General features: G+C 36.7%; 1 protein-coding gene across 1 annotated transcript; it reads left to right on the top strand.

Moving 5' to 3' along the window:
* Window positions 1-30,328: 30,328 nt before the first annotated feature.
* NOX3 (NADPH oxidase 3) lies at window positions 30,329-66,636 on the top strand. Its single transcript, XM_065732462.1, has 13 exons — window positions 30,329-30,373; window positions 31,021-31,116; window positions 31,323-31,433; window positions 33,186-33,270; window positions 41,656-41,801; window positions 44,696-44,877; window positions 47,055-47,184; window positions 50,433-50,525; window positions 52,260-52,513; window positions 55,778-55,940; window positions 62,448-62,594; window positions 64,142-64,266; window positions 66,510-66,636. The coding sequence occupies exons 1-13, from the start codon at window positions 30,329-30,331 to the stop codon at window positions 66,634-66,636; spliced, it is 1,704 nt and encodes a 567-aa protein (XP_065588534.1).
* The last annotated feature ends 5,453 nt before the right edge of the window (window positions 66,637-72,089 follow it).

Genomic DNA, 72,089 nt, shown 5'->3' with positions numbered 1-72,089 from the left:
GTCTCTAAGATTCTTTTCAGTTCCTTTCCTAAATACCTCCACAGAATGTTATGAATTGCGTAAGGAACCTAGGTTGTTATTCAAGTGCAAATATTTCTTCAGGAAATTCCATATCCCATATCTCCTATAGTATCTTTGAAAGAACACTATCAGGCTTCATTCCTAATTGTTCATCCTGCTGAATACAGTATGTGTCAAGGAGAAACTCTTCACCGACCAACACAATTCCTATCAGTTGCCAGTAAAATTTTCTGTTCTGTCATTATGTGCCAGCAAAATTTTCTGAATAGGAAACCAGCAGTAGTCTTATCTTTTTCCAGATGTGTGTGTTACTATAATTAAGCTTGCAAGTAATTCAGCTCTCTGTGTCAATGTGATATTTATGAGTATTAAAAACAAACAAACAAATAAACAAACATAAACAGTGCAAAATAAGGAAACTTTAAGTGAATAGCTGAAAGAAAATGCAAAGAATAGACTACCAAGACTTAGTTAGCTGGGAATATATTTGCAATTGTGTTGATGAAAAGGGTATAAAATAAATGCTATCATATTAAGAGAAGCATGGAGCAGAAGCCATTCAAACTAGCCACCACATCATAAATTTTTAAGACATGGACAATTGGCAGATGTATGATAAAATCATCATATCATAGAATCATAGAATGTCCTAGGTTGAAAAGGACCTCAAAGATCATCTAGTTTCAATCCCCCTGCTGTGGGCAGGGTTGCCAACCTCTAGACCAGGCTGCCCAATAGCATCTAGAGGAAGTTATTTGTGTGGTCATGAACTGCAGTATAATCTGAGTACAGTAGCAGTCTGCCAGAATACAAGTTGAACGTATCTGCAGAGTTGAAAGGAGCACAAGCCTCTTCCTAAGAAATTCACAACTCAAAAGACAGAGCACAGAGTGCTGATTTATTGCATGACTTACATGACTGCTGATGGGACAATAAGGATGAAACATATTCTGCCAGTCTGTCTCTATCTGCAGACTATTGAATAACGTATGGATATGTTTTTCAAACAGTAAGAAATTAGCTTTGTATTCAAAGTGACATATTCAGTGACTGAAGATGTCTATCAACTAACTGCGTATTTGCAGAACAGGCAGTGTAAAAATCATTATCTCTTGAATCAAACAACATTCAAAGACACTGATGAGCAAAAGAGCTAACTCCATCAAGTCATCAGTAGTTATGATCAATAACCAGAGCCATAGGACCGGCTCTCAAATTGTAAGTGGCAAGGGAAGATAAAAGCAGTCATATGTTACAGTAATAATGACCCTGTAGTCAATAATAATGTTTCAAACATATAAAAGTTTAGTTGGATTTCACCAGCCTCCCATTTCCTTAGATACTTTGTTTCTAGATCACATTTAGAAATTTTGACCTTCCCTATTGATTAAATGGCAATTTCATATGGCCAATGATTAGATAATCCAATCTTATCTGACAAAAGTGATCAACTGTATATGAAATAAAGGGCAGAAGTTGTGTAATTTACAATACAAATGAGCTGGTTCCTGTGGCTCTGATTAAATAAAACAAAAAATCAAATTAAACAGTGATCAAATTACAGGGGTGGCACTGTAACAATATTAATTTTTCATGATTCATTTAATTTAAGACACCACTTAGCTAAAAAATAAATAAGAAAGAAAACCCTTCTTACTTCTTCCTTCTTTGAAGTTAATTAGCCTTGCTTAAAACTATTTCTTAAAGTGCCGTGGTGCAAAACACTGGAGATATTTTCAAAGTCATCCATAAAGTGATGACAACATTCTCAATGATAAATTTAAATTCAGAATAACGCTTCTCTGTTTAAAAAAGATTTTTTTCAGACTCTTTCTGCCTATTCCAGAGAAGCTACTTTCCTGTAAAATATGAATATATATATATATATATATCTTCAAAAAATCATCTCAGTTTATTGTGTCTGACAACTCACCAGACAATTAATCCTGAAGAATTTACAGATGAGGCAGCTCTTTCTGAGCATCCACTTGATCTCTGTACTCATGAGAGTAGGGTAAAGGTTTCCCCAGGATGCACCCCTCCTACAAACCTGGAAAACAGGTATCAGTGATCACTGACAAGCTTCAGGCAATAGAGGCAACAGATACAGCTGTAGGTGGGTATGTAAAATGTTAGGAAAGACTTGGTCGCACTAAAGGATCTATTTCTGGAGATAGATAGGCTACAACTGTGACTGTCAGTGTATGGGAGGGAAATATGCAGCTACCTCGGAGAAGGAGGCATCATTAGACACCTTTGTGAGACCCACTCATCTGCCAAAAACACAGGAATGAAAGTTCTATGAAACTCTCTCTATAATAATCTCTAAAGAGTTCACCTTATGTTCAAAACTAAAATGACTTCCCATTTTTAATAAACATTTCATTGCTGAAAGTAACAAGATTGTCATTGTAACTCTGATATCCTGATCAAGAGGTCAGTTGTGCACAAGGTTTCATATTTGACTGTATGGAGTCAGAAATGAGGAAATAAAACAAGTATGTGGCTCAAACCTACACTATGGACAAGATGGAAGATGGATTACTTCTAGAAATAACATTAGTGCAAGTCTGATAGTGTAAGAGAGGACAAAATAAAAAGAGGTTAATATATTTTGTGCATCTTTTGTCAGCATAGAAACAAAAACAAGACTGTAAAACAGAAGAGTGGTTTTAAAAATAAATGAATGTGATGAAAGTATGATGATATGGCTTTAGTAACTGGCTTCCATTTCTAAGAAATGTGAAAAGTAATAGTTTGATATAAGGAATGCAAGGTTTTGAGAGGTCCATTTCTAGCTTTGATACTTTACAAATAGTTATCTTCATATATTTATGTCAAATATTCTGTTCAACTGTTTGTCATCTGAATAAACGATTGCTCTTAATTATAACTGCCCTGTACTATCCTGTAGAAAACTGATGGTTTCCTCCTTTCTTTTACTTTAAGCTCATTTCTAGTTGTTTGGGAAGTTTGGTAAGTTTTGCAAGTGTGTGTCTTGACAGCAGAAGAGAGGAATAATGATTCACATACAAACAACATGGAATTATTTTGTCCTACTACACAAATGTCATTTCCCTTCATTTTCATTGTTTTCCCTTCATTTTCATTCTCATTTTCATTGTCCCCTCCTCTTTATTTAGTGAGGATGTATCAAGCTGTAGCCCAATATGTAGTATGACTTTACCTTGACAATGACAATGAAATTACAAGCTGCGGCAATAGGAGGGAAAGCAAAAAGGTGAATAAAATTTAATAATAAAAATAATCAGTTAACATTGAAGATTTCATAACTATTATTTACTTTATGAGCAATAAAATGTATGTGCTTTTGAGCACAATGTTGAGATTCATTACAGAGATATTATTCAAGAAACACTGGATTTTTTTGAGTGATACCTATAAGAAGCTATGTAAATTACTCAACTGAAATACCTGTGAAATTCCAAAGACCCTGAATATCCATGAATGTAGATCACCTGAGTAAACTGGGTAGTGGTCTGTAGGCTTCAATACAGTTGCATATAATATAATTTGTTTTCATAATGAGTGCAAATAATGTACAAAAGGAAAAAAAAAATTACAGTTGGCAATTCAAGCACATCAAAGGTGACACAGTCACCACAGCTCCCATTTATTACGTATCATATTACAGCCTTTAATGACATGCTAACATACCCCTAACTCATTAAATGCACAGAATGTACTCTGATTAAAGGAAGAATGTTTTACAGTAGGGAAAAAAGCACCTTCTGTTTCAACACAGGATGAAAGCCCAGGAAAGATGAGTGTACCTGTGGTTCTGTCACAGACTGCATTTGTGATGGCTATTAGTATGCAGATAAAAAAGGATTTGAATACAACTGCATGACCAAACCTCAGTATTTACTAATTTTCAGAAGTATCTTTCCCATAGCACCATTTTCTGCATTAAATATGAGTTATATGCAAGAACACCACATCAAAGTTATGAGATGCTCAAGTATTTATCTACTGCTGGTAAACACTTCCTTATTTCAGTAGCACTGAAATATATAACAGTTTTTAGGAACAGTAAGCTAGCAAGAGTTGCTTTTACCACAAAACAAATTCAGCTCTTACAAAGGAGTGCAAAATGACAAGGAAATTGAAAGATTCTTGCCATTTGAGCTCATTCAGAGCTGGTTTAATAACTCAGTTATGAAAAAATGGAAACCTACAGCATTCAAAATACCAGTGTACTTGAACGTTTGATCTGTCCTGACAATACGTTTCTGTACAAGGCACTTTGTTGTCAGACAGTCCCTCTCTACATAAACAAATTCAAATTCTAGACCTAAAAGTACCCCACTGCAAACTAAATATTGCCTTATGTAGTTAAGCCATTGTGGATATTCTTTGACCAACTCTTTTGAGTGCTTTCTTTCATGTTTGTTTTCAAAGTATTTTCAGAGCCTGCATCTGCAAACCAAACAGAAAGCACTGTTACTGTTGTAAAAGTTACTTACACACATGATGCGAGATAAAAATGTTAGAGTAATTGGTACATTGAATAATGTTAAAATGCATAGAGGCATAGGTTTAAATTCTCTGACTCACTATCATCTCATTTTATACAGAAGCAAGTTATATAATTTTCAAAATGTTAGCTAAATTGTAATTGACACATGAATAAAAAGTTTAGTGACAATAAAAATTTTCATCAACAGTTATTGAGGTTTAAATGAGTGTTAAAGTAGTAGACACTACAGTAAAACACTACAAGTTGAGAAATTATGAAACATAAAAAATTGTTTTGATAAGAATTATTTTTTCTCTAAGAAACTCTTGTATTTCCTGAAGCTTAATGTTATTTCACAATGTCAACTCTTTTGTTCTGCAAGCCAGAATGTACAGAAATGCACACAGGTATTATTTACAAATATGAAAAGCAAAAAGTTCATCATGGAAGAAAATTATAAAAAGACATATGACCACAATTTTTATGTGTCAGCTATTCTGGAATAAGATACAAATTGTAATTTGCAATTATCAACACCCAAAGAAATTGATCTACTGATATTTTTTTGTTCCAACCAAATTATCCTTGTTCGTGTAGAGTTCAATACCAGATTTGAAAAGTCATTTTAGAATACTGTTGTCTATTTAACTTATTTAAGACTTATTTTATATCTCTAACTACCTCTCATTATCTAACAAATGTAATTCTATCTAAATTCATTATTTAAGTCAATAGAAAAGAATGAATGGACTTTGAAATGTGGAAAAGAATACAAAGGTAGTACTCTGCAAACACAATAACTACGCGCTGTCTAATGCTAATCTTAGTTAATGTGATCTTGGTTATTTTGGGCTTACCAGGATTACCAATTGTAACTTGAATGTTGAGCTTTCAGTATTGCTGCAGAACACACAAAGGAAAAGATTTAGCACACGTTGGAACATGGGTTTTAATGTAAGAAGCACAGGTAGTTTATTCAGTACCAGTTTATGGAAGATTTCAAGTGAAAAAATGGTTCATCTATGTTATTATTTCCACAGAATGGGTTGTTTCCCTGCTATAAAATGTTAGCAAGAGCAGCTCAGGTTTTCTATTGTTGCACTAATAGTACAACAATTTAACCTTTCTTTTTTTTTTTCTTGGTTTACAGCAAGTTCAAATGAAGCTTCATAAGTCATAGCTTCCTAAGATGAATGAAGATCCTTGATGTTATATTTCTGGTAAAATTGGTATTCAGGACGCTTTCACAGCTGAAGGTTGCCTGTGTATAGACAAAAAGGTTTTCATTTTCTGAGGATGGCTGAAAATGGACCTGAAATTATGAAAATAATTTGCAATTTATACCTGAGGAGACTAGTTCATATTATGTGCTTTTAATATATGGATCAGAAATTGGTCTTCATAAAACTTTTCTGGTACTTTCCTAGCTGCTTGTTCCACTCCTACAAAAAGCAGTCAGCTGTAGCTGATGACTACACGGAATGTTTTTGAAGGCCACTGCAGTGGATGTTTCCATCAGAAAGCTATGCTGCTGCCTGAAGCAATGTTTCTTTCTGGGTTGTGGGCACAGCAAGAAAGGGATATTTGCATCCCACTTGCTCCACTGCAGACCAACTGCAGCAGAATCATGACAGAGAATTCAAATCTATGCTGCCTGCATCTATCTTGAACATAAGTAGTGTAATATGAGATGTAAAATTAGCATAGATAAATATTGCTAGTTTATATGTAGGAAAATTAGATTTATGGAACTCTGTTAGAATAAAATGCTTTCAATGACAGATTTCTAAAAGCTTATATCTTTTACTTAGAGAACACAAACTGCTTCCAAAATGACACGGGGACCCACTGTTCTGGTCCCAACTCCTGAGAATGTCTTCTGTGTCAATCGGCTTGTAATCTGAGCTAGTTTCATAGTAAAAAACAATCATTGTTTGGTAGGTGGGTGGAGATATTGATATCTTTTCCTTTTCAGGTTTCCTCTGGTACTGAACTGAATGTCTTCCAACCTTTGGATGAGTACCTGCAGGACAGAATGAGTTTATTCAAGTTCTGAAACTATTCTTAGACAGTATTTGTTTTTAGTAGAATTTCTGGTTGCTCTTGATTGCTAAATTAGCATACATATTGACTTACCACTCAGTTTACCTGCAAAAATTCTCTTGCTACTTGACCTCAGTGAGTTTGGAGATAAATCATGATAGATATATATATGTGTGTATATTTTTACTAAATGTGTTTAATTTAAATTTGAGAAAAGCTTGAAATACCCTTCTTAAATTCATTTATCTATTCAACTTGATCAAGTGACGAGCAACAGGAGTCCTGATATCAAGAAACGAACCCACTATGTTTCCCGGATGGATGTTGAAACACACAGCAATGTCCTTCATTAAATAAGGTGGGATCAGAAAGTTCTCATAGCATTTTCCTTTGAAGCCACAGAAGTTTTTACTTATATTCACTTATGTCTCTGTAAATGCTGGAATATGTCTAGAAATCTGTAGTCCAAGGGCATTCAGGTATTATGTAATCCCTAGATCTTCAAAGGTATCAAACTCCTGAACCTCTGTTGAATTCAAGTATCATTAGTGACCTAAATAGCTTTGAAAATATGGTTGGATAGACTTTGTATTTTTCTTTTGTCTTCACATTACAGAAGTCTCTATTCCATATGAGAAAGTGCCTATTAATCTGCAGTGCAACTAAAAAGGAGAGTCTTGAGTGTAAAATCTCTTGGGAAAGAAGTGGAGGAAGAATCCTGCAGAAAGGGCATCCCAAGCCAAAATTGGTCACTGAGCCCTCAACAGACAGCGGTGGGGAGGCATTGCAGGAGGCCATCACTGGATCTTTTGTTCACTACTGTATCTAGATACATTGTACAGAGAATTGTAGAATCATCAGGGTTGGAAAAGACCTCTCAGATCATCAAGTTGAACATCTCCTTGTGCAAGTGTCATAAGGAGGGTTTCAGGGTATTCAGAAGATATGAAGTTACTGATGCTTCAGTGCTTCCCCTTAAAGTAATTACCAGAATAGGGCATGAGTGTGGTTTCTTGTTGGGCAGCCATACATGATACAGTAAAATCACATTTTACCAGTGTTTTGTTCTGACAGAAATTCTCAGAGCAATAGGAAAAAGAAGAACAACAAACAAAACAGAGTAATCAATCTATCTTTATACAAAGCACAGAAATTATATTCTAGCACTTCCAGTGTATTCTGTGTAGAGATGTCACGATAACTTTAAAGTAAAATAACCAACAGACCTGTGCATACATTCTAGACAGGATAAAAAGCTAGTCATAATCATCTCACTAATATATGTAACAAATGTTTTTATATTTTTCCAGGTATTGCAGCTACAGGAGTGGAACTGCCTTACTCCAAAGTGCCAGATTTCTTTTGCTCTTGATCAGTACCAGGACAGCATTTCAAGCTGAATACCAAGATAAAACACCATATTTCAGAATCTACTAAGATAAATATTTAGCTAATAAATAAAAATTTATGAAGATATATCTATAAATAGAGCTTAGAACATTTTGCTTTTAGTTCCTTTTCAGCTTCCAAGCAAAGCAGTTATTAAGCGCTAAGAAATTACTAGTTTTAAAATGTGGCTATTTTGAGCACTCTTACCCAGTAATAATGGCACTATTTAAGTTAAAATGCATGTTAGTGAAACGGCTCTGAATTGCTAATAATTAACAGGAAAAATATAAAAGTAATCTTTTACCTTTGATAGCAAGCTGAAGATAATGTTTTATCATATTCTAAATTCATATGTTTATCATTAAAAAAGTAGAACAATTTTTAGGCAAATAGGATTATAAACACTGAGAATCTGAAAGATGAATCCCTTTACTTTTTCATGGGATCAACATAGGAATTTGTTTTCACATTAAACATTTTACAGAGTACTGCATTCAAGAACATAAAGTGCCAAAAGACAATGGCTAACAATTTAACTTCTAGTATGTGATCTGAATTAAATAAAACTGACAGCAACATCACTAGCAGATTTAAAAGGAGCAAAATCAGGCTGCTAGCCAGCAGAATAAGATTTCTTCCAGCTGCCAGGAAAATTAAGGTCTAAATCCTCATCAGTACTGGCCAACACTTGCATAGAGCAAGCCCTAATCATATGCTGTGTCTACAGACAGGTGCTCAAAACTTGGTCAAAGCATAGGATTATCTCCAAAGTCTCAAAGACAATTTTTTCTTTTAAGAGCAGAGTTAGGAAGTAATGACTGGACAAACGTGGGAGCTCTGAAAATCTAAATAGATGAGACTACTTAGGAGTCTCAGAAGATTTCACTACCATATTTCATCTTTCATGAAGCAGAAGGAAAATGGAAGCAGTGGGAAAGACGTATTTCCTTTTCCTTAGTAAAGCAACATGGCATTTAGATTTCAGTGAAAACTGAACAACTCTCCACTGCAAAATACACATTTCATTATTTCAAAGATTTCTCAAGAACACTTATTTCCTTGCAGACACTAGCAGTAACTCAAGTAGATTTTCTACCAATAAAAAGACTTTGATATCCTTACTAATTTCAGACTAGACTGGCTTAGTAATTCAATCTTTGCTAATGTAGCCTATTAGTACATTGTTTAAATACTTGAATTATTTTCCCCACTACAACAAGAAAACAGAGGTAAACCTACTGTGGCTCTTCACTGGGTTTTATTGTTTCTTAAGGATGTAAATATCTTTCTGTCCGCTACTATGCACAATCCCTATTTAAAAGCACCAAGAGTTTTGATAGAAGTGTTTTTCCTCTCTCTTTATTTTTTCTCTCACATCTTTCCATGCAGAAAATTTACAGACGTGGAGGACTCCAGCTTACAAATTTTGCAGTTAGATGCCTTGCTGTGAATGCATGGTCAGTAGATGGATTTCACTTATGGCAAATCTGAAATGATAGCATGACAATATTGTTATGGAAATGCCTAACATATGAAGCCATTTAAAACGGTAATTTTAAACATATCTTATCTGAGAGCTAGGGATGAATTCTCAGTTGCATCACCAACAGACATATGGTCTGAAATCTGTTCAGAGAATGTGAAATTTTGCCAGTGGAATTTATAAGATTTTTACAGATTTGATTACTTGATAAGGCATTATATATAATTTGTTCTTACTGACTTTAAATACTAGCAAAATAAAAAACACACCTTTCAGTCTCTAAAGGCACTTTTTTGAGTATTTCATTAATCAGCGAAAGTATTAGAGGTACATTTTACTTCCAGTTTAAGCAAATAAGTTGTTATTAACAACAGTCTGTGCTTGCAGTTGTTTATCCGCAAATCTATGGGATTTGTAGCCTGACTGTTACTGAGGCAGAAGTCACCTTGTGGAAGCCAAGATGAGTGATTTAAGTAGTACAATAGAAATAGATAATCAGTGTGAGATATCTTTCCAGTCCACACAACTTTTTTTACTTTTTTTTTTATTTTTTGAAGTAGAGGAGAGGATGGGTTAGAAGGAGATGACAGTGGCAAGTCTTGCTGAGCTATTTAGTAGAAATAGTGAATTTGTTCTGATACAAGGAGGTTCATACATATATTCCCTAAAGGGGATGAAGTTAGAGGCAAAGGAGGTTGAGGCTGTGACTCAACTTGCAAACATTAAGGATTTTTTTAATGCCTGCTCATCCATTGAAATTACTGCCTGGAACTACTTGAAAAAAAGTAAGAAACCATAATAGAGCTCTCTGCAAAACTCTGCATGATTCTCAGTCATAACCTGATGTTTCAGAAGACCTACTTCTGAAGTGAGAGAAGCAGATGAAAAGCTTTCTTTCTTCTGAAATCCACTGCATAGAGCTTATGCTCTTGATCTTTTGTTCCAAAGACACTTGAGAGGTAAAACATTTATTTCTCAATGACTGCATGTATAAATTCAGAGTCCAAAAGTCAGATATTTTTTCAGGTAGCAAGATGTCTCAGGATTATTCCCAGAAATGCTCTTTGCCACAGAAGTTAAGTTGCATATACCACAGTTATCTTTTTTTTCTAGATATTACTACAGAATGATAAAGAAATTCAAAGTCCTTTCTCATTATATTTGGCGTTCATCTTATCTCCATTTTGAAGCATGTGGTACAAACCAGAGATGTATTTCTGCAATAAGTTGCCCTTTAAACAAATGGACTTAAAGTTTATAGCAGACACATCATGAGTAAAATCAACCTTACACATCAACCGTACACTTAGATTTACTCTCAGGGGCAGCTTATTGTAGAGCATATCAACTTTCTGAGTGGAAGAGTTTGTTCTCCAACAAGAGTGATTTCTCCTCCATTGGACAAGCTGTAACAGCTTGATGTAATATCTCCTTTACAAGGTGCAATTCAGAGGAAGACCAAGCTAGTCAAAGAGGTCCTTTATTCTTCTGATCTGCACATTTCAAGGCACTTGTAATGATTGTTAGTACACCCTGAGTTTTAAAAGTCAATGAGGCTATCTGTTACGTACTGCAAGTTTGCACTCTCTAGTTTCTCTGTCTCGAGGACAACCTATAATCTGGCATTAACAATTTCTGACATGCACTCATAACATTCACCTAAGTGAACAGCTAAAGGAGGTGAGGGTCATGAAAAGCAAAAGGTGTCAGAGTTATGTATCTTCTGCTGGATGTGTTGTTTTTTTCAATGGTTTTACTTTCATGGGGGAAAAGACCTTGGAGTCTCCCACACAAAATATTTATTTACAGACCTCAGCTGTATCATGGCATCTGGTTCACACTCTAGAGCTGAGGAAGTCAGTAGAATACTTTTCCATCTCGAATTGATGAATAATGTTCTTTTCATTTCTGTCTTAAACTTCCTCTCTTCTGTTTTCCTTTCACAAAATGGGAAACGTCCCTGAACATTTTTAGCACCCTCAAATTTTTTAGGCAAAACATTCTGCTTTTCGAGCCTTTCTCAAGCAGTGCACAACTTGCCTATTTCTCTAGACACAACAGTGTATACAGGGAACTCCCAAACTACTTCAGTTATTACTAGAAAAAAAATCATGTCTTCACATTTATTAAAAGGAAAATGTGTGCTTGAATAAATTTAATTTCCTACAGCTCAGTTCACGTATGCTGACAAGATAGCAGGCTAGTACAGTTAGCCAAATAGCACATGAAGAACTCATTTCAAACTGAACATCTGAAAATTATCCAGTTAACATTAGTAAGTTGTTCATATAGAATAATTTCACCTTAATACTAATTTCAAGTTAAAAAAAAAACAAAAAAAACAAAAAAAAACCATACTAAATACAAAAATACTCAGCAATAAACTCAGTAGTGGTCCAAATAAGTCTCCATGTTGCATTAAAGGAAGTGGTGAAAGGAAATATTGTAGCTAGATATGTATGTTTTATTTAGGAGGGAGAGGTTTCTAAACTAATATTTTCTTTTTATCTCAGAAAAAAATCATTTCATATAAAGATATATTACCTTTTGTAATATCAGAAATGACAGAGACAAACCATAACGTGTTGCACATAGTATGGGGGGAAAAAAAAGATGGACATAACCTTATTCACCAGTTTTATTCAGTGAAACAGAGCACACTTGGATTGCTTAAATGCCAGATTTCAAGTAGCTTTTAATCTTACTAAGACTTCCCATGTCCTTAAAATATTCAGCAATTAAGAAGCATAGAACTTTGTGTCTTATATTTTGCCTTTACTTTAGATTTATTTTTTTATAATGGATAGTGACATATTTGATGTTCTATATGCCAATTCTTCACTCGCTTCATATAATTATATTTCTTCTTAAAGTACAAACGTCTTCACAGCAAGTTGAAAGTCGACCAATAATAACTTTGCTCTGCTTAAGTCAGATAAAGTTTCCAGAATTTCAATCACAACACTGTTGGAGCACACTTCTGAATTCTATGTTTATACTGAGTAATTAGCATAACTCATAAACTGAATTACTGATGGGATATAAGTCATAGTGACAATGATACAATACCATGTGTCAGTGCAGTGTGAGTCTTGAAGTCCCACCTACACAATTAAACAGCTGAAAGTTTGTGAGACATGTTTATGATAATTTATACTGACAGAAATAACTTCTTAACTCCAGATTAGAGTAAAACTCTTTTCTCTTTCAAATATGAAATACCTCATAAAAATTACTGGTATTAAAACTAAATAGAAACAAATACCTGGGCAGCCTGCTTTAGGTGGCCCTGCACAAGCAAGTAGGTTGGACCAGAAAATCTTCGGAGGTCCATTCCAGTGCCAGCTCCTTTTTAATCCTGAGGAAAAATTTATTGACTGGCAGCTATTTCTGATCTCTGGAAGAATTGGTCTTGTATATAGATTTGTAGTTTTAACCTAATAATTTAAATCCAAAGTTTGACCCATCCTTAACTACAAACCCCTCCCTAACTACTTCACAATGTAGTTAAGATGCAAATAAAAAAGTAATTTAAAAAGTCCCACATATTAAGCTATCTTAATGAAAAAACTTTAATAATTCAGTATCCAAACTAGATTAAGTATTGTGGCAGGATGCTAGACTGTATAAGCTCTTCAAGTTTCATCTGGGAGCTTTTATTTCTACACTGTTTTTGTTTTTGCTTTTTCCCCATAATTTATGAATTACATCATCTTTTGCCTGTCAGATGAGTGGGCTATTCTGATTCTATCTGAACTATGGTGTATTGATTAACAAAGACAACTTAAACTTAGTTCCTCGATTTTGCTGTTTGTCATGTTTAGTGGACTTATACTGCTCTATATAGGCACTCAGATTGTACCAGAAATCAACAAAGTCAGTAGTGTGTACTTCAAATTTGATTTTGAATCTTGCATATTGTTAGGTAATTGGAGAACAAATATTTTACTATGTGCCCTTAATTGTAATTTACGAAGAATGAGAGATCTTTCTATGTCTACAAATCTGGATTATATCATTGGACAGAAAACTCTTCAAATTACACTTAGTGTTAGAAATCGTATTAATTTTCTTTCCCATCTGATATTAGCCATCAAAGAATTACATATTTGCTTCATGAAGAGAGAAAAATATCTTTGTATATCTACATTTCTTAATTTATATTAGTACTTAGAATATAGCAAGTGTACAGTTTGAATGATTAATTCAGGTGAAAAGAGTCCTGTGGCTAGTGTTGGACTGACTTGTGAGCTGAGAACAAAACCTTTATGGAGAAGACCTTGTGCAGCTGTAGAGAACATCTGTGTGCAATAGTAAAGAAATTCTGTAAGAGTCTTATAAATGGGTGAAATGGGTGAAAGAGTCAGATAAATGGGTGAAATTACTAATGAATTTACTAAGCTACCGCACATAAAATGTGGAAATTCTGTTTTGATAAAAATAATGTGTGAGTTCATATATAATTTATTGATAGTGACAATTGGCCATAAACTGAAGAATGAGATACAGAAATGCCTACTATTGATCACCTGAATGGACAAGATGACATACTGTACTAGAGAGATTTGCCAAATTAAGATTTCCTTATCATTATATCCAATTTAAAAGCGCCAGTACACTTTGGTTCAGGTAGAATGAATAATGACACAAAAGCCACCTGGACAATTTGACAGTAAGCAGAACTAGAAGAACCAATGCTCCTGTTAGAATTCATCGGGAAGAAGAGTTCCAATAGCATTCTCAAGTGTTAGGAATTCTAGAATATTCCCCTAGGTAATAGAAAAGTTCATTTAATTGTCTAAAAGCAGCTTTAGAGCAGTCACAGCAGAGATGCTAATTAGAAGACAACTTAGACAACAATTCCACCTTCTGGTGTACACCTCACCTCTTTGCAAGGTGGCAGTTTTCAGACTTAGTTGCTGTTAATGCCTGAAGCACACACACAGAAGTGTCCATGGGTCATCATAGAATTTAGGGGAAAAAGTGGGTGGTGCAATGGACATTTTTATCTGTTCAAGAGGCTGACATACAGTAGTTTCATTAGCTATATATTAGTGGGTGGGCTGAATCACTGTATAAATAACTTAGAGAAAACACTAACATTCCCTATTGATATCACTCTGATAAGCAGTTTAAGATGTCAACTGACATTAGCAGCTAGATGATTTCCAGCAGCTCTTACTTCATATTTCTGGAAATAAACTCAAAGAGGGCTCACTTGTAATTATCACTCCTCTTGCTTTTTTCTAAGACACCTGAGATTTCTGCTGAGATTAGAACTCGGCAGTCTCAGCATCAGTGATATTTACTGAGTGTTACAGTGATTCAGCTTTCATTTCTAATCAATAGAAGTTCACTGGAGATTTTGTGCCAACCCAGTGCTAATTCCCCCATCACGCATATTGTCAGAAGGCAGCGTTTGCACTTTGTCCTCTAATTGTGCCTGAGAGACAGCCCTGAGGATGGTAAGAAATATCACACAAAAGTTTGAGTGGAGGAGGAACAGCTTCTTAAACTCTTAAACTCATCTCTGCATGTGGAAAATGAGGCAGGCTAGGCAAATGAAATGTTGCAATTTAGAGTAATAAAACCAAACAAACAAACCTGGTAAAGAGGACAAGGCAAAAAGACCGGACAGTCCTTGGATAGATGGGAGTTTCCTGTTCTGCTAGCAATTATTAAAGAAATTATTAAAGAAACAAGAGCAAAATAACTAGAAAGAGCTAGGACACTCAAACAAAAAATTACTGTATATCGATTTAATGACGTTCTTTTATCGGTTACAGGAGAATACTAAAGATACATCCTGGGAAATATTCATGAAACATAGCTCCATTTATGTACACAGCATGGGCAGGTTTTTGAAATAATTCTTTTGACCAGCTTTAAATGTAGTAGAAAAACTTAATTTCAAGTGCATCTTGGCAAGTAAGGAAGACTTCCAGAACGGACCACAGTAATACTAATGTGGGACAGGCTATCAATTTTTCTGTATTAAACTGCATCAGTTGCAACTAAATTAGGAGAGAGCTTTAAAAGCATGTTTATTGTATTAAGAACTTATGACAGCCATTAGTAGAAAGTATTTTCCAAAAGCACTATTTTCAGGTTTTTTTCTCTTAATGTTTTTATTAAAAGAAAAAAAAATACTCATATGAAAATGTCTGTTGCTTAGGAGTACATTTTTTCCACAGGGATTTTGATTTCAAGTCAAGAAAAAGCAGTAGTCACAGATAGGTTCCTATGTGTGCATTTTAATGCAAACATATCTGGTAATCAATAGGGAAAAGCGATAAAAAAACATATATGTGCTAGAAACAGAATTATTTCTATATAAAGTGTTCTCAGAATTTCCCATGAGAAGACAGTAGTTTTATAAAGTGAGTTGCAAACACCATCCCTAATCAAAAAAGTATGGTGAATTTTTCAGTATGTTTATGAAAGGCATAGAAAATAAAGATTTAAGGATGCGCACACTGTCAGCTTTGAAAATAGTTCACATTAATTAAATATGTGCACCATTTCAGCAACGACAATGAAAATCACAGAATCACAGAATCATAGGGGTTGGAAGGGACCTCAAGAGATCATCGAATCCAACCCCCTGCCAAAGCAGTTCCCTACACCAGGTCACACAGGTAGGCATCCAGGCGGGTCTTGAATATCTCCAGAGAAGGAGACTCCACAATCCCCCTGTGCAGCTGTGCCAGTGCTCCGTCACCCTCACCATAAAGAAGTTCTTGTGCACATTCGTGCGGAACCTCCTGTGCTGCAGTTTCTGTCCGTTCCCCCTTGTCCTGTCTCCACACACTGCTGAAAAAGAGTTTGGCCTCACCACTTTGTACCCCCACACCTCAGATATTTGTAAACCTGGATCAGGTCCCCTTTCAGTCTTCTTTTCTCGAGGCTGAGCAGATCCAGTTTACTTTAACCGTCCTTCATAGAGGAGATCCTCCAGGCCCTTCACTGTCTTTGTGACCCTCCTCTGGACTCTTTCCAAGAGATCCCTGTCTTTTTTATACTGGGGAGCCCAGAACTGGACACAGTAAAAAATACCTCCATGAGAGCTTCTGCTGAGCAATCCTTGTCAGCAGGTTACCACGTTATTGTCAGGAAGGGCAGCTGCAGCATCATCCCAAGGCTGTAATCTTCAAGAGCTTCAAGAGAGCCCAAGCACTGCTTCATGCCCCTGCTCACTCAGAGGATGCTTCTGTGCTGGTTAGGTTCTTCTCTTGAGTCTCCTCTCTACAGACACTTCACTTTCCACTCCTGTTCTTATCACTTCACTATTTTTTATCACTCTTTCACTGTAATACAAATTTGCCCTTTCCTATTATTACTGTCAAACCTGAGAGTTGCCTGGTTTCCACTTCAGCTCTCTCTAGAAGGCACACCGTAAATGTGCAGTGAATAAGGAAATGAAGTTAGAGGTAGATACAGATGCACCATAGGTTGCCATAATGCATTACAATGCTTGCATCATTACTTTTTACTCAGAAAAATGAAGCTGCCAAGTCACCCAAACACAAACTTCCAGAAAACAGCATTGCTCAGGCTGTTTTAGCCCTCACAGTTTAGCATTTATGACAACAGATATATGAAAAATATCATGGTTTGCCTGCTTTGCCTTTGAAAATACTTGTAGCTTAATAAACTCACATAAAAGATAGGTCAAACTCCTGCATGACTCGTTCGTCTACAGCCTTTTTCTCCTTCCAGTCAGAGACTATTTTTCACACTATTGCACTTAGTCCTTTTTTTCAGACCAGTCCTTTTGATGAACCTTTCTGCAAAAGCACTGTTGTTTGTTTGTTTTTCATTGCAGGAAGTCAATACAATGCACCCAGCTTTAGCTAAGACATGATCAAGCACTCCCAGCTCATAGTAGATACAAAGATGGGTATTCATTTGCACAATAACTTTAAGACTATCAGATGCATACTCCTTTGTTCAAAGACAATTTGAAAGGCCATTTGAATCTAAGGCAATCCTCTCTTTCCAAAGACATTGTCATTGACAATAACATTTTGTCATAAACAAAAAATAAGTTAAAAGCTAAAACTGTGCCACTTATGCCATTATCCCTGTAATCTGACTACATTCCCTATTCTCCTCCAGGAGGTAGGCACAGGGGAGGTAGGAGGCTAAAGGATGTTTGTATGACCAGAGTTCCTCCTCCAACTGTGATGTTTTTGCTCTTAGAGGAGATATGCAGACAAATAGCCATAGACTGACATCTACTAAACCAGGGCAAGTAGTATCTTTCAATTCTTAATATGTAGGGAAAAAAAAATTGGCTTTAGGTTCAAGATAATACTCTGAAAAATTCTTAATATAAGCCTTCGCTTCTAAACCATATAAATAAGTCCCTTAAATCTTTGCCCCAGCCAGCCACTGACAGGTCAGGGTGAGGGCAGACTCATAGGCCTTTGGGTGAATGATAGATTAGGTACAAAATTGGTCACCCTCAGTCCCTCTCTAGCAGTAATAAAATGCCTTCATTTTTATAGTCCTTTCAGTATGTATTTAGCTGGAAGTGTTTACCTGAAATTATTCACATCAGATCTATGAAATATTTGGAAAGTTATAGAATCTTTCAAAACAAAAATTCTAGGAAATTCAAAGGCTGCTGCAGTGTCAATAAGAAAGTGATTAACCCTAAGTGGAAATAATTTTTTATCTTGACTTCTAAGACCCTATCTTCATATAATAAGAAAAGATAAAGTTCTGGTAAACTTATAAGCAAACACAACTATGGAATATTTACCAGACAGCTTATATCAGGTGTATGCACAGTTGTTGTGAGATGTCTCACATTTATCAAACATGATTATACGATGAAAAATTCAGATTATGAATTGTTTTCTTTTCAAAATTAGGGTGAGTAAACAGTGATAAAAACATGAAAATAGAAACCACTATAGCCTGTTTTAATATAATCTTTTTGACCAATGCAGATTGGACCAAACAGTATTCTGTAACAGAAAAATGAATATCAACAAATTTTCTAATGGCTTTGTGGACAAGAAAATGGATGAAAGAGAATGGAAGTAAAAAAAAATAGACAAATTGAAATTCAGTGGATGTTCAGACTGTAATTTACATGTATAGGAGACAGAGGGGAGTCAGTAAAGGAAAAGCAACTTATGGGATAGTGTAAGTCAAAATCTGTTCTCTTAGAACTTTAATTAGCCACCCTCATCATGGTTTTTCTCTTACAGGCACTTCTTCCCCACTGCATTCAAACTACACCAGTCTTGTACAGCATCTAAATTCAGGGATAAATTACATGTTTTAATAAATACACCCATCTTCTGACAGGCTCATTCTGCAGCTTGTCACTCTTTATGATGTTGCTAAAGTTAGGGCAGCTTTGATGGAAGGTTTGCTCTCTTATAGCAGCCCAGATTTATCCATCTTGGAAGCATGATCTGAGTCAACATCCTTACATTTTGTGAAACTGCAGTGGAAATTTTATGGCAGTAAATATTTATCTTAAAGATGATTTTGTTTGATGAAGTACAACAGTTCATACTGTTGTGCACAGCATGATTTATATAGAGTGTCTGATATTACATTTATTTAATACAGCCTGGGCTGCTTCAGTATCCAGTGTGCCATAGGCTGTTGTTTCTAGGTTGGAATTAACAGTTCATTAATACGTGTAGGACACTTAGTTCCTCAGCAATCATACCGTGATGCCTTTAAGATCTGGAAAGCATCACTAGATCAGTTTATACTTGGTTTATGTTTTCAAGGCTGTCACTACAACATATTGTTTATTTATCTGTAAACTGAAAACTGAGAATCATGAGCACTGCTCTGATGCAAGGGAAGAAAAATATTTTGCAACTGACTGCACACAAAGGTTTTTCCAAGGATGGCATTATTTCCATTCCTGATCTTTGTGGCCATTTTCTTTATCATTTTCAATTTTTGCACATCATTTTTGACTACCGTCTCCTAATGCATTTTCTTAAATTGGTGATAACAATGCTATAAAACATGCCATATTTCTACTCCCAGACAGGACTCCCACAGCAATACAGCCAGTGGTTCACTCTGCCAACTCATGGTAATAAGAATTCAGAATGAGTCAGGTTTCTACTCAAAACCATGAACCTTTCTGAAGTCACTGCTTTCCAGGAAAAAATTAAAAAGAAAAAAGAAAACCCTCAATTCTGTACATACACCTTTCTTTATTGTTAACTACATAGTTCAGCATACCATCTGTTTTGTTTACCATGGTCCACAGGGTGAACCAACCCAGTGTCAGAACCAGCACCAGCCACAGTATCAGGGATGCTGGAGCAGGTCTCATCACAAAGTACAGCAGCAATTCCCCATTTAGCAATTATTAATAATGGCAGATGGGTGGTGGGAACAAAGATAGTAGAAGACAAATAATGAATTATGCAGTAAGTTTGTTATCATGATAATTTTAATTTCTCGCTGCCATTTTCAAGTGGACTATCAAAACACAGTAAACAAACGTCATCATTTTCTCCACTAGAATAATTACTAACAGTGCCTATTTTACATTGTAGGAAAACTTGCAAACTTCCTGTGCACTGCTCATGAGATGGGTGTCTGAAAATTCTGTTCTAGTAGTGGATTACTAGTAAACACCATGTCTCCTTTGGCATGTGATGTCATCTTTCTATTCTTAATTTTCTTTTAATGATAACATTATCCTTGTCATGCTGAGTCTGATGTAAAGACTAAAAGGAAATGTTCATACTGTACTTTAAGAGTGACAAGAGCTACCAAAAAAATTGAGTGCATTTTTGAATGAAAAATACATTATTTCCCATGTATCAATTGAGTTATGATGCAAATGAAACTTCAGCTGAATTTTAGCTGAATTTCTGTTAAAAAAAATTGTTTTTAATGGCTTAATTTGTAAATAGACTTCCCTCGAGGTTTTGTTTCCAAAAAAAAAAAAAAAAACTGTTCCACTTTTAAATTAATAGCATTTAACTGACAGTCCTTTAAGTGTCTTTTAATTTCTCTATTCTCAATGCTTAGTCTGTTCTCAGAATTTTTATGAGAACTGAAATGAGCAATATTTGAATATAAACTTACTTTAATCTCTTCTGTTTTAAAACACTATATTGGGAAATCTTTCAATAAAATTGAATTCATTAGATTAAGCTGTAACTACAATATAAACAGGCATACATTAAAGACTTTAATCACCCCATCCTTGCAGTTACCTTTATGTTCATACTGAAAATAAGGAGAATTTACAGCTCCACAGAAACTGCAGTGACTCAAATGTAGAAATCACACACAATGCTCATATATGCTTGGAGTGAACTGATGTTGGAGCTGAGTTCCCAGAGCTCTGGATGTGGGGCAATGGCTATGTAGAAGAAGGCACAGCTGGGCTGTGTTTGTGGGGCTAGGGTGGCCAAGTGGTGAAGGTCAGAAGGGACATTGCTTGTCACTGCCAAGCTGGAGCAAAGGGGAACTGCTCATGCTGCTTGCTTTGCATTTTCAAGAAAGCACTGTGGTAGGAGAACAGCATGCACACGGTGGGAGAGAAGGAAGAAGTCCCCACACCTTTGCTCAGTTCTGAGGAGAGGTGAGAGAGGTGCAGGAGTTAGTTGGTCTACTGCTTTTTTTTCCATGTTCAGCTTCAGACCCCTGTTGATTGGAAACTCCTCCACTGCGGGTGAGTGAGAATGAATTTGAACTCATCTGAAAGGAAGTGCTAAAAAATTTCAACTTTGAAGGTGAAATTATGAAATGTGTTACAGAACTGCATTGACCTGGCAGGATGGATCTGATGCCCTAATACTTCAGTGCTTTGCCCATAACACATTAAATGAAACATGCCACTGACTGCAAGTAAAAGACTTCTTGACTGTGTACACTGCTGCCAAGAGATGTTGGAGAAGTTTGACGTAAAACTAGTTTTAGTGCTAAAAATTGCAGGACTTTTAGAAAAAGAATGCGGTTTGAGGGAAGTTGTATATATGTGAGAAATAGCTGGAATCAGGCATCACTTGGAATCTTATATGTATAAGTATATTATTGCTTGGACTAAGAAAATATTGTTTTAATGTCTGTGTCACCTACTTACTTTGTCTTATACCTTTTTTTTTTCTCCTCTTCTTGATGTTTCCTTTTTTTTTTCTTCAGTACCTTACTTCTACAAGTAACACTTCATGGCTTGTTCTCACGGCAGAGAGATATTTTATAGACAGTGCCACTGGTTTATTTGAATTTAAGATAATGGAAACAAATAACATTTTAGTGGATAAGAAATGAGTCCAGAATACTTACAGCTTATGCTTTTATATATTGCTATACTGCAGTGTTAAAAATGATGTCCTGAAATTACTTCAAAATACAATTTCTACTTTGAACATGTTAGAAGATACTGTCTGCTATATGAACTCCTAGCACTTGACCTCTGCTCTTGTGAGCAGTAATAAGTAGGCATCTAGAACTGTTCTAAGTATTCCTCATCTTCTTGCAAGAGCATATGACAACTGACACCAAGGAGTACACTGGAATGCCCCTTTAATGTTCCTATGTTGGTCAAACTGTATTTTATTTTTAATTTAATATGGAATAGGATTTAATACTAGACTCAGAATTAATTTGGGAAGGAACATAAAGTCCAAATGACAAGTCATTCACAGTCTTAAAATCATTCAGATAGCATGCAGTTTATCAACTCTGGTAATCTTAATGCTATGCAAATGAGAAATTTGAATGCTGATGTGTTGGTTGTCTCTTTTTCTTTTTTTCTTTTTTTTTCTTTTTTCTTTTTTCCTTTTTAAGTATGATTTGTGGCAAACAGTCTTAAAATATACCTGTACACAAGTCTTTACATTAATTTAGTGAAAGTCTTTATTCATGTATTCATGTCACTGGTGCTCATTTTAAGTTTATATGAAGTCACTCGAGGATCTAGGTTTCCTCCTTATCATTGCTTTCAATGTCTCTATTGAAAGAATCTGCCTAATCAAAAACTGCCATAAAATATTCCACTGAAAATGTTCAGTCCAGCACTTGAAAACATTTCATCCTTGTAAAAACTGTCTACTAATGGGATCACGAAGTTCTGAATAAGAGACAGAAATAAAATCAGACTAATCTAATAGCTTCTTCATGAAAAATTTAACAAAAGAAAAATTAATTTAGTTAAATTAAGTAGCCCTATGGTTGAGGATAAGAAACTTCAGAGTACTCCACTCACTTTGTTCTGGTAAACTAAGTAGAGATCACAAATACCACAAAATGTCTCAGGTGGGATGGTCCCTCTGGAGATCATCCAGTTTAACCCCACTGTTCAGAGATGGTTCAACTATCTAACTACAGCAGGTTACTCAGGGCTGCGTTCAGATGGGTTTTGTGTATCTCCAAGGATGGAATCTCTCTGGGCAGCCTATGACTGTGCTTAGTGTCCCACAAGGTAAAGAAGCATCTGCTGGTGTTCAGAGTGGAGCTCCTGTGTTTCATTTTGTTCCTATTGCCTCTTGTCCTGTCAGGGTACCACTTAAAATAGCCTAGTTTTGTCTTATTTGCATCCTCCCTTCACATATTTTTTACACACTGATAAGACCCTCCTAAATATTTTCTTTAGGCTTAACAATCCCGCCTCTTCCAGACTATCGTCTCATGAAAGCTGCTTCAGTCTTTTGAACATCTTTGTTACTCATTGCTGGATTTGCCCCAGTAAACTCATATTCTGCTTCTACTTGTCAGTCTAGCACTGGACCTGTCACTCCATAAACGACTTCACCAACGCTGAGCAAAGGAAGGACCATCTCTGTAAACCTGCTGGCCCCTAGATTGTCCTGAAGCATGAAGTTGCTACCCCCAGGTACAGAACTTGAGATTTCCCCATTTTGAACTCAGATTTTTGTCAGTTCATTTCTCTCACCTGCTAGTCATCAAACTTGCTATCACAAAAGGATATCAGGATGTTTAGCCACAATTTCCCCATGCTGACTCCTAATCACGTTATGGTCCCATAGGTGACTGAAAATGGTTTCCAGACAAATTTGCTCCATCACCTTCGCAGTAATTGAGTAGATGCTGACCTGATTACAATTCCTCAACTCCTTCTACTTACCATTCTTGACAATAAGAGTGACGTCTGCTCTCTTCCAGTCCCCAGGAATCTCCCCAGTCATTATGAACTTTTGAAGGCAAACTTTCAAAGTTCCCTTGTAGTGATCCCAGCCTGCTCCCTCAAAGCTCATAAGTGTTGTCTAATCAGGTCAATTGCATCTGTAAAGATAAGTATATGGTGAGGAGGGGGTGGGCCTCTTCTCCCTGATAAATAATGACAGGACGAGAGGGAATGGCCACAAGTTGCGCCAGGGAAGATTTAGATTAGACCTGAGGAAACATTTTTTCTCTGAAAAAGTGGTCAGGCACTGGAATGGCCTGCCTAGGGAGGTGGTTGAGGCACCATCCCTAGCGCTGTTCAAGAAGCATTTAGATGAGGTGCTAAGGGATTTGATTTAGTAGTTGGGTAGGGATAGTGATAGGAGGATGGTTGGACTAGATGATCTTGTAGGTCCTTTCCAACCTTATGAACCTATGAACCTATGTTACTAAAACTCCAAAGAAAGCAAAGCTCAGCTTTTAGCGCTTCTATTCAGAAAATTGTGAACTGCTACTTTTCAATTCTCTGAGAAAATCTGAATTATTGCCTATATAAAAATGAAGCCCAAATCCTGAAGTACTGCTAATAGCAGGATTTACAACAGATATCTAAGGTGCTTGATCTAAGTATGAGGCTCAACTTTGACAGACAAATTTCTTAACTTTTGCCTCTTTGAAGCAAGAATATATGCATGTTTTGCCATTTTAATTGAAATGAGAATTTGGATGTAGAAGAAAGATTTAAATAAGTGTTAGCATTCTGCTGTGATTAAGGTGTGTGAGAGGAAAATACATGCATGAGAAGTGACTGTGTGCTGCAAGCTAAGCATTCTGGTTAGTACTGCAGAGCATGAAGAAGCAATCAAGACCAGACTGGAACAAAGAGAACAAAGTGTGAAAAATATAACTTCTATTATGGGATTTTTCAGGTCTGCTGACACTAGAGAAAACATAGATTGTACTGGTATCCCCTTGTTCCTCCTGCTCCTTCTTCTTCCCAAGTCTTGCTTGACTTTTAATCTGTGTTCCACAGCTTGCTATCTACAAAGATAGATAAATCCATCTGGATAACTAATGGACACATCATGTGGATTGATTTTGTTGTTGCTTTGTTTTGTTTTTACAAGATTTTGGCTGCTTTGGGGAGTTTGTTTTATTATACTAAGCTGAAAAACATCCAGTGTGGGAAGACCATCATTTTACATGTGTAATTAGGAAGGTATGCTGCTCTGTTTCTGCAGATGCATTATCAAGAGCGAGGAGATTTTGGCACCTATTGAAACAAATAGCTTTTGAACATCTGAAATTGTTCCTGAATATATTTTGATTACCATGTGAGCATGGAAATAAAGGAGACTTCTGTGAGATAAAAGATTTGGGCTCAAGTATTAATATGGCTAGGCTGTGAGCTGATTATCTTCCAAGCTGAACCTCTTAAACACTTTCTCACTAATAAACCCTTTCTACCAGCTTGTGGAAAGACTCTGAGTAGGAGCTGCCCTCCACAATGGGGTAATGAGTCCTGCTTCAGGCAGAACAAATAGCAGATCTCACAATGATCAGTGGCAATCTCCCTTTCAGTCTCCAACAAGGTCTTTGATTTTGATTCCTCACTGCATGTGTTTGGCTGATGCTTCATTTCCTTTACTTGACCGTGCTAGGAGTGGATGGCATCAGCTGCAGTTCCCAGTCCTGGTACTGCCTATCAGTCGAGGTAGCCTTAAAACTACAGCAAACACAGGGAAAGGAACCTAACCTGTGTGTCTGTTTCATTCCAATGGTTTGTGGAGTTCAAGAGGAGTTAGCAACAAAAGAGGTTTATTCTTCCTAAAGGACTTTCAAAACTTATTTTCTGTTTTGTACACAGATATAGAAGTCTTCCTTTCTGTTGCCTTCCTTGTAAACAATGACTACTCTTATAGATAACAGTGCTTGCATATAGTTTTTGTCCACAAAAAGCAAGTTCAGAAATTAAGTACTGGGGCTCTGATTCAGGCAATTGATCATAATTTGATCATGTTCAGAGAAGGGCAACAAAATTGGTGAGGGGTCTGGAGCACAAGTCTTAAGAGGAGCGGCTGAAGGAGCTGGGATTGTTTAGTCTGGAGAAGAGGAGGCTCAGAGGAGACTATTGCACTCTACCACTTCCTGAAGGGGGGTTGTGGTGAGAAGGAGGTCAGCCTCTTCTCTCAGATGGGAGAGATGACAGGACGAGAGGGAATGGCCACAAGTTGCGCCGGGGAAGATTTAGATTAGATTTGACGAAACATTTTTTCTCTGAAAGAGTGGTCAAGCACTGGAATGGCCTGCCTAGGGAGGTGGTTGAGGCACCATCCCTAGCGCTGTTCAAGAAGCGTTTAGATGAGGTGCTAAGGGATTTGATTTAGTAGTTCAGTGGGTAGAGATGGTGATAGGAGGATGGTTGGACTAGATGATCTTGTAGGCCCTTTCAAACCTAATGTATCTATGAATCTATGAATCTATAAGCAGAGTACAGAGGAGACCAGAAGTCAATACCTGCTAATTCTAATAACTGCTAATTCTGGTACCTGTATCACCAGTGCTTTGATAATTGCATAATTCTTTTTGTTCAAGTCCACTTCTGCGGCCAATATTTTTAATAGGATTCATATATTTGGTTAAAAAATGATCATATGGTTATTGAAAAATGCTGTATATAAGGGGCTAGATGCCCTTGAAGTCTCCATATTCAGTCAACACTGTCCCCAAGGTCCTCACTCTTTTTTTAATTTCATGAATTTTAGAACAAGCTGATGATTTTTGAATCATTGACACTGATGAGGCTAATATTACTTCAGTCTTTCAGAGCTTTAGAGATTTCTTGAATGTTCTCAAATTGCAAAACAGTTCCCTCATCTGCAATGTGAGTACAGTTCATTAAAAAAAAATCCATTAACATTAATGAGGCACTTAAAAAATATATAAGAAAATCTCTAAAAATGATTTAGCTTTTTTTCTTCTAACAGTTACTCAGTCACTTTTTATAGATATTCAATAAGTTTCTTTATGAAACTGGAATTAGGGTGTTGAAGAACAACCAAAGCTGAACCTTGGCCTATGTTCATCCAAACCACCTTCAAAAGAAAAAAGGAAAAAAAGTTCCACTGCATTTAGCATCAGCAGCTTCTCTCTACAAAAGCTGAACAGTTCATCAATTAGATTGTGTGGCTCCCTCATCCTTTCCAGACAAATATCCCTCTCACTTCTTAGACATTATAAAGATTTTTTTTTTATAAAAATAATGTCAAAATTGTAGAACTCATCTCCTCCATTTGATACAGTCTAATACAAAGTGTACACTCTGATATAGCCAGCATGAGAATGGCTTTCAGACAGTCTGAAAAACTGAAGTACCCTGAACCTCTGGATTACTTGTTCACCTGCATCCACTTCTTTATGTAGCATAGTTAAGTTTACTGAATTAATCAAGGTTACAGAAATAAATCCAGGCACACAGAAAAACTCTGAATGGCATAGGGCAGAGTTCAGAGTCAACTGAAATCATTTTGCTTTTGAGAAACAAGAGATGCATATCATATAGTAATATTAGGATAGCCAAGCAAAATGAAATACATATAGGTACATGTAGTCTCACGTTAATAATTAACTTATTTTGTAAAGGGCAAGCACTGTTCAAAGTACTTTACAAAACTGCTAACAACTTCAGACAGAGATTGCTGTCAAATAGAGCTAACTGCAATAGAGGTCTGTAGCAGTAATTGATATAAACATTGGCATTAAAGCTGAGTTACTTACATGGAGGAATTCAGTACCTCATAAACCTCTTTTCATTCAAAAACTGACCTTTCAAGCTAATTACAGACTTCTTTGCCTCTTTACAGGGGAATTCAGCATGCCCAACACCGCTTTTTCCCAATCTGCCAGAACAAACTCATTTTCATCCTTGTCCTGTTTAGGACAATTGCATTTCATGATAATGATAAAACAGTAAAAAAAATATAAAGTGCTTAGTTCTATAGTCAACAAAATATCCTTTCTTGAGTCTTGTCTGAATAGTTTTTTGCTAGAAATTGTCTGAGATCACTGCAAAATGATATAATAAAATGATGATGATCTGTTCTTTTTTTAGAAAATGTAGCAATAAAGAGCTTTTGTGTTAGCATTATGTTTTTATTGATAGATACCATACAGAAGACCACACGCATTGTCGCTGTATGTGAGAAAAAGCATAGCTGTTTCAACAGACACAAAACAAACTGCAGTTGATTCATCGGCTCCTTTAAGAGTGCTGGCATCTGGACCACATGCACTTCAAAGTCTAATGCTGTACTGAGATGTGCTGCTTTGAAGTACAGCTGCTGATCTAGACAAATTTTGGAGCCTAAACCAGCGTATGAATCTGCTGTACTCAGGAAAAAAAATCTATTTCAGATGCCAGTTTTGACTCATTTTAGAAAATTGCTGTCTGGATCGGCTGTACTTCAAAGCAGAGCGTTGCAGTGTAGCATTTCCCTTTGAAGTGCGGCTAATCCAGATAGTGGGTTTTCTCCCTCCCCCTCTTTTAAAGTAGTTAAAATTGGCATCTGACCTTACCAGTATTTCTCCTTACCCTCTGTGTATTCCTCTTCCCCTCTTCCTTATTTTCTTTTCCTTTGCCCTCCAAAAAATATGGTTATAATTGCTATCTTCATAGCTCCTCCATTATCAGAGCTTCTATAAAGAGGGTGGTTTTGGGAATAATCACTGTCAAATCATGTAGTAGAAGTGGCCAAATACAACACATGGCTTGTCATAAAGTTTGTTAATAAATAATTTTTGATTGTACCGTCTAAGAAAAATAAAGCTCAAAACAAATCTCTTGTAAATATTTGTATTCAGAATGTTCATAATCATGTATCTATAGTAACTCTTTGTTGATGGTTCATTAGTACTGGAATAAAAAATAAAGTTGAGCTTAATAACAGCTGACCTTTTAAAAATGAAATTTTAAACTGAAAGTCTTTGGGGCCATGAATAGGTTTTACTGGGGAAGATAGGCAGAGATTGCACAGCTATGGTATGATCAGTCACAGAATCACAGAATGGCTCAGGTTGGAAAGGACCTCAAAACCTACCCTGTCCCAGACCCCTGCCATGGGCAGGGTTCTCCCCACCACCTTAGGCTGCCCATCTAAACTGGCCTTGAGGGCCTCTGGGGTGGGGCACCACAGCTCCTCTGGGCAGCCTGTACATGTGCAAATGGATCCATAGGCAAATGCAGAGTGTCCCATGGTCAGGGCAAGAGAGGAGCTAAGATCTGTTCAAGACCTTCCTGCAGAAGCTTTCTGTTTCCAATGTATCAAAGGGAAGGGATTTCTTTCTTGAGATGTGCAGGAAAGGCAATGAATTATTCTTATATCTTAGTATAGGAAAACCAGAAAACATTCTTCACCTTGACTATAATTATGGTGCTCACCATTCAAATAACCACTTTCCAAAGAGTCCTGGATAGACCAGCCTCATACTCTGATAAACTTGTCAAAAGGTTTTGATCTTGCTGAGAGGTACGGAGTCCTGCTGACTCATATTTGCAGGTGGCTCATTAAATCCTCACTGGAGTAAACCTCCAAGGAGAAGGAAATATGTTGAACATTATCTAGACAAACTTGGATGAATAGGAACATCTGGTTTTGTAAATAAAAACAAATCCTGGAAAAATCTGTAAGCTTTAGCCCTGGACAGTGTTTGTGCATTGCCTTTGGAAGAGCATTTTCTTTCCTTAGTATCTTTAGTGTTGCCAAAGCCATCACTTTGCAGGCAAAAAGTGGGAGCAGGGTCAGGAGCACATAAGAGCCAAGAGGCAGGCTGCTCTAGCTGTGTGTGCAATGAAGGGACCCAGCTTCTCTCTAACCCCTCTGTGCTAAGACCTCTGAAATATGCATTCCCATCTCACCTTGCAGATAATGGAAGGAGGAAGTGGATATTTGTGAGGTTTGACAGGGAAGCCTGGAAGGAAATTACTTGTTGCCTCTCTTTTCCTAACAGGGAGAGAAGGAGTATTACACCCCCAGTTACACCAGATTCTCTAAACAGTATAGTAAGTGCTTATTTTATCCTCACAGTCAATTGAATGAAAAACAGTCATGCATTTTAATATTATCATAGTTGCAGGAAATCCAGAAGAATGTTACAGAGTCACTCTTTATTCTGACATTTCTGACTCCTGACTGACTTTGACAATTTTAAAAGGCTTTTTGAAATTTTCCACTTATACATGTATAAAAGATACTCATTTTTGTTATTAAATTAAAAGAGACATCATGAAGATGCATTGCATTCTGCTCAAACAGAAAAGTGAAAGGAAAACAAGCAAACAAACAAAAACAAAAACAAACAACCAAACAAAAAAAAAAAAACAACCCCACCACTGCTACTCCAAAATAAAGAAAAAAAAAAAGAAGAAAAGAGAAAAAGAAAAAAGAAAAAGAAAAAAGAAAACCAGTAATTGCCAGTAAAAGAGTAAAGAGAGCAATATAATGACAGAATTTCCTATTTGCTGAAAAATAACTTTGAGGGGAGGAAAGACTGGGCAATGACCAACACTTTATTTACACTGGTCATGAGACATGTCACTTGGGTGATCTATTCTTGTCAGGGAGATTTTAATTAAAAAATTCCTGGAGGACTCCTGGTCCCACTAGGTGCTTATTAACATCTAAAGACAAAAGGATTCACTAGAAAAGCCTGATGAACAGACAGAAAACTCAGGTTACACTGGAAGGCAAGACTCAGCTGCTGCTAGCATAGAAGAGACACTCAGGATGGCATGTTGGATTTTGAATGAAAAACTCTCAGTCCTATTATTAGTGAGTATCTTTAGCATTAAAAAATCTAACTGGATATGTATAAATATTTCAAGCTTGTTAAAGACATTTTATGGTTTGCTTACAGTAATACTCCCAAGCTAAATGTAAAGCTTGCTATAAAATATTCAACAACCTTTTTATAACTGGTCTTAAAAACAATTTGAAGTCTTACTGTTTTATTTTTAATTATTTTTAAGTCTGTATACATTAGTCCTCAGATAAAGGGAAGACAGGATTGGAACTGTACTTCAAATTATATTATGTATCATTTTCAGAGGTTTGGTGAGTTGAATATGAAGGGTAGGGAAAGGAATTTCCTCAGCTTCTAACTCGCTCTGTTTCTGGAATTCTTTAAGTTTTATTGCCTTTTTAGACACCAGGCTAAGCCCTGTGTTAAGATCAAGTTTACCACCACACAGTAAATGTCATCTGCATCCTCTGTTGGGGATGTGGGGATAGGGCTATAATCCTGAATTTGCTAACAGATAGCCTCATTCCAGCAGGCATTCGTGATTTGTATCATCTGTGATCAAGAGATGCATTGCACACTGATTTTGAAGTATTTCTCTTCAAACTATACAATAATTACTTTTATATGCATTAAAAAATATTCTGTTTCACTAATCTGCAGCCTATCTACTTTGTAGTTGGTGTGGCTGGGCTTGAATTTATATCTGTTTATTGATACCTTCCACTGGTATGAAGATGAAGATGCTTACATTTATACACGGATTATTCTGGGAGTAAGTATGAATTTGATTGTTAAAAGGCTCCACAAGAAGAATGAATGCGTAATCTGATTTTATTCACACCTTTCATGATAATATTTTTTTATTCTTAGCAGTAATTTTCTCATATAAAAGTATTATGTTACTGTAGTGTTTTCTTCTTTTTTTTTTCTTCTGTTCCAAACTTGTAATCTAATTTCTTTCTGCTGTTATATGTACAGTCAACCTTGGCTTGGGCGAGAGCTTCTGCAACATGCCTTAATTTTAACTGCATGCTAATCCTGTTACCAGTCAGTAGAAATCTTATTTCATTCTTAAGAGGAGCAAGCATTGTAAGTACCATTTCTCAAATAGCCATATTATCCTCTCCTTTTTACTTCTGTAGTTCCACAATATTGTCCATATCAAACATTTTCCAAGGAATCTTAAATTTTGATAGACAAGTCTGTACACTATTGCCTAGCTATTACCATTTAAATTGTCAGTACTCATGACAGAGAAGAAACAAATTACTTGTTTAACACAGCACCCAATGCAACACTGATTTTGGCAGCCACTGCATAGCACAGTGTCATGAAGTGAAAACTGAGAATCAACAAAAAGAGGTTGTAAGAATGCAACTCAGCCAAATGTAGAGAATATTTAAATATCATGAGCATCCTGTGTAGTTTGTAAAGAATAAATCAGTGAGAGGAAAAGTACAGATAAACATGTCACAAGGATAATAAGGAACATGTCTAAGCCCTTTTGACTGAGTGGGCACCATTTAGTTCTTTCCTTCTTGTGAGCATGTATTTTCTGTATTTGATTGGTTGTCTGCTCAGAAACATTTACATTAACCTTGGCACCACAAATAGGAAGTACGTATGACTTTACCCCTACTAGTTATAGCTTCACCTTGCAGTGAATTATGAGAATAATTATTAGAATTCCAATATCACGTTTGAATAAAAATTACTGATGACTTCACAACTCTAAGAACAACTGGAATATAGAAATCATAGCATTAATTTCTTTCATTTAAACCTGCTTCCTATTTTCAATATTGTTTTTTCTTTCTTTTTATCCTTCAATACTGTCACATTTCAGCCAGTATTTAGACTGCAAATAATCACTGTTTTATGACTGTTTCAGTCTAACGGAGCTGAGAATTTCTTTTAAAAGTCCTGAATTTCTGAATTAGTTTATGAATTAATATAAAATATTTGCATGCCCACTTAAACACTAAGAACTTGGAGAAGTGGTACACTTCTCACAGACGATCAATATTTTGATTTTCTGAACAACATTGTGCACTCAGCAGGGAGCAACTTGGCTGATTCCAGCATGGCCAGCACAAGGCTGGATCCAGTGACCATTGGAGGAAGCTCATGGCATCCTGAGATGCTCCAGATTTTTGGAGGGTTTATTAGTTGGGAAGCAACACGATTACATGCCAGGATCTTTGGCACTACACTGTGCCCAACCAAGCAAGCAATCCAGCCAGCCAGCATGTATTTCAGAGGCTGAGTTGGGCCTGCAGGTGCTGTTGAGATTCCCGCAGAGAGTGTTGGCTTTGGCTCACTGCAGCCCAGCCCAGCCCCAGGTGGGCTCTGTGCAGAGCCACTTGTTGTCCATCATCTGTTGTACATCCAGTAATGGAAATGTGACTCAATACCACACAGGCATGCAAACACCTGAGACCTATACAGACTTGCCATCCTAATGTCTCCACTTCCCAAATGCAGTAAAAATGTTCTCATTGCAATTCCTAAGCTTGCAAGCAGCAGGGCCCCAGTCTGTTGAGAACAGCCATCACTGGAGTTCTTATGCCAGCAAATGAGCTGTCAGCTCAGATAAGCTGCTCAAGTGTCACAGAGGTAAGCAGTTTTGCCCAACCTGAATTTGAGCCCCTATATAAGCTGAATAGTTCTAAGAAATCTTGGAGTGCTGTTAAATCAAAAACAGTTACTTGAGCCCCAAAGTTTAAGTTTGAACCAGAATTTCATTTTTAGCTATACTGAATACTTCTAGCCTCCTTTCCAGAATACAAGTTGCAAATAGTAATAGAAATGATATAAAACAACTTCTGCTTTTTTACCAAGTGCTGTGGAAGAGCATCAAGGAGACAGCTTGACAAAAACATTGCATTTCACAAGGTGGTTGCCTATGGAATAGCTGTAAATGCAAGTAAGCTTTTTTGTTGTTGTTTTTATTCTTTGCCTTTGAACTATTTTGGATTTCACAGTGATTCTGCATAATGCCATCAGCTCTGACATGTGCTATTTTAGTACTAACATTTGATAACTGCATCTTCAAACAAGTTGAGGAGCCTCATTTTATTAACCATTTGTAATGCTTTCGACTTGGATAGTAACTATTGGTTGCCCTTTAGTTGATGTGACCAGCTTGCATGTTCTTAAATTTGGTTTCAATAACTTTCACTGTACTTCTGAGAGCAGATGTTTGGAGACATGAAATAGCATTATAGTCTGTTTTCCTAAGGAAATAGTGTTTATGAGTTACACTGTTCATCTGTCCTCTGTTACATCTTCTTCAATCAGGTAAAAAATTTCATCTGACTTTGAGACAAGTAGCTATCTCAAAATCATTAAATTCCAACATATTTTTAAAAAGTAGGATATAGGTACAGGGAAATCCTGCATCTCGAAATCTCAAACTTTCTTCTCTGTTGGTCCCTTTGACTATTGACCTGATATTCATTTGCCTGGCTGGGAAGAAGACATGACACCTTCCCCAGGTGGTTAAAGGACCTGGAGAAAAATAGAGCTTGGGGGAATTTAGAAGGCACATGGGGAATGAGAGTAGTGTAGGGAAGAGCAGTGTGCAGAGAAGGAACAACAAAAGGTGATATGAAAGACATAAAAGCATTGCAAAGGGGAGGTATCTGGTAAAGGTAGCATTGTTCTCTTAGAAAAAGTGGATGGAGGAGTTAATCGGGGTTATTTACAAGCAAAATACATTGAAGGATAGAAGTATTTCCCCTAGGCTGGCTGTCAGGCTAGATCTTGGTCCCAATGTACTTTTCAGCCAGTGTGTAGGAACTGCTTTCCTCTGTGTGTATCATTGTCCCCATATATTGAAGACAAACAGATAGAGTTAGTATCACTGTCAGGAACCAACAGCTAAAAGTTGGCCCTTGTATGTAGCATTAAAGAATTTAAAGCAGAAGGCGGGCAGATGAGAATGTGCATCCTATAGTATATTATCATGTTTTACTTATCTGTCATATCCATTCATTCATCAGAGTTCAGCTTCAGCATATAGCAGATTCCTATAGAATGCAACATTGCTTCTTTAATTAACAAATCAACCCAGGAATGTAAACTAACCAGCTTCTACTTAATGTATAATTTGTCATGCTCCAAAAAGAAAGTAAAACTGCACAGTCAGAGCTCTTATGTTTTTTGGTTTTACATTCATATAAAACGTTTCCTAGTGCATTAAGATGGACAATTTGGGAAGTGCAAGTCTATTAGAAAAGTGATTACTTTTATGGCCTCAGTATGTCTAAGAAGACAGACACATAGAGCTGATATGAAATAACAGAAAGCATCACTTTTTAATTCTATAACTCTCAAGAGAGAAAATAAGGGGTCGTTTGTTTTTTTGGTGTGTTGTTGTGTGCATGTGTATGTCTTTGGCTGGTTTGATTTGATTTCTTTTCCTAGAATAAAAAATGAGCAAGTAGTTGATGAGATAATTGAAGCAAAAAACAACATACAGGGAAATTTAATTAACAAACAAACAAAAAGACATGACAACTTAAAAAACAATTCTTCCACAACAGAAAAGTGAAAAACAAATATATCTTTTGGGAAAACACTACATCATTGTGTAGTCAGTCTTGGGTAAAGAATAGCCAAAAACATGGTTGCCTGGAATTAAATTTCAAATGGAAAAAAAGGAAAAGGAAAAGGAAAAGGAAAAGGAAAAGGAAAAGGAAAAGGAAAAGGAAAAGGAAAAGGAAAAGGAAAAGGAAAAAAAAAAGAAAAAGAAAAAGAAAAAGAAAAAGAAAAAGAAAAAGAAAAAGAAAAAGAAAAAAAAAAAGAAAAAGAAAAAGAAAAAGAAAAAGAAAAAGAAAAAGAAAAAGAAAAAGAAAAAGAAAAAGAAAAAGAAAAAGAAAAAGAAAAAGAAAAAGAAAAAGAAAAAGAAAAAGAAAAAGAAAGAAAAAAAAAGAAAAAAAAGAAAAAGAAAAAGAAAAAGAAAAAGAAAAAGAAAAAGAAAAAGAAAAAGAAAAAGAAAAAGAAAAAGAAAAAGAAAAAGAAAAAGAAAAAGAAAAAGAAAAAGAAAAAGAAAAAGAAAAAGAAAAAGAAAAAGAAAAAGAAATCAATCTATAGCACATACAGTGAAAGAAAACTAGCACTCTCTTTTCAGGGAAAAAAAAAAGGTGCCCACAAGTATATTGAGTTCCTTTTTAAAAACTCTGACAATGTTAAAATGATGTATAAATAGATGCCATTTTTCTATCAACTGACACATTATTTATCCAAGTTCTTCCTGTATTTCCTTTTGCTACACAGAAGCCTAGTCAACTCTTATTAGACTATTGCAATTTAGTAACTCTTAGTTAAGTGAGTGTTCTCCCCTGTATGATCAATAGCCTAAATGTAGCAGCAAGAATTTAAACCAATCTGCAGATCAGATCAGTAATCTTATCCTCACAATATAAAATTGTAGACTCCTTTATTATTAAAGTTACATGCATTCATCTCAGCTTGCCAGGTGGTGCTATTCCAGCATATTTATTTAATAGCATGCTAAAAATAGTCAGTGTGACACCAGTATTGTCTGACTTCAGGCAGTGAGACAGCTCAGCTAAGGTACGAATGGCCTTGGAAAAAGTACATCTGTGTCTTTAATTTTTCATCAACTCTAATACAAATCCAAGATCTAGCTTTAATTGGTCAGGTCGTAAAGGGATATAATTAGAGACTAGTGGAAGAGGGAAGTTGGAGGAAAGAGAGGGTAAACAATGCTATCTATAATCAAGGGCATCATTGAAAATTCAGTAAAGGGAATTCTGCTTAGTTTGGCTTCCTGCATTCTGCATGCCTGTCTGTGATAAGAGCTGTCTGGGAGTTATTTATCCACTAATAAATCTTCCTTATGTATCTGTAATTCTGCTAGAATAAAACCATTGTTTCATGCACTCTCAGTCTGATCAGTGCAAATGCTTTCTAATTCTTAAAGAGACTTTGCAGATGAGAGCTGGTAGGCTGTACCTAAAAACATCTACAAGAGATAGTAAACAGCACTCTCTACAGCTCCATTTTCTTACTCCATTGTCTTTACTATCATTCTTACCTTTTATAAAGTGGGCAGTGCTGATGGAACTTTTTTACTTTGGCATTACAGTGCATGTTTTGAAGAACCACCTATTTGTTAAATTGTTTTGAAGCTTGTAGAAAATTTATACAGATCTATTCCTGCAACGGTGGTTGAATTATAATGTGAATAAAGCTTAAGAAATTAAGGGAAAGTAGGGGAAAGACAGTGGGTTTCTTTGTAATTAGTCTGATTGGAATGGTGCTTTCTGCTCCTCACAAATTCCAGTAGTGTGCTTTTCTTAAAAAATATGCAAAATGCATACAGAAATGCAAAGATGCCAGGTCTGTTTGGCTTCTGACAAACTCAGGGGCAGACTTGCCTATTCTTGGCTTAAGTTACTGCATAGCTGTTCTCCTCACCATGAGCAGAAAGGTCCAGATTTGACCCTTTAATTGTACTATGATGTGCTGGTTAACCAAAATACTTAACTGCTAGCTGCAAGCTTCGATTTGATTTCTATCCTGTACAGGCATGCAGAAAAAGAGAGAGAAATCTTGTCCTCAGATAAACACATGCAATTCCTGTTTGGTTCAGTGAGAGTTGTGCATGCTTCACTGAAGGCACAATTGGCTGAATAAGATGAGCTAAATTGACCAGACTTTCAAGATAATTTAATTACATCTCTTTGTATTTAAGAATATGTACTGTAAACACCATGCTCTAATAGCAGCCCTTTTCCTCTTCCACTCCTTCCAATAAAACCTTTTATTTGATCTCAGAGGTGGACCACATAAAACATCTCAGGGTCAAACACAAATTAATTCATATTAAGTGCTTTAGAGGTTCCAGATGTTGTTAAAAAAAAAAAAAAAAAAGCAGTTGAAGTCCTTCAGTCTTCATGCACTGATATAAAAAGAGAACTCTAAATGATTGTATGATTTATACTGTACTTTATATTTAGTCATGCAGAATGAGGAAAACATTGAATTGAAAATTCAATGCTGAATACACGAAACTTTGCTCCCACAGTTAGCTTATCTAAGCAGTTCAGGGGAAAAACAAACAAACAAAAGAAAAAGACTACAGCTGTTCTAAGTGCAGATTTCAGAAATTTGTACTTAAGTTTTGAAATTGCTTGATAAATTCTATACACTGCAGATACGAAGAACCTTCAGAAAATATACTTCAGGGATGTAAAATATTTTAGCTAATGGGAATGTATCCAGTGCCAGACTTTTTAGTCTGCTACAATTATTGTACATTAAATGAACCACACTGAAAATGGAATTAGATCTTTGCAGTACTCTTACCATCCAGCTATAATTTACTTTTAGACTGAATCGTTTTTTTCCTGGCAGCACAGAACAACATCAGAAGTATTATTCTAATGACACTCAAACTAAAATTTAAGATCACGGGAAATTGAGGTAAACTGACATATTCAGTACATTAGCTTGAATGTTAATATTTTTCAGTGTATCATTATATTTTATATGTTAATAGTTACCACAGAATCGCTTGAAAACAAGACCTATCCTGTTCATTCTGGAAGTCTCCCACTCTTGTAATACCTTCCATCTGGTACATGAAAGCTGGAGAAAATATTACCCAGAAGGAAAGATTCCCAAAGAAGATTGAGAGTTGATGATTCCATTGACCATAACATTTACAGTAAAGCAGAACAATATACAGTTGGACATAATGGTATATTTTAATAGCTTGCAGAAAAAAAACCTCACTGGGTTAAGTTAAAGAAAACAGATCCCTTATCCCAGGGAAATCTGATAACAGATTACCTTATTAAATCTTAGGCTAGAGGTCCTCTGGAGAAATGAAGTCTATTCAACCCACAGGATTTTTTTTTGTTCTTGTTGTTCAGGATTGCAAATACTTTGCTAAGGAATATGGAAGAAACTACCATCTCATCTCATTTCCAGCACTCAGTATGTAGCAGATAGCAGTAGGTTTCCTGTCACTGCTGACATGACTAGAATTTGCACAAACCAGGCACAATCCTGCACTCTGAGGAAAGTGCAATATTTCATAGCTTTCCAAATAACAGAAATATCTTCATTTTGCATGAAGATTTCAGAGTGTGCCATATCCATATTTTACAAACCTAAGAATTTCAAAGGTGAAATAAAATAAGTTATACTATGAATACAGATTGAAGCCTCCAAATCCAGTCAGTGTTGCTATTCTAAATGAGCAAGTGTAGTCCAAAACTTAAGTTTATGTGTTCCAGGGAACAGCATCGGTAAAAAAAAACTAAGGATTCCAACTGTGTAAAATACATTTGATCCCAAAGCTGTGATGAATATTTATATCATGACTGAGCTAGGGAATGACAGAATGGCTTGGCTTGAAAGGCACCTTAAAGCCCATCCAGTTCCTACCCCATGCCATAGGCAGATTTGCCTCTCATTAGATCAGGCTGCCCAGGACCCCATCCAAACTGGCCTGACTACTTCCAGTGATGGGGCATCCACAGATTCTCTGGACAGAGATGGGTTATAAAACCCATCCTGTGGGTATGGAAAAAGCCCAAGTGCCACTACTGATTGCACCACTAACAACTTGCAGATGCTGAGGTGTGGCTGCTCAATGTAAAACCACTCAGAGATTCATTCTCAAGGTGCTCCAAACTTGAAAACTTCCCTGTTTTTGGGGGACCACACTCAGTATGTTATTTTACAACTTACAGCAGCCAGCTGTCTGGTACCCCTCATTCCTGTTCTCCAAGTGGTCTCTGTCAGATGTCAGAGAAATTAGGTCCTCTTTAAGCAATGACTTGATTTCCCTCCAGTTGCTTCTAATAATGTCCCTAGCAAGCCAAAACATCTGTTCTGAAGGGAGCACCATGTAGGAACAGCTCCCCCTTTCCCACTTAGCACTTCAAAATGCTGTTACACAAATACATAAACAGTGTTTATATACTGCCTGTACATCAGCTGTACTCCTAGGAACAGATTGTCACAACCTACACTCAGCTGCAACCTCAACCCTGCAGCTTGGAGCCTTTTAAGCATTTGGGTTCTTACATCCTGCACCCGCATATCTCGCACTCCATTTGTGGTCTCACACTATCTTCCAGCATCCTGAGTACAGTGCTGCAGCCAGTGCCTTGGGCCTGGCATTGGCCATTCTGCTTCACATGCAGCCAATAATCTATGGGAACATACATAAGATGTCCGGGTCACCGAGCCCAACAACCTCTAATGTTGGTGGTCACAAACTTCCTTTGATGGCCCGGATCTGCCTTCTAATTTCCAAGCTCATTTTATCTTGTGCACTTTATATCTGTTTGAATTCAATTTCCATCCTGCTGAAGCTATTCCCGTTTATATATATTTATTATTCCAAATAGACAAAAAAATCAGAAAAAATGTGTCAAAAAATTTTGTACTGTGGGTGCTCAGGATTTCCATGCCAATAAATAATTGATTATTGTAATTAAAGGTTTCATCAGGGAACAGTACACAAGAGAATAACCAGTCAGTCTAGTGACTAGGACAGATACTTTGGTTTAAGTTTCTACTTTAAGTTACACATGGTAAGTACTTTAGAAAAATGTCTTTCATCTCCCAGTGAGTGCCTAAGCATGGAGCAATGAGACAGAGAAGGTGAAAAGGTGGGAAGAGTCCCTAAGCTAACATTATGTTTTGTGTGAAGTGTAACTTGACAGTCAAAAAAAAGGACATCTGCTGCTCTAGAAGGATCACGTCAGAAATGAGTGGAAATAACCTCTCTTCAGCCTAGACAGGCAGGCAAAGCTGCTCTTGGAGGGCAATGTGATCTTTCACTTTGTTGCACAGGCTACTTCATGTTCTGATTTCTTTCTAGACTAGTATTCCCATGACCACAGCCCTCTCCACGTGTTGTTTAGGAACCACATGGGGAAGAGAGAACTCACTAAGTTAATCCAAAAACCAAAAACCCTTAAACAGTTAATCCAGTGTTTTTAGTGGCTACACAATGACTAGTATAGTAAGGCATCACTCTTGTGCAAGGAATAACAAAAAAGGGAGAAAAGAAAGAAAATTTAAAAAGCCCACCTCCCCCCCCCCAAAAAAAAAGAAAGAAAAGAAAAGAAAAAAAAGAAAAAGGGAAAGAAAAATAGGAAGAAAAAGAAAAAAGACAAAAAAAGAAAAAAATGAATGAGGAAAAAAAAAAGAAGAAAGAAAAGAAAAAAAAAAACAAACTTCTTTTGAGAGTTGATTGTTCAGGGAAGCAGACAATATTTGGTTTATTACCAATATTTCTTTTTACAAGGTTTTTTAAATGGTCAGGGACAGGAACAGATAAAGCCTGAAGGAGAGATGATGACAGGAAGATAATTATAAAATCTTGAAATAGTGTATCCTAATAGCTCTTCTGTAAACATCTAATGGTTTTTTGTTGTTGCTTTTCATCCTTCAGTATCTAATGTTTTGTGTTAATTGTAACTTGCCTGTAATGGATTTTAAAATCTATCATACCAAAAGCTATGAAACTCTGCACCTAGTGTGATTATGATTTTATCTATGTTAACCTAAATAAAACAAAGGGTTTATTCCTTCTTTTATCATATTTCCACTTGAAAAAAGGATTATGAGGAAGTTCTTACTTGGCTTATGCATTTTTCTACACTGGTCACTTCCTATCCCTTTGGGGATAATGCTGCAAGTAGAAGTAATGTATGCTGCTGAGGGCAAATCAGAGCTAACCCTGTGATTCAGGTCTTTACTTAAAATAACAGTTCCTGTGGGATTCCCATGCTCCACCAGCATATTGTGATGCTATATCTAGTTGTTGATAGGGGAAGATTTAGAAAGCATCTCTTAAATCTCCCCATTGCAAGTCTGCGCCTAAAATGGACAAGTTAGTGTTCTATGTAGTGATATTAGACCTTGGCATATATTGGAATATTCAAGGAAAAACAACAACAACAACAACAACAACAACCGCAAACAAATGTGGATTTTAATAAATCTACTTTTAACACTTTGAAACCCAAGGTAAACAGCTTTGCCTTGGATGACACAGAAGCTTGCAGGACACTCAACTGTAAACATGGGAGGGAGATGACCCTGCAGCTGTTCTCTCTGGTTTGAACCAGTTGCTACACAGTGAATATATATCAGACAAAATTTTCCTTTTATTGTTAGTTTACTTTTTGCAAAGCTCTCAATTTATGCACAGGCTTTTCAAATAGTTGGTAGTGTGTGCTCAATGGGGCTTCTTCTCACAGTGAGGATACACACAAGCATGTCTCCAGTTCTGTGACTCTCTTCTCTCATGCAGCCATCCACATTGTTGCCCACTTGATTAATATAGAGAGGTATCGTAACAGCCAGTCGAAGGAAGCAGGGGGTCTACAGAATAAACTTTCTGGCCTTGGCAAGAGTCCAAATGAAAGCTACTTGAACCCAATCAGGACCTACGAAACGGTAAGCTGTCACTTTTTTTTCATGTAGAAAGTTTTCCTCTGTGTATCTTACTCTCAGGAAAACTATATTTCAAAGCCTTTTAACCAGAGCAAGAAGGTGCTGCCAGAGGTTAACCTCAATTTCAGCTGAAAACACTTACTCAGAGCTGCAATTTCAGGTTACTTAGCTCAGAGAAACACCTATAGTATTTTAATTGGTTTGCCAGGAAACAGGTAGGGGGAAGTCTAAAGGACCTTATAAATTGTTGACAGTGAAACAAATCTGTAACGAATTTTAAAAACTAAAATAAATTGTAAATATATGGAGCAAACTCAACTTCTTTCTAGAAAGAAACAACAGCAATCAAACAACAGTAACACACCACATTTCTTTCACTGTTGCTATTTGTCTCTCCCAGTGGGATATTTTCCCAGTTTGTGAGTTGGTTCTGTCCTGAGTGAGGCTCCCCAAGGAAGACCACATCCAACAGCATCCAGAGGCTTGCTGCTTAGTACTAGGAAGCCAGTGACAGTGTGTGCAGGACTACAAACATCTCTGTCCTGCAAATGAATGTCTCTGCTTACCTTGGGGAAATAATGACACCATGCATCCTGCTTGCTTCCTAGTTACCTCACAACAGCATGACATGCTTGCAAGATACAGAAAAACACATCCATTCTGCAATGCATGCAAATAAAACATGCAGAAGTTGCTCAGCTTCATTCCTTACACAATTCATCAGACACTATTTGCTTTTTTGTGTATAGTGTTGTATGCTATTGCATGCTCTCAGGCTTCAAAAGTAGTAGTGGAAAAGACTCACATATGTATTGTTTCAATATTTGAGGAAGTTCCCACAAACTCAGCTTGTGGTGAAAGCTGTTCAAAAACCACGGAGTGGGCCCTTTCAATCAGAAACAAAGTGAGATAATGGATGGACAATCAATGGTAGGATTTCATAGTACCTTTCAATTATAAGGTATTTTGTCCCTTTTTTTTTTTCCCCATTATTCTCTAGTTTAAATGTGACTTTTGCTTATGCATCTTTCTAAACAAGCAAATAAACAGTTACTGAGTTTCAAGAAAAACAAGCAAATTAATGGTCTCAATATTATGAATGCAGAAGCCTTGATGTCAGTATTGACAAAGTAGCCAGAGCAGAACAGTGAGCAAGGACTGAGCTGTGTCACCTCTGAATAGCTGGTGCCCACTCTTACCACGTGCATGTGAAATGTTTCCCCAGAACAGAGCAGAGCTCACTGTACTGAATGGCAACCCACTGCCTTCCCGTATGCATTTTTTTCTCTGCTAAGCCTTCCCGTAGTGATATAATTGAGAGGTAGGCTTCTAATTAACATTAAGATCCTAAATACCCTAGAGAAAGAAAGCTAGTATTTTCAGAGTTTTTTTCCAGATTTCTCATAGTAATGTGCCCCACAATTACTTGCTAATTTACAGCCTAGATTGTATCCTAACCTCTAATATTTATATTTATCTCCCACTTGTGTCTCAGTAGCTATACTCAGAATTAATAAATTATGAAGGGAAGCAAACCAAAGATTGCTTCTAACTTCAGAGAGGAAAGTTCTGAGAGCAACAACTCAGGTTTCCTTTTCAATTCCATTGTAACCCTGCAGTAGAAATGTACTAAGAGTTTTTGACATCTCTCCTTGTTTCATCTCAACATTCAAACTAGACACTGTAGTGAAAATGTTCAAAATATCACCTAGATCAATCCTGTTAATATGTAGAAGGTTCTGAACAAACTCTTCACAGGCACCAATTTGAAAATGTGCTGTGTGCTGTCAAGTGTGAATATTTGAAAGGATGATTTTACTGTAAAAAGTGATGATAAAAATGACTTTGTGGAATTTTATCACCTCTAGGGTTTCCATATCAGATGAATGCAATTTACAAATACAATATGGGTTTTATTTCTACTGTACTAAGCTGCAGATCCAACTCGCAATCCAGCAGGCATACTCACTTTCATCCTTCCTGGACATCAGCCCTAGGAAAATAGATATATTCTTTGCAGGCCAAGTGGGGGCTTCATTTACAATCTGCTGGCATATTTAGCTTGATTCTTGTCTTGCATGTGAGATCCTTACTGGTATTATTCACAATTTGCACTTTACAGCTGAGATCAGCATCTGACTATTGTGTTCAAAATATGTCTTCACTCTCAGTTCAGTTTATCTTGGTGGGTTTAGACAGATGTAACAGACCTGTGCTGATGTCTGTGAGTCACAAACAAGAAGGAACATGCTCTGGCCCAGAATATTAATGATTCAATTCTGACAAGTATAAAAATGTGAATATAAACATATATTTCAAAAACTAAATATTATCCAGGTAAGGTACATGCAAATAAGATATGCTATATATGTAAGTGAGAGTATGCCATTTTTATACAGCACTGTAAAAATCTTTGAGGTAAAATAAGCACAAAAGCGACCCACACTTTCCAAGTGACTTAGTACCTCACTTTATCATCCTCAAAGGAATACAATTGGTAGAGCTGCTTTGGTTAATACATCTCTAAGCTTAATCTTCTCTTTAATCTATTTCCTTTTTAATTCTGAGACACTTTTGCATAAGATAAATAGGTCAAAGTAGTACTGGAACTGCCTGATTCCCTCCTTTAAATTCCTCAAACAAATAAGTGGCAGTGAGCATTCATAAATCTGTATGGGACAAGCCCAATCAGAAATAGAACAGGTGAATTTCCATGTTTTTCTGAAGTGAAATGGAGGTTTGCCTTGGCTGAGTGCCTTGTTCTGATTTTGTTCCTATGCTGAAAATATAACATAGAATTTGACTTGATATGTAATAGTAACTACAGTGACAATATTAACAGTTAAAATACTACTAACAACAATATTAGTAATAGTAATAATGTATGCTTACTCTAGAACACAACAGGAGAAGTACTGACCACCATAGCTGGAGTAACTGGAATTATAATAACTGTGGCTTTTGTTCTGATCATGACTTCATCCACGGAACTCATCAGAAAGTCGTACTATGAGGTGTTCTGGTATACCCACCATCTCTTTGTGGTTTTCTTTACTGGTTTAATAATCCATGGTACAGGGTAAGTACCTGATGAACCACATGGGGTATATGTACACAGTCAGAGATGAAACACAGCCCAAATCTTTGACTCTGTGCCTTTCTATTAACAAACAATTAAGATCTTTGCCTGGAGACAGATTACAAATTGAAAACCTTTAGAGGTTTGTACACACCACTTCTCCAAGGACTTTTCTGTGTTTTAGTTCTTTCAAACACTCCTCTGCTATTTCCCTGTCATATGACTGCAGCATCAAGGAGTTCAGATTGAATAAACTTCCATCTCCGAGAACTGGGGGCATTACAGAACAAATTTTTATGGGCTCCAATTAATAAGGAATACTCCTTAAATCCATGACTCTTGTAAGGCATTTTTCAAGAGATCTTGTACAAGCTTGTTAAGCTTTCTGCACTTCTGCACCTCCCCTCATTTTCCTTTATCTTCAGTAATTACTTCAATAGTTTTACTATGAATCTCTAGCAGTACATATACATGCTTATTTTAATTCAGATAAGGAGTGTAGATTTGAGGCAAATCTCACAGTCTTTCTCACTATGTTTTGGTTCATATTATTGCGCAACCTCAGATTGTATAACGTGGAGTGTTTGGAGATGAAATTATACAAACAGTTTTGTCTCTGTGTTCATGGGACCAAAGTAGACCTAGTCCTAAGTTTTTAGTAACTCTCAAATGTGCACAGTGTAAGGCCCACAATAAAAAGTGCTTTTCTCTATAGATCTTTTTCTGCTGACTACCTGGTGTACATATGGCCTGAAGCTATAGTAGCACTCTTCAGATTTAAGGACAGTGTCACACTATCCTTTTTACATCTGTTTCATAAAACACTGAAGTACATACTGACCATTGTTCTTTGACACATGGAAACTTCTTAGCCCAACACAATGTGTACAAGTCTGCTTCCTCAAGGTGCATGAAGTTGTCACGAGGCAGGTAACAGGCTGGCACAATGCTTTGTGCTCTGTTACTTCCCTCACTTCCTTCCTTGTTATTTGAGACCTGCTACAGTTAGTTTGGCCTTGAAAGGCTCCTGCATTTGGCCTAATTGGTTACTCCCAAGTTTCAGAGGCACAGCTGCAAACAAATGTTGTAAATTTTATCTTGGTCTGAATAAAAAGCATTCCTTAATTCTCTTCTTTAAATCTGTAAGGATCCAATTTCAAGCAACTATAAAGAACCCTTTGGAAGTCTTCTGTTCACGTGGTCCCTCTGCCTAGACAGCGGACTAGCACTCCTCAAAGAGGACACTTATTAGCATTATCTAGTAGGGTTAGATGAATCCAGTGCTTTCACCAAGTGGGAATTGCACTGCCACAGAGCAGCTTTTGCTGCCCCAATACATCTCTACCACCCTACTTATGAAAAGGAGTCTTTTCCTTCTCAGGTGACTTCACAAAAGTAACAGTTCACTCAAGCCCTCTTCCTTTTCTGTCTTCTGTGTAAACTGGTGGCAGCTGGTGATACTGTCACATAAAAGAAGACAGCACTTGTCTCTTGTAAGACACGTAGGCAGGACAGGCTAATGTTGTAGAGTCAAAGTGAGAATGGAAGGGAGAATACAGAAAAATCATGTGAAAAAAACAGCGTTTCTCATAAAAATCTTCCTTCTCTACCCACAGTAAATACCAGCTGAAACACATTAAAACTGAGCAGTCAAGACTGAGATGTTTGGAAAATTCACATCCTTAGCAATCTCAAAAGTAAAGAACTTAAAACTTAATATGTTTAGAAAGCACACATCTAATTACGGTCCTCCAACTTTATTTGAAGCTTTTAAAAATGTATTTAGAAAGCAGAGAAAGAAAGAGAAGGTCTGTCTCCATTAAAGTTTATTGTTTCTCTAAACAGTACCAGATGGTCATATACAGAGGGGGTCAGTGTGTCTGCTCCAAAGAACTTGGAAATATTTCTGATTTTGACACAGAAAGTAAGACACACATTTTCTTTGCAAGAGCTTCATTTGCAGCAATGTATACCAATACTGTAACAAATTTCTTGTACTTGATTGAAAAGTCATAGCATAACATAAGGGAAACATAAAGAGAACAGAATAGGCTTGTAATGACCTGTTTTCAAATGTCAGTTGTCTTCATGCCTGCATTCAAGTACTAGTACAAAAGCTACACATGTTCAGAGATATTGCAAAGAGGTGTGTTGTTGACAAATATTTTTGTTCTAAGTCAGCTAGTCCGAGGTCAGACACCTCACAGTATGCTGCTTCACAACGTCACTTACTGTAAAGATCACTACTTGGAATGGGAGAAAGCCACTCAGTGCCCTTTGCCGCAGTTTTCTGGCAACAAACCTGCGGTAAGAGTGATATTTGTCTTCTGCTTTTGGCTTAATATCTTTCCATGAGAGGCCGTGTGTGTGTCATAGGGAGTGAGGGGAGCTGCAGTGTGTGATGCTAGTGACTGGAACTCAGTGTCATATTTTAATTGCCCGTTTCTGTTCTGTGACCTCCCCCTGTGCACTGAGAAGACAGTGATCCCCACCTCCTGTATAATCTATATGTACAGATGGAGAGATTTGAAAAGTTTGAAAAGTTAGCAATAATAATTAATATTTCTGGAAGATTCTTTAGTTAGTCAGCACTCCTTTTTATTTCACAATTGGACTCTAATTTTGTTTTTCTTGGTTGGTTGGATTTTGCTTTTTTTTTTCTTTTTCTTTTTTTTTTTTGTGGGTTTTATGTTTTGCTTTGTTGGCTTTTTTTTTTTAGTACATTTTCTTTTTATTGTTTAGCATCAGTGATAGCCTTGATGTGCTCATTTCATTGCACAAACATGGTCTCTAGGTGAAAATCTTTTAAGAGTAGAGATTCAGAAAGCACAGTGAAACAGGAGAGCTAAGGATGCAAATTATTATTATTATTTTAACTAATAGTGCTTTAATATTAATAGCCTAATTACCAAGGGAGACTAAACTGAAGATAAGATTATGTCCTTGCTTTGGGGCACATACCTCCTATCATCCAGCCTTGATATCTTCAGTTAGGTAAAATGGAGAGAATTTGAAACAATAAATTATGAAAGGCAGGAAAAATGTCCCACAGAAGAGTGGTTTCACTGCAACAAGATTGCAAATCCACAGGGGGTAATTAAGTAGGAGATTTGTACAGTGTGTCAGATGTCTAGCATCTAAACAAGATCATTTAACATTTAAAGATCAGGATTTAGCTTGCTCATATGCAAGTTTTTGTTGTTTCTTCCAGAAAGAAAAAGCATACAAAAGGATATTTTAATGTGAAGGAGAAAAATTAGCATTCAGTATCTTGCAGCTCTGTTAATGGCTGACATAGATTTTCCTTAAACTAAACTATTGTTAGCCACTACTCAAACAGAATATTAATGAGAAAATGAATGCCTCTCTAAAAATTTCAGCTACAGTGTCGCCATAAAAATCAATAGGTGGCTGCACACTGTGAATACAGACACAAACTTGCTTCCAACAGCATGCCTTGATATTCATTATCATAAAGCTAACTGGAAAGAACTTCCATTTCTCCGTGTTAAACCTACTTTGCCACACTTTCCTGCATACTCAAGGCTGTGCTTGCGAAGTCACATTACTTTAAATGAATTGTGATAATACCGTATGGCACATCGATTGTCTGTAAGAACAGCGCTTTGCTGGATGAGTGCTGCATTATGGTGTGATGCTTGCAAGCATCGATGGGCACAAATCCATTCAGAGGCTCAGAAGCTGAGGCAACAGCAGAAATGCAGCAATACAGAAATGACGGAGCTGAGGGAAAAGCCTTGTGTATGTGCAGCTGGGATTGTGCAAAGAGACACCAGAGCACATGCTCCCCTGGCCATGGCTCCTGGGGACGCTGGGGCAGCTGAGCCCCCTCTCAGCCATCTACACCTGCTCCACAGTTCATGTCTTTGCCTGTCTCCTTCCACTGAGGATGTTTAAGCATTTCTGTAACACCCAGTGCATCTGAACTTTTATCCTCATAGTGTCTATCATGCAATTGCTGTGCTGTCTTGGTCCATTCTCATCACAGGAGGAAGCACCACCTGGGCAAGAATACAGATGCTCTGATTAGATGGCCAGGAGCTGTGTTGTCTAGCAGCACAGCCCTCCTGGTGGATGCTTCATTGTCCCAAACCAGCCACAAGATATTTCAGATTGAAAGCTCTGTTGCACAGGAGCAGTGTCACATCTGAAATCTCAGCTTAGCTCTTGCATGAGAAAGCCTGCAGCCTTAGCATTCCTGTCACGTGCTTTTATTTACAGGTAGCACAAATGAAAGGGAGGAAAAACAGGTCTAATCATTACTATGCCTTGATGTATGCTAATATATTAAAGATGTGAGATAACCCACTGTGCAGAGACACCTGTAGTATTTTGGGACAACTGAAGTGTTGAGTTTCTGCTTTAACTCAGAATCTTCTGGCTTATACAAGTTCCTTCCCATTGTGATTTTTTTTTTTTTAATTTAATTTTCAAGACTTAAAATTGGGAAATTGCTGCTCCATCTTCTTACCACTTTCTAAGGAAGCCACATAATTTTATAGCTTGCTTCTCATAAAAGATACTTTAAATTCCCTGTTACTCAGCTTGTGGGGAAAAGTTGGTGCTTCAGTAAGTAAAGTTAAGTCTTGATTGTCGTATCATTGAGGAGTCCTCAAATGGCTAAAATGTGTTGTATAGATAATTGAACTGCAAACAATATCTCCTGGGGGGGGGGGTAGGAAACACCTACTGCAAAAAAACACCTACTTTTATCTATCTATCTATCTATCTATCTATCTATCTATCTATCTATCTATCTATCTATCTATCCATCTATTTATTTATTGTTGCTTATTATTACTTATTACCTATTTATTACTTATTATTCCAAGGATTCAGTTACATCTAAGTATCTAAGCTATTATCATAGTATAACTCTGTAAAATCACCAGCTTGTATTCTTGAATAGCCAAGCCCTTGGACTGCTCTGGTGGTCCACAACAAGAAGTAGAGTAATCCTTTGAACACTTAGAAATAAAAGCTGACTAATTGATAGAGAAATGGAATTATATCCATTTCTCTAATCGAATATTCAGGATTTAATGTTTTCTCATGCAGTTTTAGAAAACTCACAGCTGACAACATGATGTACTCCTATCTGAATCTCCTAAAATATTTCAGATTTTGAAGAGAAAAAAACAACAAAACTAAGTCTATGATGGGTAATGTTATATCAGTATATGTATCTGTACTTCCAAGGGTCCAATGATGTTTATATATAACTTCTAAACAGATTAATCCTTTTGCTTCATAGTAGAAATGGATATTAAAGAACTTGGCCAGAATACAGATGGATATTAGTAATGCTTTTGGACTGTGTCTGTGACGGAGTCCCATATGTCTGTTCCAAGAGAACACCAGAATTGCTATGGTAGCAACAGAAATACTCTTGTGAGAAAGGCAAATGAAAAACACATCACAGAAGAGAAAGTAAATACTTACATTTTAGGCTAAATGCAGATTTAAAAGAAGAATACAATGTAATTTTGTAGAAGTTGAAAAAATATTCTCTTTTAATATTGAACTTTCTACAGGCTTGGAAATGGGTTGTGACTCCTGTGGTGGTGTATATCTGTGAAAGAATTGTTAGATTCTGGAGATTTCAACAGGAAGTGGTCATTACTAAGGTATGTAACATGGTTGCATGTTTGTGTAAAAAGAACATGATGTCAGTGATTTATTTTTCCTCTTCTATAGTCAAATAATCCGTATTATGACCTTATTTTTTGCCTCTAGCTTCAGCAGCTCTTCCATCATAACTATGGCTTCAGCCAAGTATTGATTTTAGTTTTGCATCTATTCTGATAGCAAGTCCATAAGAATATTCCATATGGGACCAAATTTGATTAATGAACTACCAGACTCACAAAGCTCCACCATCACAGCACAGCAGAGATGTCTCTGCGCAAACACCATCTCTTTCCACTGAACTGGAACTCTTACACTTGCATAAATGGCACAGAGACCCTCAACTTTATCAGGATACAGTTTTCACTTTCAAATCTGAAGGCTTCCAAGGAGATGAAGGGCTTTATTATCAGTCAGCATGAATAGTCAAAGCATCATTGATACTAGTACAACTGTGACATTTGTCCCAGTTGTAAATATCTCTGTGTGCTAAGGGTCTGTTTAACTCACAGCAGAGTGAACTGGGGCTGCTGGAGCAGCCAAGTCCATGCGTATCAAGCCAGTGATCAGAAGGAGGCTTATCTTGTGTGAAGGAAAAGCATGCAGGGTAAATTATGCTGATTTCACAGGGCGGCTGTGATCTGAGCATCTCACTATGCCATGCATGATTCAAAACTGCCTCCTAAACCGAGATTTCCTTTTAATAAAAGTTCAATCCTAGTATACTCCACCAAGCTTGTTTCTTCAAACCAACAATAATCCCTTGCATACATACAAGTTAATTGTGTTACATGTTAGTAAAACCGGAAAAATATTCCAGCCTGTCAAGGAGTAATTTTGCATTGGGTATCACAGAATTGTAGGGGTTGGAAGGGACCTCTAGAGATCATCTAGTTCAACCCCCCTGCAAAGCAGGCTCCCTACAGCAGGACACAGGTAGGCATCATGGCAGGTCTTGAATATCTCCAGAGAATAATCCACTAACTCCCTGGTCAGCTTTTTCCAATGCTCTGTCACCCTTACTGTAAAGAAGTTCTTTCACTTAATTGGTACAGAACTTCCTATGCTCAAGTTTATGGCCATTTCCCCTTGTCCTATACCCACAGATAGAAAAGATTTTGGCCACATCCCTTTGACTCCCACACTTAATATATTTATAAACATTAATAAGATCACCTCTCAGTCTTCTTTTCTCAAGGCTGAACAGACCCAGGTCATACAGCTTTTCCTCATCAGAGAAGTGCTCCAGGCCCTTAATCATCTTCGTGGCCCTCTGATGGACTCTTTCCAGGAAATCCCTATGAAGACTTTTGCAAATGCCACTTTACTAGGGAAAAACATGGTAAAACATTGATTTATTACAGACTTTACTCTGCCTCTTAAGACTCATAAAGAGAGCTGCCACGTGTCATATAAACTATATACACTCTCAAGTTATTGGACAGCAACAGCACTACAATATGAAGTTTAGACAATTATCTGTAAGATACATAAAAATTACTGTGCATCCCAATTTTAATTTACTTGAACTCAAGTACAAATTATTAATAATTCATCTGTACATCAATGTAACTGGTTATTCTTCTCACAGAAAATAAATATATTATTATATATAAACCATAAAATATATATTTATAAATAAATATATATTTTATACATATTTATAACTATATAAAATATATGTATAATTAATATATTATTAATATAATATCGTACCTTTTGTTATTCCTCAGGTGGTGACACATTCCTCTGGGGTCCTAGAGCTTCACATGAAGAAACATGGCTTTAAAATGGAAGCTGGCCAGTATATCTTTCTGCAGTGCTCATCGATCTCACCACTGGAGTGGCACCCCTTCACCCTCACCTCAGCTCCCGAGGAAGACTTCTTCAGTGTTCACATCAGGGTAGTTGGGGACTGGACTGCAGCCCTCTTTAAGGCTTTTGGAGCAGAGGAGGAAGCCTTCAAGGAGTTGTGGATGTTACCAAGGTTTGAATATCAAATTAATTATAAAATATTATATTATATAATAATAATATTATAAAATACATTTTACAGTGTTAATTGTACATTTAAAAATAAATGTCACTGTTTCAATTAATTCTGTGTGTGTTTTTTAAAGCAAAGCATTAGATCATTGTCCTAGGTTCAGAAATATGCCATTATGCTATAACAAAGACAAAACAAAATCCCTACAAATAAACCCAGTTATGAACTTAGGCCAATGGGCATCATGAAAACCCAAGAAATAATCCAAGACCAAGTCTATACATATATATATATATACACACTCACATATATATTGCTATTACATCTCTGCCATCTATACCCATAGATATCAATTTTGATAGAGGGATACTTGCAGACTGAATTAGAACAACACTAAAAGCTATTTGCTAGCTATTTTTCTGAAAGTTTCCTTTCTGACAGCACCCATCACCTGTCTCACAAATGGTCAGTTTGTCACTTCAGGTTACTCAGATAACTTGTGGCTACAGAAACCTCTGCTTAAGCCTTATTCTCTTCATCAGCCTCCCTCAGCTCAGTCTCTATCCTATTATATAAAAGTTATCAGCATTCAAGTTCTGTCTTGTGGCATCTTAATCCAAGCAAAATGTTGATCTTTCATTGTTGAAAGTCAGCAGGGCCCAGCTGAATAGAGCCATTCAGACTTAACACCCGCTAAGCATCTGGATCTAAATGAGATGGATTCAAACCATTTAGCAACTTGTGGTCATAGGGGGGATTTTCAGCACTGGAAACAGCCCAGTACGGGATCATTTCTATTACAGTGGAATGTGTAGAACTTAACACTGAAGGAGCTATTTCTGCCTCAGAAAATTGCTTTTGATGAGGTGGTTCTAGTGAAACCAAATAGCAAAAGGCAAAACTACTTTATGTAATTTAGTGGTACTTGGATGCTAAAGAACATTCCCCTAAAAAGCTTATAGACACCATCAAGCTACAGAGGCATACTCGACTGTGGAGGCAGAGAAGAAAGTGTTGTGCAATTCTTGCTTTATGTCAGTTAATAAGAATTAGAAATGAAAGCTGTGCCTTTGTTAAAGGCAATTGGAAAGAGAATTTTGCTGTTTCAGTAGAACTGGAGCAGAAATGACCCACAGTGATCGACATCTAGTGTAAAGAGGGAAAAAGAAGAAAATGATATCAAACATTGCTGGCCACAATGCAGCACTGAAATAAACAGCAATGCCATATATAAAGACTCTTCTTTATATTTTCTTAGGGTGCCTAATGCCATCATTGAGTTGCTTTCTTGTAACATAATAAAAAGTATATTTCAGTAGTTAAGCTAGCAGTAAGGAAAAAGCAAGTCTTTTTAACAGCTAAAGATAAATACCAAACTGGTGGCTATATTCAAAAATAACATTTAGCAGAAACCAAGGAAAAGACGGAAGATATATAGCAACTGAATGATAAGGTAAGGTTCTAAAAATAAAATATTCATATTGCAGTGAATAAGGAAGATTAAAAATAAAATATACATCTATCCTAAATATACAGGTAATCCAGAGCATATCTAGGAATAGTCTTTATCTCTATTTTTGAATCCTCTTTTACCATATGAAAATGTAATATTTTTTGTCACTTTTTAAATATCTTCCTACATTCCTGCACACTTTCTAGATCAGATGAATGGGTTGTACAGCATAGTTTCTCTTTTCCTGCTCTCTCCGAGTCTTTGTATTAGGCTAATCTCTATAGCTGTGGCACAGCAATGCATTCAAACCAGTGATGATCTCTGTCATCTGATGATTCATGAACAGATGGACTAGACAAATATTTGTAAAGAATGATTTAAATATAGAAGATCTTGTTTTATAGCATGCAGACAGATTAAATAATCTCTTGAAATTCCTTCAAGATCTACTTCTTCTCACTCTTCTAACAGTGAGAACTGCTACATAACCCACACTGATCTATGCAGAACATTTCTTTTAAAATAGTTCTTGGACTCTTAATTATTAATTCTAATTTTGTGTCCACAAAAAACACAGGTGATGGACAATAATTTGTCTTAGGGTGTATATTAAAAAAAGTTTATTTTGTTTTTATCTGAGTCCAGATTTTCAAAAGTTATCCCTGAGTTGCTGTTTCATTTGCTAACACACTTGCAGAAATTAAAATGAGCCATGTGACAAGTGCAAATGAAAGAGAAAATGTTTGCTAGGATTTCACGTACACCTTGGGAAAGAAACAATTGGGTTTCAGACCCATTGTGTTCATATATTTGCATGTACCACTGTTTGGTGATTTTGCTTTCCTTTCCTGTTAAAACACTTCATTGTTCCTTCTGTCTGCATAAATTTTCATTCTATTGTAATTGAGCTTTTAATATGATCGCTTCAAAAATAAGAAAAGCACAAAACAACTAAAATCTGAAAGGAGAAAAAGTCCTTTTTTTCCTGCACTTAGCGCTAGATACCAAAATAATCTTCTGAAGCACTTATGCTATCTTAAGATAGACTGGACAGAACACTCCAAAGCACAGCATGTATTTATATTCCATATTGGTAGTGGAATTAATCTGATCATTTAATAATCTTTTCCATCTCTGATGTTCAAAATGAAAGCTTTAGCATCAGTGATGTTGATTATAAGGGCTAGTATTATAAACAAATATTTTTCTTTACAATTTCTCCTCTGTGTCAGAAACTAAGTACAGTATTACTGCCAAAAATGTATTTCTGAAATACTGATCATTCTGAAAGAGCTGATAAAATATTAGTTTCTTTGCATATGCTTGCATTTATCTTACTTTCCCTTTTGTTATTTTAATACATACAGAGAACTTTTCAAAGTAATATAATCAGTTTGTCTTTACTTTGATATATACAATGCAGAAAATAAAGTTCTAAAACAGGATGCTTTTCTGTAATTTGTAATTAAATACACAAATTCCACAGCTAAATTTGGACACGCAATTATATGACTAATCACATTTCAGAAAGCCAGAAAATTGCAATTGTATGCTTAAGTAGATGGCCAGGCCCCAAACCCACATGGGTGTTCTTGTTCACTCGTTTTAGAGAAACACAGTTGCTTTGCTATTAAGTGACATCCAATGAAAATTAAATGTGTTTGCATAGGTCATTCATGTGCCAGCTCCTAAGCACAGAGTTCATTCATTTTAACAGAAATTCTGTTTTGAAAACATGTAGCCCAACAATTTCTTAAATTTCATGCTGCTTTATACGTTGCTGATTCTTGACTAAATGTTTGTTGCTGTAGATTGGTCGTGGATGGACCATATGGATCTGCAACCGCAGATGTTTTTCGCTATGGAGTGAGTGTGTGCATTGCAGCAGGAATAGGAGTCACGCCATTTGCCTCAATTTTAAAATCCATTTGGTACAAGTGCTGCAATCCTAACACAGTACTGGTGCTGCAGAAGGTAGGTGGAAAAGTTTATCACTCTATTAAGAAATTCCACAAATAAATCTATTTTGCCAGGTTACAGAGGCAATTCAGAGGTGGAGGCTCACTTGAGTCTTTTAACTTGCCCTCAGATGCATTCATTCCCTCTCTAACTGCCTCAGGAACTGATCTCTCAATTTCCGTTATTTCCTGAGGAATAAGATAGCTCAAGTTGCACTGGTTTTAGTAAAAGCTGAAGGAGCACATTTTCAATTGTATTTGGAGACAAATACATAATATGTCTCATAAGCAGACACACTGAAAGAGCTAGAAGACAGAATTGTCCCCTCTCTTACAAAATGAATCCTCCAAGGTCATTTCAGAGAGCCCTGATGGCAATGACTGCTCTGTGCCCAGGTGCCAGTCTCATGCAGGCCCTGGGACTGTCAGTCTTGACCCAGAATGTTGCTTTCAGCACCTGTCAGCTGCTTTTCTCACCCTGCATATCTGAAGGAATGAAAAAAGGCATTTAATTTCTGAATGAGATGCATATATCAAGATGCATATTACTGCCTGCAAACCACTTTAATTATTTTCTTGAAAAAAATATGCTGGAAACTGTAAGGAATGGATGGCACCAATTAAGCTAACATACTCTTGATGTACTCACCTGTTGTACATCTTCTGCTAAGGATGGATGAGGCACTACTGGAAGAGGACAGGTGAAGGACAGATACTGGCTGAGGGATAAGAAGGTAATAGAACTAAAAAAATAGCTTTAGACATACTCTTCCTTATCCATCATTGAAACTGGTACCTTGTAGACCTTTTCTTTCAGCTTCCTTTAGTTGGTTTTCCAATGTAAAAGCTGAATCTGAAATTGTTCAGCATCACACATTTAAGGACAGATATCCGAGAGGGTCAGTACATATGGAGCTGATTGCAGAACAAAGGGGCTGATCTTTTTAAATGAAAAAATGTTAAAACTGGCATTTTAATGACAAGCTGCCACTGGGAAAGCATCTGGGATTTTAGTAACTGAGGAGCTGAGGACAGGTTCAAATTGCCAGGGGGGATCTTTGAGGCAGAAAAAAGCACTGAGAAAGGAGGGAAATGGGGGAAATAAAAATGAAAATATGAGCTAGATGTAAAAAGAAGTGTACTTGTAAACATTTGCATTGTATCAGAATGATCATTTCTGCTGGAAGGTGGGCTATGTGCATTACATTCTATATTCATACATGTAGAAATATAATTATCATTGCTGTTGTTATCTTAAAGGGAAAAGAATTGAATTTAACTATGTACTGTATGTACAATATACCTCAGGATGTATAGCTGAGAGAGGATATTGGGTAAGTGTACCTACAAGGAAAAACACATGGTACATTCTGCTTCAGTTTGGTTTTCTTGAATTCATGTGAAATACAAAAATATAATGATTTTTATATGTCCTTTCTCTGTATCTTGGTTTCCTTATTGCTGCAGTGGGAATAGTGATGTTTATTTTTCAGAGGTGTTATGAGGCTTAGCTACATTGGCGTTTGTAAAGTATTTTGAAAGCTAAGATGAAAGGTACTGGGGTAGTTCACAACATTCCTTAAAAAATCTAGCAGTCATCTTAGTGAGAGCAATTAATCTCATGGTAGCTCCACATTTTTCCCCCCATTGGTTAAAACCTTCCACTTGTGGCATAATTACAAATAATTTAATCTTCCACAAACTATTCAGCACTCTCTTTCTGCTGAGTACCGTAGAAATGTCTATTAAGGAAATAAATAAGAGGTTTTTATTTTTTTAACAACTTAGTTTTGATTTGAGAACAGCTATCATTATGCTTATTAAACTAATATTTTTTAGTGTTGCCCACATACAGTCGAGTTATAAATACTCACAGCTTCCATAATGTCTGCAGCTGTATAATTTAAAAAACAAAAACAAAACAAAACAAAAAAAAACCCAGCAAATAAAAATGAGTGCACACTTATCTAATTGATTCTTCACAATTAAATAGCCTTAGAACCTTCATTTCTCCTTTTATTTTTATTTTTTTTTTTTATTAAGAAAGTAACTTCTGCTAGAAAGTTTCTACTGGCTTTAGTTATGCACATAATGATCTTTCTTCATATTACTGATATGATTTTTGGGACCAATTGTTGCCGAAACTGATAAAATTGTACTGGTTCATCAGATGCAATTGTTAGCAAATATTCACTTTGTTTTTTACTGAAAATAAAAACATTAGAAAAAGTCTCACCAAAGACCTGCCTAGCCCAATATCCTTTCTTCAATATTGTCTGCTTATGAGCACAATGAGAAAAATCATGATAGATACCAGACAGAAAAATCATTTCACTGGTGAAAAGATGGCTTTGCTCAGAGTCACAGCTCCCTTCTATCTTCAGAGCACATAGAAACAGGCATATGGTCATCAACAGGTAATTACTAACGACTTTCTGTATAGTAGAAGATGATTTACAAAATATATTCTGTCACCTTACAGGAAAGAAGTATGAGAGCTCTTGTCTGTTGTACAAAATTCAGAATAGGGGAAAATAAATGATAAATATGTATGTATTGCAAGGAAGTAGAGTACTGTTGAAATAAGCAACAATTCAAGCCCCTGCATTACAGATCTGATTAATAGCAATACTGTATCTAACTCAATTTGTGAAAAGAGCACTTGGAAAATTTAAGACAGTTTACTTGGGTAAGCCATCAAGCTGATGAATGTAGCTGATGGGGGTAGGGTGGGTGGAGACTAATGAAACATAAATCTGAAGAAGATTTTTAAGGGTTCTAAATAAATTCACAGTCAGTCTTATTGAGCTTACAATTAAAAAAATAAAAGATTCAGAATAATTGTTTAATTACAGAAATGCACTGAGGGTAGCTTTATTCTACAATTTTAATAAGGATGTATTTTATTGTGTGTTTATTGTATTTTAATTATACAAGTTATATGCTGTGCTATGCCATAGGTACTCAGTGTAAAGAAAGTAAGACTCCTTCATAAACAGCATTTATTTTAGCTCATTACACTAGAAGTCCTTGATCTAAGATAAGAGGAGACCTTTTATCCGTAGGCCAGGCTAATTCACTATCTCTTTTCTTTCTAAGATTATAATCATAGTCAAAAATACTTAGAATGACAATCTTTCTTCATTAGCTAGCGCTCTCTACTGCTAACATGAAAATATTAGAGGCAGTGCAGTCAGATACAGTTTCAGCAGAACTGCACCAGAGATGAATTAAAGGAGTTTCTGCAGCTTCAGAAGTGATATCCTTTCTCAAGGGGACTGTGCCAGAGGCAGCTTGACCTAATTCAGTCGAACTGGCTGCTAATGGTGACAGCTAGGTCTGTAACCAGCTAAAACCATTCCTTCAAGCTCCGTAGTCTATTCTAGAAAATAGTTCTCAATTTTCAGGACCGCATTGCCTCAGCTCATCACCTAGCTTTTCTTCCTCTTTCCCTGAACATTCTTGGTGCTCAGTTCTGCTCCCAGTTACTACCCTGAACACAATTCATTATTTACATAGGAGCATGTGCCTCCTTTCCACAGCCAAGCACTAAATACAAACTTCCTTAAAATGAACTGCTGAATATGCTTTAGAAATAAGATGATCAAGTAGAGGCTGGGGAGAAGACATTTCTCACTATAAAACAAAATCTACAGTGTGATATGGATGGACAGCACTCAATAGCTTCATTTTCAAGGTGCTAAGGATGTCAAACAAGCAGGAATTTTAGGATTTGGACATAAAAAAATAAATAAAGGTTAAGGCTATGATATATACATTTCTGCTAAATTTAAATAATGTTGTTTTCAGCCACAGAAATAAAGCACTATGAAGTCAGCAGGCTTTGTAAACCAGGAGCAATACCCAACAAAGCAATTTTTAAAGTAAAACATTGAAATAGAATGGGAAAAAACAACCAACCAAGATGATTCTTACTGAAGTTCTGCAGACAGTCCTATTTCTGGACTGTTGATACCCTGCTTAACTCTGAATACTGAATCTTTTCCTCCTAGGTTCATACTTAATTTATACTTCTTACAGAAACCACAGATGGACTCCTACAGCATATTCAGATCTAATAAGTATCTCAAATAACTGCTATTCTCTTTCACCAAATCTCCAGCAAAGCATAGTTTTTCAACATTTTTCTTCCAGCACCTTACGAAAAGTATGGTAACTTGGTATATAAAAACTTAGAAAATCTCTTTATAGCTTTGGTTTCTTCTCCAATTTTTTCACTTCCAAATCATCTAATATGCATCTTTATCTCATTGATCTTATGGAAATGGGCTACAATTTCCAAATTTTCAGAGCTCCCTAGTGATTTCCTTGAGGACAGACCTTAAAGATTACTTTTTATACTGAGGTATAATAAAAGACAGAGGAGCCTGGTGAGCACAAATAGAGAGGAGTAGAAGGAAGTTAAGGGATTTTTCAACAGTATAAAAAATCATGGTTCAATAAAAATAGTGTCAACCATCCCTTCATTATAGCTTTATAGCTGACCTCCATGTCATTATTTTTTCATCTGGAATCGTGTATTTTTATGCTTCCCTCATGCTTGCAAAGTGTCCCTTTGGAGGCACTATCTAAATAATTACACTCAAAATTACATTGCCCACAGAGACTCATTTTCTATGAGCTGATGAGATGACTGACAATAGTCAGTCATTGTGTCCTTAGCAAAAACATGCACAAGAAAAGCACTTTTTCCAACAGTGATACTGGTTCCTAAATTTTTCTGTGTTACTTATTTTTGTTAACCTCTTTTCCATGTTGTTCTTGCCTTTTCCTTTTGCCAAGATACCATAAAGGGACAAACAGCATCTTACGTTCAGACTTGTTGCTCAGCCTCCAGATGGAGAAGCATCCATTTCCTGAGATGAAAAATTTACATTCAATGCATGTCCTTAAGCACATAATGGAGATGTACATGACAGGGAAGAACTCCTAGGTCTTCAAGTTAGGCTTCCCAAATTCTCCACTCAGTATATGCAAACCATGTCTTTTCAAAAGATTGGACCTCAGATATTTTAGAAGGACATAATGACCTTAGAGATACATGCAGAAGACTCTTGAATGAGAGAACTTACATTGCTTCCAGATGGTTTGTGTGCATCTGTGCCTAGGATACTGGGTGTTTTGAGGTCTGGTGCCCTCTGATCTAATAAAATGAATGACAGATTGCATGGCAAGAGCTACAGAAGTTGAGTAATAAGAATGGTAATCAATTTTTTCTTATAATTGTGGTGCATCGGACCATCACAATAGTGCCTAGTAGACTCCAGACACCACACATTGTTAATTAATTAAAATATGCTTTATATGTAGTTACATTAATTGACCACAATAGATCATGCATTTTCTGGAGTGGTCATAGATGTCTCTGGACCACTTTGATACAAGTACTGAGCAGAAAAAGGGTTTGTGGGAGTCTCATCTGATCTAGCTGAAAATGCCATGGCACGTACTCTTGAAATAAAAAGACTCATCATCATACAAACAGCAACTGATCCTCTGGTTTGAAAGATATGATTTCCTATGCAAGCATTTCCCCATTCCAAATTCTCAATAAATAAGAAACAACCTGCTTTGTTTGTGACAGTTGGTGAATAAAGGAATATACAGGAAAAAAAAAAGCCACTGAAACTATTAAGGAATTGAAAGATTAGCCTCTTAGTAACAGATTCCATGAATGTTTGGTTTACCATAGAGAAGATTACAGGACATCTTGACTCCAGCCTCTAATTTCTGCCTGGGGAACGAAGCTTAAATAATAGATTCTCCACACCAACATGCAACATTAAAAAAATATCCACCATGTGGAAGATGAAACTAGAGAAGTTTGGATAAGAAAAACTGTAAATTTTTCATAGAGATGAGGTCTTTAACCAGTGAAAAACTACATCATGGGACAGTGGTTTGTTATACCTCCTCGGCAACTTTAAAATTACAGTTTAATGTTTTTCTAGAAGTTATAAGCTCCATTTTAAACCTGACATGCTTTAAAAAAGCAACTAGGTATGATCTCTAAACTTTTTTTGTACAGAGTATTTGACTTGCAGTACATAACTAATACCTTTTGACTGCATCAATTGTTAACCTATGGCATAAGATCTTGACAAAAAAGAATTCCTTGCTTCAGTGCTGAATCAAACTGAAATTCCCTTCTCATTATAACTGAAAATCAATACAAAGTTTCAAAAGATAATCAAGTTATTTGCAAAAAATGCAAAACTAGATACTCTAAAGTAAGATACTTACTAAAGTAAGATGTACTGGCAGGGAAAAATAAAAAACTTGTAACCAGCTTTCTTATTTAACACACAAATACCCAATCTTTGAGATTAAAATAAATTATTGTAAATGGTAGAATCTCTACAACACTGAAATGATGTGTGATTACACTTAAAGTCACAGAGGAGAAGAATTGTACACAATGTGTTTAATGACTTTCACTAATCATTAGGAAGTTTCTTTGAAAGTTTTCTTCTTTCTAAATCTCTTTATGCCTATCTGACAGGTTTATTTTTACTGGATTTGCCGAGACCCATCCACATTTGAGTGGTTTGCTGATCTTCTGTTCCTTTTGGAAACAAAAATGGTTGAAAAAGGGAAAAATGATTTCCTAAGTTATCATATATTTCTTACTGGCTGGGACGAAAGTCAGGTAATAAATCTGAATTAATATACCTTGCTTTTTCAGTATGATAACATAAGGAACAGCTGAATGAATGACAGATCAAGCAGAGGGACAAAGAACTGTAAATGTAAGAATACCAGGCTGTCTGTTTCCCTCTCACATCAAGAATAACAGGAACAGAGAAATGAAGCCAGTGACCTCTCCAGTCCAGTATCTTGCCTGGATGCCCTGATTAACAGGTGTTTGAAAAAAAAACATCCAAAAAAAAAAGTGCAGAAAGCCTCTGGAATCTTGTGAAGGGACATTTTGTCCTTATGTCTTTGGAACTCTCTTTGAACAGATTCTAGCATTTTTTTTACTGAACTATAAAACATCCAACAAAATGTTTTGGGTTTTATTATTGTTATTATTATATTCTCATTTTGATCATGCATACATCCAGCACGATTTTGAACCCTGCTGCATTCAAAACATTTTTGGCAAAAACTATTGACCAGTTCATATTGTTTGAAAAGATATTTTCTTTGATCAACTTTAAATTCATCAATTTATAACTTATTTGGATCATCTTACTTTGTGATACTTAGACTAGGTAGCTTTAATTCAGCTTATTTAGTCTTTACTTAGACCTAAACGAATTGATTTTCTCTCTCTGATTTTTTTTTAAACCAAACACTCAGATCACACTGTGATCAAAGTTAGGCACCTGTCAAAAACCCTCACAGGTAAGTCTTTGTTCTACTGTTTTATTTCTTGCTGTTTCTATTGAGTCTAAGGACTGCATAGTAGATATTAAAAATTAGGATTTCTGTCAAGTAATGAGATAAATGTGCACAAAATTGTTTTCAGAAAAATCTCCTAGTGTAAAGTATATGCACTCATAAAGCTCTGCATTAGCAATAACACAGTTTTTTAAATCAAGTTTTGAAAGAAGCTATTCATGAACTAAATATTAACACAAAGCTGCCCTCACCTTACAACTGTCAACATTTCACCTCCCTCTTAAGCAAATGTCAGGCCAAAAGTCAAGTAGGAGGACAACTGTTCCTGCTGGGACAGTTGAATCTCTTCACCCATGTGCTCCACACTTTCCTGAATTATCTCCTTCCCTTCACAGTCCTTTGTCCTGTCAGCACTGCCTTGTTGTCCTGTGCTGTTCCTTATGTGATTCAGGAGCAACCTCAGAATTGTGTTTGCCACCTACAATGATGCTGTTCCTGTTCTTGGAGTGCCCCAGGACTGGGGTGGGAGTAGAGTGCTTTTCAGTAGCTACTTCTCAGATCAAATCAGGCCTAGGTACTAAAACCAGGATAAATTTCAATGCATATCAAACATTTAGTCCCAAGAAGCTGAATTCCTTTGTGGTCACAGGCACTTTTTAAAGTGTTTATTAGACTTCTTTAGTACTTCTACACTACTCTCCTCCCCTCTCTCCTCATTGTCTTTTGATAATTACACAGATTTCTTTATTAATACTTCTGTCTTTCACTGAGAATCAGTGTTATTGCTTTCTCCTATTACTCTGAGTATGCACTGCTGATTTTAAAACGATTACCTTGTAAATTTGCCTGTAGGCTACTCACATAGCCCTGCATTATGATGAGAAGATGGATGTAATTACTGGTTTGAGGCAGAAGACTTTCTATGGAAGGCCAAACTGGGACAATGAGTTCAAGCAGCTAGCTGAAAACCATCCTAGGTAAGGCAGGTTGGCTTCTAACCTTGTTGGGTAACTCGTTTCTCAGCATAAACAGTGGGAGGAGGGGAGGGCAAACCTTTCTAAATGACCCTTTTAAAATAATTTAGTTTTTTTTTTTTTTGCTGTGTGGAAAGAAGATTTATGCTTAATGAAGCTTTAATGAAGAAATCTCGGAAAGAGAATGCCAATAAAATCTAATTTTTGGACAAGAAAATCTAATATTTAGAAGTATTTCAATATCCTGGCCTTTGTCCAGATATAATTGAAACACACAATCCAATTACTGTTCTGCACAAAGGACAAAGTAGCATTAATTTCCCTTGAAGATGGTTATTAAAGAGATAAACTGCGATTTTTTTCTTGTGATGTCAAGGGTATGTTTGTTCACTGAACATATTTGGCTACTCTTGCAAGACTATGCTGTTCTGTTATTAGTTCATCTCTGCTGGCAAAGACAGTTCATTTGAACTTGGTGGATTCACTAGTGTCTTGAGAAAAGCTTCTTTGTTCCTAAAAGCCTTTGAAGCAAGAATTTGAAATATTTTGTGTTCACTGGTAGAAGATTCCAGAATCTTTGGGACTCTTTATGGTTTCCAAACATTTACCTGCTAAAGCAAAATAAAGGCTTGCACATGAGAGACAGAGATACAAAAAGAAAAAGAAAAAAGAAAACTTTTTTTAAAGATGAAAAGGGCTCAAGAAAAAGCTGAAAGGGAGGAGATCAAAGAGAATACAGTAAGCTACAAGAATACCATAAAATTGCAAAAATAACAGTAATAGAGAAATTGTTTGATAGAGGTCAAAATAAATACGATCAGGAAATAAGGAAAGATTAAAAATAGTAAGAGGCCAAGGGTAGAAAACACGATTTTTGAAAGACCTTTTATACGGGTTCTGCTGTAAAAACTGAGCTTTTAAATTTATAGTTGAAACATAACCATTTTGTTACTTTCTTAAGTGCAGCTGAGAAAAGTCTGTTTTTCTGCTGCTCAGGGAAGGAGATGGGTATTAACTTTCCACACTGGTTTTTGTGATATTTCCTTAGAAAGCCAGTGCTAAGGTGACAGAAAAATCTGTATTTGCTACTGAGCATAGATTTATGCATTGCTTATCAATTTTGACATCTTAAAGAAAGCGCTGCATTCCATGTGTCCACTGAATGACAAAAAATACCCCACCTTTCCTTGCTATGAGTTACAGAAAGCTCAAACATCAAAGAAACTCAAGAGTTTCTACTGTTGTGTGATGGAACAGTTATCTTGCATGAACCAGCTATATTTTGAGTCCCTACATCTAGGTGCACCAAGTTTCCCACGGTACAGCAGTGTCTTTTGCAGATTAGCAGGAATATACCACTCCAAGTTGAACCTAATGTAGTAGAGAACTGAAGCAATATGGGTACTACTGAGGTTCTTCTTTTGTTGCTTTGGCAACAAAATCAGATCTACAGCCACTCCTTTAATGGAGCAAAACCTTTTGAAAATCACAGTCACTTCTCGCTTACATTGTGTTTAAGTAGATTCAGCTTCCCCCAGTAGCACAGCATGTGTGCATTATCTGTGTCCACATATATATGTTTCAAAGAAATATGTGCTGTGTACTTATAAGCAAGTTCTTTAAAGCGCTCTCCAGCAAGGAATCATGATTCCAGATCTTTGTAATACACTTGTGCACTTATCAACAAAACTGTTTGTTACATTAGCCACGTTCTTGTTGTTTTATGATAACTATTTGCAATTTTTTTGTCTGCCTTTTAAACAATTGTCCACAGACAGAAAAGTATTAAAATAAATTAAAAAAAAAAAGAAACAAACAAAAGCAGAAATACCAACCCACCAAACAAGAACAACAGCAAAACAGTGACTCAGAAATAGCTGAGAGATTTATGCATTCTCAGGGGAAAAAAGTATTAACCCATCTGGAGGAAAAGAACTGGAAATTTTCAGCCCAAAGAGATGCCTTTTTTTCTGAATAAAAAAAGTACGACAATCATGATTTAAAATAATTTGTGACCTCTAATGAACTAATATACCAATTCAAATAAATTCAGCAATGTGACATAATAAACTTTGCAGTATTACAGTAATTATACTGTAGTACTTTGTGGCAGTAACACAAAATTTTTGAAGTGTGTGTCTCAAAAAAAGTGTTCAAAAGAATCATTCCAACTGACACAAAGCTTGAGGCTGTCAAAAGTTGATCTAACAGTGTTTTGATGTTTGTTGTTGTTATTGTATTTACAGCAATAGTATTGGAGTATTCTTCTGTGGACCCAAGAATCTCTCTAAGATCCTTCAAAAGATGTGTAGCTCATATTCATCTGTTGATCCAAGAGGAGTTCAGTTTCACTACAATGAAGAAAGTTTCTAGGATGCACTTCTCAACTCTCTAACAGGTATTACCAAGTTGTACCTTTTTCCTCACATTCACCTGTACTCTATTCCGTGGCATTCAAGCTGTAAATTGAAGCAGCTACACTGACTTTAGTAAAATAAAATACCATCCTATGCCAACTAAAGAACTAGATCCTGTCCTTAGTTTTTCCTTCAAAGAACTGAAGGTCTAATTTTTATTGCTTAGTGATGCAGTGAATCAAACCACATCTGCTTGAAAACATGTACAAATCACTAAACTTTTTAAAGCATGAGAAAAAATGAAATGTAGAACTGTACTTTACTGTTGTGTATGATCAAACTAATACTGCAGGCAATACTATCATTCCTGCTGTTTAAATCATGCCCAGCCATTCAAAGCATTTTCCTTCCTGGTGTTCTGATCGTGCACTTCTAGCCTCCAACTGCGCACACATCCACATCACCTTTTGTGTCATAGCAATACCATTTAAATATACAGTTTCCAATAAATTCCTTTTGACCTACCAAAGCAGGCAACACTTAAACATGCTGTTTCTGCAGTGGTACTGGCAGTGCATACCATAAGCTAATATTTTCTGAAGGTTAAGGAGACTGCAGAAATTTCTGCACTCAGCAAACGCATCTCCTGAGAGAAGTAACTGAAAGTGCAGGAGAGTTTCATGTGCCCTTTAAATGCCACAGTGCTTCATGAGCACCAAAGAATGGACTGCAGAAAGACACAGAATCATGAGTATCACAGATTGGCTGGTGTGGAAAGAGATCTCTGGAGGTTATGTGGTCCTGGGTCCCTTCTTTCACTTCTTGTGCACTTCCTTTCTGTGCTTTTTTTTTTTTTTTAATCAGGAGGAACTTCTTATTTCATGCAGGATACCAACCACCTTTGACAACCTCCACAGCAAGATGGATCACTCTTGAGCTTGGAGGAGGTGATCCTTGAAAAGCATCCACTTCTCCTGGATCCCTCTTTTCTCCAGAACCATAGTGCATGTCATTCTTCCAAGCAGGCCCCTGAACAGCCCTAAGTCTGTTTTCCTGAAGTATAGGATTGTGATTTTGCTATTTGCCTTGTACCTTTCTTTGTGTGTCCTGAACACCATTTCACAGTTACTGCACCCAAGGCTACCCTGAACCTTTACATCCTTGACCAATCATTCCTGGGTTTTGTGAAGTGCTGCAGAATGCCTGTCTTAATTGGATCTTTAAACACCTTTACCTACTAATTTCAATCAGCTCACAGCTGGCTTCTCATCCACCCATCTCTCCCTATGCAGAGCTGCATGTATTCCTGCAATTCTCTTTCATAAAGGGCAACTCCTCCCCACTCCATGGCAGCTTGTCTTTCCCAAAAAGCCTGTAGCTATCCACTGCAGCTGTAGTCATAGGAGCTCTCACCATGCTCTTATGTTCCCAATGTTCCCATAGCTCTTCAAAAGCATGGAAACTTCTAATTCTTTCCATGTCCTCCTATGTACATTACTTTACAGCACTTCAGAGAGGTGTCTTGCCATGTGAGTTTACCAGAAAGGAGTGAGAACTGCCTTTGTCATGCTGTCCTGTCAGAGGTTGCTTGTTCACATGCATACACCTGGGGTAGGTTTGCTTCAGCCCTGTTTTGTAACATCTCCCGTTTACAGCATCTCACGCACTTTACTTGCTGACTGTGCTTCCTCACTTGGATGTTGGTCAGCTGCTGTCCCATTGCTCCCAGTTCAAAATTCTTCTCACAGATAGGCCAGCGTGTAGGCCCTTGCCTCCCCAAAAGCAGATCCCAGCTCTTCCTAGGAGTCCTCAAAGGAAGTTCCAGGAATGTGTAAACCACATCCATACTGTCAAGGCCAGCTACACAAACAGCTGTTGACTCACAGGATGCATCTCCAAATTCTGCGTCATACTAAAAAGCCTTTTGATTGGTTCATTGTTTAACAGTCTCTGCAGATGTGGTAGAAATCATGTTTGCATGCCATTTCATCATACACCAAGCTGACAGCCTTCAGAACGGTGTATCTAAAATAACAGCATAGTGCCTAGTGTTTTAAACAGTTCATATCTGCATTTTTTGTATTTAAGTCTTCTTTGTAACTAATCCAGCCTTTCCTCCTAGGACAGAGGCTGCTATTTAGATCTACTATTTGTTCTCTGATATGCTGACATAGCTCTGAGACATTGACACAGAACTGTGAGTTATCTCTTCACCTCTGAAAACCTTCTCAGACAGCTGCTTGGAGTTCTGAAATACTTTTCAGGCAAGATGCTGGGCTGCTGCATATGCTTCTGTCTGACAGCTGTGTGTCAGACACCCCACCCACCATCCTGTGGTCTGTACAGCCAGAGACTAGCACAAAGCTGTGTATGCCACAGTGCAGCCAATGATGCACTCTCCAAGATAAGATGATTAGGTCAGCAGGTCTTACTGCATGCTGTGTGTCAAAGTGATGAAATTATGGCCTTCATGAGATCTCAGTCCTTGCTCTTATCTTCTAGAGGCTCTCAATGGCACCAGAGCTGCCACTGTGATTGTTCTTATTCTTCACAGCAGTCCTTCCCTTGTATCTTTGCATACACTTTCCAAGTCTACCTGAGACTATCATTACTGCCTTTCTAAAATTTACATTGTCTTGCACCTTCAAGTGCTATTTGTACTTATCCTTGTGACTGGGGGGCAGGGACAAGAGAGTGGTGGTGAATGGAGTTAAATCTAGATGGCAACCAATCATAAGTATTATTCATCAGCGTTAATATCAGGGCCTGTTCTGTTTAATATCTTTATTGATGACCAGGACAAGGGGATTGAGTGCACCTGCAGTTAGTTAGCAGATGACACGAAGTTAGGAGGAAATGTCTATCTACTTGAGGGTAGGAAGACCCTCAGAGTGATATGGACAGTCTGCATAGTTAGGCTGAGGCCAATGGATGAAGTTCAACAAGATCAAGTGTCGAGTCCTGCACTGTGGCCACAACATCCCCAGACAATGCTACAGGCTTGGGGCAGAGTGGCTGGAAGACAGTGTGGAAGAAATGGATCTGAGGGTGTTGGATGATGCTCAGCTGAACATGAGCCAGTGGTGTGCCCATGCAGCCAAGAAGGACAATGACTTTTATCATAAATAGAATTGCCATCAGGAGCAGGGAAGTCATCGCTCTCCTGTACTCAGCTCTGGAGAGACTGCACTGTGAGTACTGTGTTCAGTTTTGGGCCTCACACTACAAGAAAGACACTGAGGCACTAGAACATGTCCAGAGAAGGGCAATGAAGCTGGTGAGGGGTCTGGAGCACAAGTCTTATGAGGAGCGGCTGAGGAAACTAGGATTGTTTAGTCTGGAGAAGAGAAGGCTCAGGAATGACCTTACCACTCTAACAACTCACCGAAAGGAGGTTGTGGCAAAGTGTGGGTCAGCCTCTTCTCTCAGGTAACAAGCAATAGGACAGGAGAGAATGGCCACAAGTTGCACCAGGGAAGGTTCAAGTTGTTTAATAGGAAATGATTTCTTCTCTAAACTGGTCAGGCACTGGAATGGGCTGCCCAGGGAGGTGATCCATCGCTGGAGGTGTTCAAGAAATGTGTAGATGTGTAGATACTAAGAGAGATGGTTTAGTGGGGAAGTATTGATAGTAGGTGGAGAGTTAAAGTAGATGATTTTGAAGGTCTTTTCCAACCTTGGTAATTTTATGGCTCTATGATTCAGCATAGTTAAGCATGTGGTATGCTGAGGAGGAGACAAAATAAAAAATTCATGTCTTATGTAAGCTAGAAAAACAAGAAACATATTTCCTTACCTCACTCCCCCAGAACAGAAGTTGAAAATCTATGCTCAAGTTGGACTGAGGCATAACGGAGTTCACTAGGATCATGTAATGGCATTTCTCCAGCCACATGAGAAAAGTGGGAGGTAGAAAACATCCTGTGTATGTCCGCAGTTGAATAAGACAAATGACAACATTATATATGTACACATACACACACGGGAAATGCTCACAAGAGGGACATGGCTGTATAGACATAAGAAACAACAATAAAATTACGTCACAGAGGATTACAAGATTATTCTATATCTCTTCTATTAGGATATATAGTATATGTGAACTGAGCTTGATCTACAAGATACAGTTTTATTATTATTAAGTTTAGGGTAAGGCATCTTTATTTTAAATTGCTAAAGTTTTCTTAAATGCCTGCCTATGTGAAATGATTAATGCGGTGCATACTGTGTAGCAGTGGAGTGAGTGGAGAATTAGAGCCTCTGCCAGTTCACCTAGAGGCATTTATCTTTTATTTTTTTCCCTGGTGCCCGTGCTGAGCCTCAGGGTAAGCTGACACATTTTTTAATATAAATTAAGTTTCTTTTTTTGTGAGTGTTGAAAATCTTGAAGGAAATGAGAAATGTGTGTAGGCACCAATACTAGCTGCCATTGCATGAAAGAAAGAGGTGACAATTTCCTGCAGATTCTGAATGATTGTTTTAATGGGGTTGGATTGGAAGTTAACAAGCACAAAGATATTGTGCTGCCAGAAAAACAGGATCTGTTCTACCCCTAGCCTCATGCAACAAGATGCAACATTTAGCTTCTGGCTCAACATGGCATCTCTTCACTGCTTTGATTTATTCTCATTTTTGCAAATCACTGTGGAATGCTACAGGAGATGCATTCAGAGCCCTTGTTATAGTTCATTGAGTAGTACTGCTGTTATCACCACCAGAGGAAAATTTCACTTGTATCAGGACTGAGTGACCTAGAATAAAAGAAAAATAATAATAATAGAAAAAGAAATGGGGAGGTTTGTTGAACTAGGATGAAACTGCATTTAGGTTGAGTGAAAATCTCTTTATTACAAATATAATTTAAATCAAAATGGAAACTAGGAAGATTTGGCTTCCTGCCTTGTTTTGAATAACACTGAGCACACAGCAGCGATGATAATGTGAGTGCATGTGTAATGACTCTATTATTATGTTTATATACAGAAACATCATTCACTGTCATGGAAAATGAAAGATATCTTCATGGATTTCTCCGTTCAGCTTCTTCAGCAGGAAGCATTCAGCACTTTGTACGATAATATTAGTAAATAAAACATAGTCATAACAGCACAGGTTTATCACATCCTGTGACAGAAAACTAATCATAGACAAGGATCATAAATACATAGATTAATTACTTTGGCTCATACAATAGAAATATGGTATTATAATAATAAGAGTTGTGTTATAATAATTTAAGTTTATTTACTGGTAAATGTAAGTTGAAATATATGGTTCTACATGTTTTCTGCTTCCCTCCTTTCTCCTCCCCCCAAGTTATACATGTAGTTTAAATTATTTAAGCAAGTTTGTGCCTTAGTTTACAACGAAATATTAAACAGGAACTACCACTTTCAACAGGAGGACCATCATATGGAACATATGTCATTACAAAGACGTGTTTCTTTCCTTCTGTTAGATATAATAAAA

This window comes from Cyrtonyx montezumae, unplaced genomic scaffold (assembly GCF_038088225.1).
Source record: "Cyrtonyx montezumae isolate F1298 unplaced genomic scaffold, pur_monq_1.0 scaffold_0, whole genome shotgun sequence".
Taxonomy (NCBI): Eukaryota; Metazoa; Chordata; class Aves; order Galliformes; family Odontophoridae; genus Cyrtonyx; species Cyrtonyx montezumae.
The sequence above is the reverse complement of the archived record's forward strand: the minus strand, read 5'-3'. Positions and strand labels throughout refer to the sequence as shown.

Excerpts from the sequence above, each read along its gene's own strand:
- NOX3 (XM_065732462.1), top strand. The coding sequence starts at position 30,329 with ATGGCATGTTGGATTTTGAATGAAAAACTCTCAGTCCTATTATTA. Across the intron at positions 33,271-41,655 it reads TGGAATAGCTGTAAATGCAA|CCATCCACATTGTTGCCCAC; the intron begins GTAAGCTTTTTT and ends TCTCTCATGCAG. Across the intron at positions 62,595-64,141 it reads CTGGCTGGGACGAAAGTCAG|GCTACTCACATAGCCCTGCA; the intron begins GTAATAAATCTG and ends ATTTGCCTGTAG.